This window comes from Mesoplodon bidens (genome assembly GCF_964165515.1).
Source record: "Mesoplodon bidens genome assembly, chromosome: 13".
NCBI classification, from domain to species: domain Eukaryota; kingdom Metazoa; phylum Chordata; class Mammalia; order Artiodactyla; family Ziphiidae; genus Mesoplodon; species Mesoplodon bidens.
The window spans coordinates 27,896,665-27,963,874 of record NC_138169.1 but is presented as its reverse complement, the minus strand read 5'-3'; the positions used below and the strand labels follow the sequence as shown (position 1 = coordinate 27,963,874).

Genomic DNA, 67,210 nt, shown 5'->3' with positions numbered 1-67,210 from the left:
ACGGCAAGGAGAGTCCGCCCGCCACGATGACTGCGCTTGGCTGCAAGGGTGACTTCTCGGGATCCCCAAGTTTCAGGAGCTGTGTTTAAATCCAAGCCAGTGGAACGTTCCGGATGAGTCACGGAGCCCGGCTCACAGGGGAGGACCTTGAGGGTTCTTCGGGGAGGGGCAGCCTAGGAGGCAAGCGAGGGGCAGGGAGGCCTGGGCAGCGACGCCTGGGCAGCCCCTGCACACCCTCTGCCACACCCTGGGCAGGGTCACCAGGGAGGAGGCCGTGCCTTTCAAAAGCAGAGCCATCCGCCATGCCACCATAGTTAGCTGGCTGGGCAGCAGGGAGGGGGGCCATTCACAGCCCCAAACCTCCAGCCGGGCATGTGTCCCAGTGAAAACAGAAGGATGATGATGTCAGCGGGGGTTCAGCTGCATCCACCCCCTGCACAGCCAGAACAGCCCCCCGACTCACACTGGCCTTGGGGTGGCCCAGCGGGAAGTGGAACATGGGCCGGGGTGGGGGGCAGTCGTAAGGCAGGACAAGGGGGGCCGGGGAGGGGTGGGGTCCATTCTCAGAGCCCCTCCCGATGGACCCTCTACTCAGGGGGCGACTCTTAAACCCCTTGGGCTCAAGGCAAGGCAGAGGCTCCGGGTCCTGGTGATTCCAGGCCGGTGACCTAAACGTCTGCCGAGCAGAGCAGCCTGGCCGCCCGGAGGTGGCGACTGGGCTGCTGAAGGCACCGCATTCCCCTCCCCACCCCCACAGGACAGGGGCTGAGGCCCAGGTGACAGAAGCCAGAGGGGCCACCCAGTCCCCACAACTAGCGGTAATGAGTGACCGGAGCCCTTGCTGGCCACAGGTCGAGAGTTAATGGAGGCTGAAAATGAACTCGGGGAGGCTGGGAAGAGGCCCAGCCCCTCCTCTCTGACCATTAATCCTCTGGAGGTGGCTCTGGCCCTGCCCCGGAGCTAACGGGGCTGCATCTCAGCTGTAACCACAAGGCCATTGAATGAGGAGAGGCTGGAGGCTAGGGGCCCCCAGAACCAGCCCCCAGCCCCAGATGGCCACCCTGCCCTGCTCACTGGCTCCCGAATCGGCCATCTCACACCCCTGGGGTGGGGTACCCCGGCAGGCTGTCGCAGTCCCATGTCACAGCCAATCGGACACGACAGCCTCCTACTCCCCCCACCCCCACCCCCAGGGCTGCCTCCCTGCCACGGGCCACCGCACAGGGGCAGCTCTCCTCTTCCCCCGCCCTTTGGCCCAGGCAGCCACCAGGCCCATGTCCAGCTTTAGGTATAGACCACTTCATACCTGCTTCTGCCGCAGCTTCAGGCCCCTCCCCACCCAGCAGACCTGTCCCCTCCCTCCCTCTAGGCCCCGACCTCTGTTACTGTGGACAGTGCTGGTATCTGAGCCAGTGTCCAACCACACTGGGAACTCGTGGGACTTTGTAGCCTGATTCTGCGTCTCCTTCTCTGTGACCGGCCAAGCCTGCCTCTCCACCTGACCCTGAGTCATTGGGTTTTGTGGGCAAAGACGAGCCAGTCCACCATGGTCAGCCCCATCTTGTCCAGGCCGTGCGCAGGCCACGCCTTGTGCCCCCTGCACCCTGGTTGGCTTGGTAACACCTGTGCAGCGTCCCCAGGCATCTCTGCAGCGTCCCCAGGAAGACTCCTTCTGGCCGTGGGATGGAGCTCCCTCTTGGGGGCTGGTCCATGTCCTGAGCTCACTCCTCGCAGGGGCCACAGTGGCAGTGCCATCCCTCTCGCTGTCATCAGCTGAGGCTGAGCCCACCGGGTCCAGGCTTGTGTCCCAGGCCCCCCCCACGTGGCCCCCCAAGGGGCAGGAACGAGGCTTCCCTCCTGCTCTGCCTCCACGGGACCTGCCCCCCCCCAGCCCCACGACCCTGCCGAGGTCGGCTGGGAGCCTGAGCTGTGTGGGGCTGAGTTATGAGGGGGGAGGAGGACGTGAGCTGATAAGGCCTGGGTGTCTGCCACCAGCCACACTGCAGGGAGCACCGGAAGGAGAGGGTGGAGGCTCTGGGGACCGTCCCCGGCCTGGACGGCGTGGAGCCTACGACAGAGGGGCCTCAGGAGTCCTTGGTGGGAGGAAGTATTCCCAGAACATTCTGGGAGTGCCTCTGTGCACCAGGCACCAGGCTGGGCAAATCTTGAGTTTCCTCGATGCCTGCTCATTCCATTCTGTAGGTGCAGAAAGTGAGGCTCGGCTGGCACCACACGTGAGAGGCAGAGCTGGGATTCCAACCAGGATGGTCACCCAGCTGTGCCTCCATTGGCTGCAAACAAAGTCAGGGTCTTGTCCCCAGAAACCCTCAGGTCTTCACAAAAGGGGGCAGAGGCCGAGGGGGGCAAAGGCCGAGGTAGCCACGCCACCCAGGAGCATCAACCGGCCCCCTGCCTCAGGCCCTCCCTCTCTCACTCCATCCACCTCCAATGGCTCCCTGTCCAGCCCCCCAGCTCCGCCACCTCCCCCCACTCCAAGTGTCCCAAACACCTGACACAGGGACAAAATGGGCCTGCACAGAGCACCATCCACTCCCTGCCACCTGGCCGAGTCCTGCCCACCCCGTGGCAGTCGTGGCTCCAAGGGTTTGTGGGTATCCCCGGCTCACCCCACCACCCTCTCCTCCAGCCGCCTAGCTCCGACCGCCCCATCCTCAGCCCTGACTCCACACCTGCCTTCTGCTCTGTGCGTCCGTCCCCTTAGTAGCTGCAACTCAGGCTGTGGAGGAAAGTTTCCACTGGGAGGGGGGAACCCTGGGTCTCGGGTGGCAATGGGGGGTGCCCGCTGACAGGGCTCTGGAGCTACTGAAAGGAGCTGAAGCCAACAGACAAATATTGACCGAGTGCCCCAGTGGGAAGAACTTCCTAAGAGCAAAGGCAGGGACACCGGGAGCTAAACTTTCAGGGGCTCAGACGGAGCCGTACACTGAAAAGGCAAGAGATGAATCCGGCAAAGTTCTGATGCTAATGTGACAGAAAGTTAATACCATTGACACAGCACGAGCCTAAGCGAAGCCGGAGCACCAAGGATGCGAGCAAACTCAGAGGAGGGAGGGTCCTGGAGGCAGGGGAACACCCACCTCCCCAGAGGGGAGCCCCTCCAACGCCCCAGCCCTGGCCCACCAGCCCGCCCTCCGAGAAGCACAGAAGGGCCCCATCTACCATCCACAGGGACGGGCTCAGTGGGTGGGACGTCGGCGTCCTGAGTGGTGAGAGGCTGAGCCTTCACCTGGAGTGGCCCTTCCTGTGTGAAGGGATGGCCAGGTTGATGCATGAACGGGTGGAGGGTTGGAGGGATGGAGGGGTGGATGTACAGACGTGTGCGGAGGGATGGCTAGGTGAATGGATGGGGGAGTGGGTGGGGGCCTCTGGCATGTAAGACGTAGCCACTGACCCCTCCCCAAGCCTGTCCTGTTGCCCCCCCCCTCCTAGGGGAGGGCCCACCTCTTTCTGGGACGCACACACTCCCTTTGCTGTGGCCTCTGCCTCAGCACCCTCAGACCAGCCCCTTGCCTGGGGGGCTGTAGGCTAACCCTCTGCCTAGAGCCCAGGTCCCAGGTGCTGCTCCTCCCCTCTGCCCCACCGCTGGGCTGTTCAGTGTGCAGCAGGACAGGCCTTGGCCTGGCCACCATAAATCTTGTTCCCATCCTGCAGCCAATCAATCACTGACCAGCTCCAAAGCCCCTGGATGTCTCAGTGCTCGGCCTGCATGGCAGCCTGGCCTGGTCGTGGGAGCCGCAGCCACACCAGCTCGGGATGCCGTTGGCTACATATATTGAACCTGAAGCATTGGATTACATGTTTGTTCAATAGCAATAAACTCCCAAAGTTTTATGGGGTCATAAAACCGCTGTCTTGGCTCCCACTTTGGCAGTGCAGGGCATCATGTACACGGGCCAGGTTCCTCGCTAATGGGACAGCGCGAGTGATTTGGTTCTATTAGCTGGAAACATCACATCTGCATTTCTCCAATTCTCATAAATAAAGCCGCCCGCCAGAGCACACCTGACCTAGCCTCAGAGTTCCAGGAGAAGGGAGGAAGCAGAGAGGGCTGGAGACACAGAAATGCCTGGGCGGGGGGTAGGGGAGGAGAGGGAAGGAATGTCCCTGAGACAGACAGGCAGGGCCAGGCACCCACCCACCCAGGTGGCCTGGAGTTAGTCCTGCCCGCCTCCCCGCTGGAGAGACTCTGAGGGGATCCTCTGAGGGTCTGGGCCCCAGTTCTAGGCAGGTCGGAGCTCAGAGGAAGGAGGGGGAGGTGTTGAATGGCAGGGAGAGATGGGGGGATGAGAGCTCCAGGCCAAGGGAGCAGCACATGCAAAGGCATCGAGGGGTGGCCGGGACCCCGGGAGCCCCAAGGGCCAGCAGGGGATTCGGACTGATTCAGGGAGGAAGTGATCAGAGCTGGAGGGGCCAGAGCAGGCAGAGGCCGCCCCCCGCCCCAGAGTGTGCATTTGGGAAGCGAAGGGCTGCCACGTCTGGGGCCCTGGTCCATCATGAGGCGCTGCTGAGGGCAGTGATGGAAGAGGCAGCTTGTGAGGTAGTGAGCTCCCTCTCATGGGGGGTCGTGCCACCAAGGGAAGGAGAGCAGAGGCTGCAGAGAGAGCCCCGAGGAAGGGTCCTCTGTTGTGGCCTAGACCCTCAGCCACCAAGCACAGACCTGCTCAAGTACCAACAGGAGACACCCAGACAGGGGTGGCATGAAGCAGGCCCCTCGGCCTTGGCCAGGTGAGGGCCAGGGGCCGGTACCTGCCAAGCTCCTCCCCTCCCCTCAGGTGGACCCAGCCATTGGCACTGGCCCCTGGTTGGGCGGACAGCAATTTTTTGCCCATCCCCTCCCCCAGCCCTAGGCTCAGCGAGGACACTCAGTGAGTGGATGACTTTGCCCTGATCCTTGTGACTTTGCCCTGATCCTTGTAACTTTGCTATTGAGCTGGGTCCTCAGAAACACATCAATTTGCCCAAATCAATATTTATTGCAGCTTCAAAGGCTGGGGTAGGAGAGCTGCAGGCTGATGAATGGAGGCCAAGCAGCCAGCCAGTGGCCACCCCGCCCGGCAGGTCTTGCCTACCTCAGCACCTGCCCTGCCCACACCCAGGGATGCAGCACGGTCACTGTGTCTCAGACATCCTGGTGTCCCGATCCCTGGGGCTGTTGGCTTGTTCCCATGAGCTTCTGAGGAACCAAGGCCTCTCGCAGCCTCAGACATCCTGGAGTCCTGATCCCTGGGGCTGCTCAGGAGGTGGCGTGCACTGGGCAATCTCTTGGGAACGGTGTGCTCCCTGCCCTCCCAAGGCTGGTGTGTGGAAGGAAAGTCAAGGCACGGTCGGTGTTGCCACAAGAGCCATCGAGGAGGTGCGAGCAGCGCCCATCTCAGGCGGGTAGAATCTGACGTCTCTTAACGCTTACTGTCCCAATGCAGCACCCAGAACATCTGCCAGAAACTCAAGATACTTACTGGACACTTACCCTAAAACAACTCATGACAGCTACCCCTTAAAGACAAAGGGGTTCTTATGTCAGAGCATATAAGGCTTTGGCCTTTATAAGCCCCTCTCTCTTTCCCAGAAAGCTCTTTCTGTTTTACCCCAATCTGTGTCTCCAGAATAAACTCTTCTTTTTTGCAGCTTGGAGGCCCAGGTCAGGAGGCATCTCTGGGAGGCTTCCTGGAGGAGGAGGCCAGTCCCTGGCCACTCCTGCACTCCTCTGATCCCGGGCCATTCTTTAAAGTAGGATGAAAGTCAGGGAGGAGGCCAGAGCCCGGCAGACCGTCTGCTCTGTAGCTGGGTTCAGTCTCAGTCACAGCAGAGGCCCTGCCCTTCCCTCCCACCTCCTTCCAGTGTGTGCCAAATCCCTCTTCCTGTGCAGTCCTTGGGGGCAAATCTCCAGCTCCACTACCTGCTGGCCCATTATTATTAACACCCTGTTGCTTGTGCTCCAAGCATCTCAGCCTTCCAGATTAAATAGAGCTGTGCTCAGGGACTCCTTCCAAAAAGCCAGGAATTCTGACACCTCCTTGGCAGGGGCTGGGAGCACAGCCAGGATGGCCTGGGAGGTGGGACCCCACTCCAGCGATGCTGGGACCGAGGGGCCGCTGTGGGCAGAGGAAGGGGCAGAGGACGGGCCGTGCAGGTGGAGCAGCATCCGTCTTCAGGGTCGCAAGAGGCAGCCCCACAAGGAGGGCTGGGCGCCCAAGTGGGGCCAGGAGGTCTCAGGATGGATGGGCAGGGGCCTGGGCAAGATGGGGGCCTTAGAAAGCCCTGGGAGATGGCAGCAGTCCAGCTGGAGGGGGCAGTAGGGGGACTGGGCAGGTGGGCCACCGTGCACCCCCAGCTTTGCTGTGTGTCTACAGGAGGTGCCCCCGACCCCATCCCCGTTTTACAGTGGATGCTGTCTCCGTCCATTCCAGCTGCTATAACAAAATGCCAGGAACTGGGCAGTTTATCAACCATGGGGTTGAATCTCGCCCAGTTCTGGAGGCTGGGAGTCTGAGATCAAGGTATAGGCGGATTGGGTGTCTAGTGAGAGGTCCCTGTGGGGTCCTCACATGGCAGAAGGGGTGAGGGAGTTCTGGGGCTCTTTGATTAAGGGCACTGCTCCCATTCATGAGGATTCCACACTCATGACCTACTCACCTCCTGAAGGTCCCGCCTCCTGATACCATGCCCTGGGGGTTAGGATTCCAACACTTGCATTAGGGGGACAGAGACATTCCTTCTGCACCACCCAGCAGGCAGTCAGCTCACAGACTCACAAGCTGGGGGACTCCATGCAGGCCCCCACCTTTCATAGCCTGGCTTTCCCACCCCCAGGGTGCGGAGGGTGCCCGAGAGGCTCCACTGCCCTCATTCTCCAGGCCGCTGGCACCTCCCTGGTTCCACATTGGGCGCCAGGCACCAGGAGGCTGACTGATCAGCCAGCCAGAGTCTACCCCACACCCACTCCCACTTCTGACAGAGGCACCAGCTCCCGAGCAGGGGGGCAGGGTGGGGGGACACAGAGGTGGGGTCCTAGATGGAGTGTGGGGGCTGCAGGGGACCGAGGAGGCCAGGAGCCTTTCCTGGAAGCTGCAGGCAAGCCATGGGCCCAGGAGCACTGGGAACCTCCTGCAGGAGATTCCCAGGAGGAGGCCAGCGGGAAGGTGCATGCCCCATGCCCCAGGAATGCCCCGTGCTGGAGTGAGAAGGTGCTGGGATGGGGTCCCAGTGCTGCCTCTTGGGAAGCTGAGTCAACCTCACGGTGCTGGGGGAGCCGGGCCCCCCACCTCCCAGAGCCTGATCAGGAATGTCTGCGCTGGGGGAGGGGCGGTGACAGGATGGGTCCACCTGTCAAGAGCTCTGTTGACCCTCCTGCTGACATTGCCTCCCGCCGGGAGGCCACCACGAAGGGCATCTCAGGTCTGTGCTCCTTGGTCTTTGGGCATCGATTTCCTTGTTTCCAGCAGAGCTGGAACTAATATCTGGCATTTGGTTGTTTAGGGAGGAAACAGCGTCAATATTGTCTGTAGGGCATCATTCCCGGTCCCTCAGAGAGGCCTGCTCCCATGCGTGAGCCTGGACAACAGGCCCGGTGTCTGACCGCCTGGCAGAGAAGCATGAAGACCCTGGAGGCTGGTGACCTGCCCAGTGGTTCCCGCAGAGCCGGTCATGTGGTGTGTCCCCAGGGCCCCGACTAGCATCTCACTCTCTCGCCTGATAGCAGCATCCCCCCGCCCCCAGAAAGGACCCTTACTCCCTCCCCCTTGCACTGAGCAGGGACCACCACGGACATGGGCTCAAAGCAGGAACAGAGCCCATCAGGGTGTCTGGCCAGCCCTGACTGGAGCCAGGGAGAGTGCCAGGGGAGGCAGCTGCCACTGATAGAGGACGCAAACGTGCAGGGCGGAGCTGGGGGTGCCCCCTGCCTCATTCCTCTGGGGCTCACATGGTCTCTGAGACAGGAGAGTCCTCATGACCCCACTTACGGGGAGGTGCGCTGACCATCCCAAGGCCACCAGCCAAAGCGGTGACCAGGACCAGCGTCCTGAACCCTCGTCCCCAGAGAAGCCTGTTCTTTATTTCTGCCCCTAATTCTCATATGATCAGCCTCAGAGGCCAGCATGGAGGAGGTGGTGATGACCCGGGAGAGGCCAGTGGGCACGGTCAGGGGCCTGTGGAGGAGGGCAGACCTAGGGACTCTCGGGAGGCTGGGTGAAGCAGCAGGGCTCCTGTGTGTCGGGGTGTGAGGCTCCAGGAAGCCACTGGGCGGCCCACAGACTCCACCGCCTGCTGCCCCTGCCCACTGCCCTAGCGGCTGGTGCTGAGCATTTGCAGGGACAGGTTTGGACAGGGAAATAAACAGCTGGGCTGGGCTCCACTCACTAAGGTCCCTCTTGGACCCCCCTGGACTGACCAGGGCTTAGGGAGCCAAGGTGGTGACAGTAAGCTCTGTGTCTTGGTGGGGCCCTTGGGTTGCAGACCCTGAGTGACAGCTGGAGGTCGGACCACAAGTATCCTGGCCGGGAGGGGGAGGACGGGGTGGGGGGGTGGCCCAGGGCTGACAACAGGCCCTATGCTAAGGTTTAAGTGAAAGGTAGGTGCACAGTAGGTGGTCGCAGGCCTCTGGCAGGGGAGGCAGGCAGTGGGCAGTGCAGAAACACCTGTTTGAAGGTCAAGACTGATCTAGGCTTGAAACAGGGCCGCGTCCGGCTGAGAGCCGGCCCCTGCCCCTGGGAAGCCCCACCTTCCCAAGGCCCAACCAGTGCTCAGAGCTCACATGCCAGGACACACAGCCAGGTCCCGGGGTGACCCTCGGTCTGGCACAGGGGCCCTGGACCCCCAACGGGCCACCATGAACACCCAGAACCTCTGGGACCACCCCACCTAGGATGAACAAGCCTGATTCACAGGGAGGCCATGCACTTGCAAGAGCCTGGCACACGGTAGATGCTCACGGGCTGCCTGGCTTCACACAACTGACACCGTTTTCAGGCTCTGAGATGGGGGTGGTGGTCCTAGGGTGCTGGGCTGGGTCTTCAGGAGCTCTGTGCTGTGAGACCCCCAGAGCCCAGCACAGCCTCAGGCAGAGTGCCTGCCCCAGAGGCCACGTGTGGGTCTGACCTATGGGGAGGGGTCAGGCAGGCTGGGGGTCCTGAGGGGCGTGGGTGAGGCAGGGCTGCCAGGGACTTCCTGCTCTTTATTACAACATACCCTCTGTTAATCCTCACGCCAGCCTGGGAACCAGGCTGGCTCGCAGGGAGCCCCTGGGTGCCCCCGCCCCTGGTGCCCTGACCCCCTGACCCCGCCCAGGGATTATAGCTTGTCCAGCAGTGCTCCCAGCTGGGTTGGGAGTCCATGACCTTCTGGAAAGGCCCCTGCTTGTGGGGGATGCCCCACGGGGTGGCCTGGGGTCGACTGGTTGGCAACACCTGCTTGAGCATCTTGTAATGAAATCCCGGAATGACCTACGTGTAGCCCCCAGGATTGGTCTGGCACAGGACAGAGCAGCGGATGATGGGGCTGGGGGAGGGTGTCCCAGGAGGGCGTGGCCTGGATGGGGGGTGCACAGTGGGTCTCACCCACGAGTCCCAGTGGGAGTCACCCCTCAGTTGGTGGGAAGGGGATGTTGGGCCAGGTCTCCTTGCGGGTTAGGGGGGACAACTGGAGTGAGAGAGTGAGGCCCAGACAGTCGGCTGCAGAGCCCCCCACAACCCCCATCCTGTCTGTATGGAGAGAGGCCACGGGGCAGAGTGCTACCAGGGCTCCCCAGCCCACTTCCTGTGAACGTCCCCTGGGCTCTGCAGCCCCGGCCCACCACGCCCACAGACCGTGGTGGAGGGGACAGCTGGGCACACTGAGGCCAAGCCCTGCCTGTCCTCGCCAAGGGGCAGCCAGGTCAGGACTTGGACCCAGGCCCACAGATGCCCCACAGACGCCCCAACTGTGCCAGGCCCCGTGCCCTCCTTCCTGCCCCCATAAGGGGTGTCCAGGCCCCGACAGTGTCCATTCTGGACCCCGCTAGTGTGAGTTCACCAGCTGGACGATGTGACCTCTGGTGACAGTTCCGGCCCATCCCCCACCTCATCCCCGACCCCACCTCTGCTCCACAGGCCAGGAAAGTGTGGGGAGAACAGGGCGACGGCCACAAAGTCCCAACATACAGTTCCTGGATGGCCTGCCCTGTGCACAGCCTCACCAGCCCTCGGGGGGTGGGGGGATGGGCAGAGGTCAGGGCCTGTCCTCCAAGACACACACCTCGGGCAGGGGCAGCACCCTGGGCCTCAGTTTACCCCTGCGAAGAGGGAGTGTGTGGGGAGGCAGGACCTTCCACTACGTGTGTGAGTCTATGCACAGAAGGCCCCGACTGAGGTGGACTCTGGGAGCAGCCCCTTGCCGGCTCAGGGTACCCCAGACTCCCCCAACCTTTTCTGGGCACCTTCCTGATGAATACATATGCTGGAAGGTTAACAGGCAAATAAAAAGCACAGTTAGACACAAGTTAAGGGCACAAGTGGGTGTGAGATCCAGGGGAGTCCAGGGCTGGACAAGCATGGCCACGGCCACTTCAACACACAAACGGCCAATGGCTCCGTGACCTCAGGACAGCAGCCAATGGGGCCCAGCTGACCAGGCAGCAACAGCGGGGACCCCAACCCCTCCCCACCCTCTCCCCAACCCCTCCCTGTCTGCAACCCTCACCCTGCCCACCACCAAGGCCCACCACACTCTGCTCCATCCTGCATCTGCCCACCTGCTTCACTATTATTTACTGGAGGATTTTCTTCAAATGGATTTTTTTTACTTAAATGATTATATTTTGAAAGGAAATCTTACAGCACCACTGGAAATGGAAAACAAGCATTGCAGGCGACAAACAGAAGGTATCCATACAAACAGAATGAAAACAAAACATGTTATGAAACGCTGCGAGGCCCGGGCCCGCAGGTCTGCAGCCCTGATCTGGCAGCTCAGCTCCATGCAGAGCTTGGAGGGGCACTGGTCCCAACACATGGTGGGGGCCTCACCGGAGGGTCAGAAAGCTCTTCCTTTACCCAAGTGGGTGCCTCCTGTGAGCACTGTCTAGTGAGGACATGAAATGACTGAATCTTGGTCCCAGTCCAGAGGAGGTGTCTGGGGATTGGGATCCCCACCTCCCACCGTCCTGGACAGTCCCAGCCTCACCCCAAGCCCTTGCACAAGGCCCAGGGCAGAGCAGGAAGAGGGCAGCCCCAGCCTAGCAGCATCCACACACAGACGAGGGCAAAGCCAGGAAGAAAGTCCCCTGGGGAACTCTGGGTTAAACAAGGTTAAGGGGTCCACTGCAGGACTTCTCTGTGCCTTGTGTCTGTGTCCAGAGGTGGCCCCACCCAGCTCCAGCCTTTGGCCGTGTGCTCCCTGCAGGCCTTATCAGCACCTCGACTGACGTCCCTCTATCTGAACCAAAAAAGGAGACAAAAAACATCCCACTCCTGCAAGGAGTCGCTTCCTGGGTGGCAGGCTCTATCTCTGGAGTCAACGGGGCCCAGTTGGTGGAGTGGCACCAGGGCCAACATTCCCCACCCCAGCCCTGAGCCCATGGGAGCCCCTGAGAATCTCAGCTAATTGGCCCCGGCCGCTGTGTGCTGCTCAAACAATTGGCAGCCTGTCACTGTTTTATGTGGTTTCCAAGGTGCTCCTGGGATTGGGGACATCGGGTTTTGGACCCAGAGCGTAATGGAGCTGCCAGGCCAGGGGCCAGCTGGGCCTCTGGGGTGTCCCCAAGCACCCCATGGGGACTCATGCCCCCTTGGGTCCAGTCCCAGACCTTGGGACTCCCTGCAGTGTCTTTCCGCTTGGGATGGGCCCCACAAGGGATGCTCCAGGTGAAGGCCCCAAAGGCACTGCTGGGCTGGCAAGGGCACCGGGAGGCTGCGTCTGTGATGACCCCATGTGGTGGGAGATGGTACGGAGCCAGCAAAACTTTTGCTTCCCAGGCGCGGTGTCGGCAGGGCTGTGAGCATGGCCAGGTCCACTGGGGACCAGTGATCTGGCAGGAATTGACCCCATAGAGGAAAAAGACACACTTGTGCATTCCTGGACTTCCTCTGCAGCCCTGCACTCCTGGGTCCCAACCCTACGTGCACCTCAAGCCCCAGATGCCGGCCCCAAGAATCCGCGGTATCCTGGCCACCACTGGATCTGACCCCTCTGCGTTTGCTGGAAGCTGTGCTCCATGCCAGCTGGGGGCAGCCGGCCCTGAAGGGTGGGGGCTCCTGTCCTGCCAAGAGCCATCTGTCCTACTGTGCACCTGGCGCCCCTGGTGGGATCCTGTGCCAGGGACTTCAAAACAGCCACCTGTCCCCCCTGCCTAACCCTGAGCCCTCGAGGGGCCAGGGGCCTCCCAGAGGCCCTGCACAGAGGGTTGGGCCTTGGCTGTGGACCCTGGGCCATGCTCAGCTTGGCTCGGAGCCAGTCACTGTACTGGGGGATCCTCGAGTCTGACCTGGGGCAGAGCCTGGGCCAGCTCGGGATGGGGGATAAGGGGCACTTGCCAGGGGCCACGCGGGGCAGACACGGGGCCGAGCCCAGCACGTTTTGGAGTGGCTGGACTTGAAGGGAAGCCCCACTGGACATGGCCGGCCTGCCTGAGCGATACGGGCAAGGCAGCTGTCCCCAGCCATGGGGCAGGCAGGCAGACGAGGGTACGGAAAGGGCCAGGTGCACAGGAAGCATGCTGGCTGGGACCGGGCCCAGGTCAGCGTTGGTACAGTGTCCACGCACTTGGAAGATCCCACGCAGCCCAAAGGCTGGGCAGACGCAGGCTCCTCTCTAGGGTGGACACACGAGTCCAGGAAAAGGGGACTTTGTCACCCAGAGGAGTGAGAGGTGGAGAGTAGGAGTGGGAGGGGTACAGTGCGGCCCACACAACCCACTGCATGGAGGAGGGGCCCGCGGCCACAGGCTGACTGAGCCCCAGCCTCTCCAGGGAGCAAGGCCACACGGAGGTCCCGTGGACCATGATGGTGACAGTGGGCTGAGGTCCTGCCCCTCATCCCTGAGCCGGCCCCATGGGGAAGCCTCCTCAGAGCCACCCGCCAGGGACTGGCCTCTCCCCAGCCAGGGCCATGGCCCGGGGGTGGGTGGCCCTCCCTGGGCTCAGGAGCAAGGGGCCCTCCAGGGAGGGCGCTGGGGCCAGGAAGGTGGCGGCCACGGGGCGGTGCAGGCGTGTTGGTCGGCCAGACTGGGCAGCAGAGCACGGGGACAGTGGTTCTGTCCTGCAGGAGCCTCCCCGGGGCACTTGGTTCCCTGTCACTGTGTCCCCCGGTGCCCCTATCCCATAACCGCCCCTGCCCTCTCCCAGCACAGACCCTCCCACCTGCCTCCTGGCAGCCCACAGTCCCCAGTGCCCCTCGTCACAACCCCCGTGTGCCTGACAGCAAGGGTCCCGGTGAATCGGTGACACCAATAAGCCCCCCTCAGACGCCTCAGCCCCAGGGCACCCTCACTCTTTGACCAGAGGCCTAACAGGGCGGTAAAGCCACGGGGACGGGCTTGGTCCCTCAGCCCCTCCAGCGGCCCCAGAGCTCCAGCAGCACCCCCGTGGTCTCTGGCGAAGCCTCCTGCCCCCAACCTGACATTTCCAGACAGGCTCCCAGGGCTCCAAATGTCAGTGCAGCAGGCTGGGCGTGGCAGGGGCGGGGTGGAGGGCCAGGGGACAGCAGGCACCATGACACAGGGCACCTGGGAGAGGGGTTCCCAGCTGGTCTGCCAGTGCAAGTGCGACGGAGCCGCTGCCTTCTTGGGCCAGAGCTGCAGGGGTCCCTAAGGCCCCTCCCCCACGGCAAGTGTCAGCCCTGCCCCCCAACTCCTGTGCCGAGAGCAGCCCCTCCAGGGACCCCAAACCAAGGCACCTTCACCCTGGAGGCCGAAGCACCAGACTGGGAGGTGTGGGAATGTCCATCACTCACCTCACCCCTCACCTCACCCCTCACCTCACCCCTCACTTCACCCCAACACCTTGCAGCCCTTCTTCCCTCTGAGCTCCCAGGTCACTGCCCCTCTCATTCCCCAGGAAGATCCCTGCAAGGTTTGGCCTGGGTATCTGCATAGCCCACCTTCCACAGGGCCCCCAGGCTCCTCCACCCTCCACTGCCCGGAGCTCACAGGAGGGAAACCAAGGCACAGAATATCTCCAAGGGGCTCAGGAGCTGATCTGGGGCTCCCATCCCTGCCTAGCGGCTCCCGTCCTTCATGCTGGTCCTCAGAAGGTGAGTCGAGGCCCCCTCTGTCGTTTGGACACCTCACTTCCTGGGTGGTTAGGTTAGGGTTAGCATCACACGGGACACGCGGGCCTCCTGTGTCACAGTGTCCACGTCCACAGGTCCAAGTGCAGACCCCAGGCTCCCCCAGGCCAGGCCGCCGACCCCAAAGCCTCTCGGAAATGGAGCTGGAGATGGTGATTGGGGTCCCACACACCTGCCCTCCCCTCCGCACCCACCAGCCCCGAGGGAGCCAGTCGGTGCTGATTGATGGGTGATTGTTTCACCTCCAACCAGCCTGAGCCCTGTAACTCGGGGCGTAAATCCCAGCCACCGGGCTTGGCTGACAGGGAATGACACGCAGAATTAAATGGAGGCGTAAAGATTAACAGCCCATCAAAGTGTCCTGAGCGGAACCCGGCCCAGCGGGACTCTAGTCTACATCCCCTCCAAGGGTCCTCGCCAGGTCTCACAGTTCCAGCGGGCCTCTCTGTCCCCCAGCCCCGCCCTGCCCCACCCCACTTTGCCCCCAAACCAGCCCCCGCCACCAGCCTGGGGTCAGGGTCGCTCTGGGGGATCCACAGCAAGACAGCGGCTAGCATTCTCCCTGCGTGTGCGAGGGCTCACGTGTCCTGGTGTTCCCCTGTGGCCAGGCTCCCTCAAGTCTCCGGGGGCCCACCTCTCCCAGGCAGAGCTCCATCACCCTGCACCCTTGGCCTGAGGGGTCTGGGGCTCATGGGGAGGGAGCCCGGCCTTTCCCCGGTCTCCCCCTACCTCGGCCTCCTTCGCCGGTCAAAGGAGCAAAGCCCTCCCGGGTCCCTGTGGTGTGGACCGAGGTGAGGGCGGGCACCCGTGACCCCTGGGCCTGAAGGCCCAACAGGCGAGCGGGGCCGAGGCTCAGTCCCTGCCAGGCCCTGTGCTCTGAACCACAGGACCCTCTCCTGGGGAACACCACCGAGGCCCTGCCTTCCCATCTTCTGAAGATGAGGAACCAGCTCCGAAGGGCATGACCACACCACCCGCGGGAGCCCTCCTGGCCTGGGGAAAGACGCCTCCCGGGTCCCACAGGGGCTGGATGGGGACCCCGGCACCTGGCCGTGGGCTTAACACCCAAACCTCTTACTGGAGCAATGCAGAGCCCACCGTGAGAATCATCTCAATAAAAAGCCCCTTGCCCCGCCATCAGGAACAGTCAAATGGTTGCTATAACTTAATTGCCTCAGAGCTCCCTGTTTTGTAATTCAATAATTGTGATTTTGTTTTCTTATTAATGTCATTGTTTTAAACTTCCTCCACCACATTCTGCACTGGGCCTCCAAGTGCAGAGCAGAGGGAGACTCCACTAAAGAGGGGGATGTGGGAACAGTATCTCAGGGGCGGGAGAAACTCCGGCTGATGAAGGCCAGGGGCTTGGGGCAGGGAGATGGGCTGCACGAAGGCAGGAGGCGTGAGCATGGGAGCCAAGGGGGCTTGGACGCTGGGGGTGGGGGGGATTGGGGGCCGCAGAGTCTGCACTGCCAGTGGCAGGGGGAGGGGAGGAGCATGAACTTGACCTTGGATGTGTCACGGTGAGTTGGAGGGGAGGGGCGTCCTGTGGTCCAGGGGACAGGGAGCGGGGAGAACCCTGCCAGAACAGGGGTGGGTGCTGCCTGCAGGGACGTGCACTTGGGAAGGCCACCTGCAGCCCCAGGCTCTGGGCCCCGAGACACCCCAGCCTCTCCCCAGGCTCTTGGTGAACTGCGCCCGCATTGGGAATTCGGGGCAGGTCCAGCCTGCTGCTGTGTCGGAGAAATGCAACACGATTAATTAGCCCCTAAAAAAAGCATTTGAAGTGTTTATTGCAGGACGGCGCTCCTGGCTTTATAAGCAGATGGGGAAATAAAGTGGTGGGGATGACAAGCCGGGAACAGCTGCACAGGGACCCGGAACCTAATTCATAATTCAGCGGACTAATCAGAGAACATCTTCTGCTGGCACCGTAACGAAGGGACGTGAGGCCGCAACTGATGAGCTGCACCCGTGCCCTCCGCATGCTGGGGGGCACCGCCGAAGCGCCAGCCCAGCCCCGTCACGGTTCCAAGTGCCAAGCTCTGGACAAGAATTTTCTCAACAACCACATTACTCATATACCCTCTTTCCAGGAGAGGAAGCTGAGGCCCAGGGAGGCTGAGCCTGAGGAACGGGTCCAGGCGGGCGCACAGCCCCCACTCCCACCCCCCACCCCTGGGCCCAGATCCCCCAGCCCTGGCTGTAACAACGGAGGTCACCCAGCCCCACGGCAGGGGAGAGAAGTGGGGGGCTAATGGGACGGGTATAGCATTCAGAGCTCACCAGAGCCCCTGGGAAGGCCGGTGGGGGCCAGGGTGGGGATGGGGCTGAGACAGAATCAGGGGCCTGAGTGGTACATGGGGCAACTCATGGGCCCCCCATGGGGACTGGGATCATTGAACATAAAAGCTCAGGCATATTCTATGAATCTTCTGGCTCCGACAGGAGCCCAGAGTCCACAGCAGCCATGGACTGTAAAATGCACAGGAGGAAATATCTGTGCCAGCTGGAAAGTCCTTGTTTTCTCCTCAGCTGCTATTAAAACAACGGGAGGTGAAGGGTGGGAGCCAGCCCAGCCAGCACCGCCAGCCCCTGCCCCTCCCAGGGGGTTCGTGTGTCCACCCCGCCCCGACCAGGACCTTCACCAGCACGCTCTGTATTCTCGTCCATGTGTCCCTTGTGTGCCTGGCAAGATAGGGGACCCAAATGCCCTGAGCAGCTCAAGGCCTCCCAGGCAGACAGACCAGGTCAACTAAACCTTGCACAGGACTTTCCTTAAACACGTAAAACCACAGAGTGGTTGGTGCTGTAGCAGAGGAAGGCATGGGTGCCGTGATGCCCCAATGGGGGATCTCAGGGGCCTTGTGGAGTTGGGCTTTGAGGCATAAGTAGGAGCTCGCCAGTGTGAGAAGCATCTGTCACCATCCTCTGTGCCACCGGTGCTGGATGGGATCCAGACTAGAGTTAGAAAGGGAGCTCTGAGTCAGACCCTGACCCCAACCCTCCTTGGACCCCCAGGCCGGCCTGACTGGGGACATTTTCCAAGAGGCCAGGTTCCTGGGCACCAGCTTTCAGCCCTTGGACCAGTCACTTCCCCACAGGCTTTGAGGGGAAGTCAAGGAAAGGGGAGAACCTGTGCCTGGTTACCTTCCACAGGTGACAGACAGGCCCAATGGCTCCCCTGTGCTCAGTCTGGGGGTCAGAATCCAGGCTGGGCTGTGGGGGCTGAGTTTCCCCTTTGTGTGACGTCCACTGGGTCCCTGGGTGCCACTCAGCACATTCCTGGCCTTGGGGGGCTGGCTGCCTGGCCGGGCTCAGCAGGTCGCCCCTCTCCATGTGGCCATGCCAGTGGTGAGACTCCTTAAGTGACAGCTCAAGGCCCAGAGCAGGAGGCAGAAGCTCCAGGCTCTGAAGGCCCAGGGCCCAGCTCAGCATCACGTCTGCCCTCCATCTGTGGTCAGAGCTATCCCAGGCCACCTGGGTCCAGGGAGGAACAAAGACCGAGGTCATGGAGGATCAGGGACCTCCTTGGGTCCCCACAGGCCCACCTCAGACAAGAGTGCCGGGGCAGGCAAAGGGGCAGAGGCCCACCTGGACCCCAGACCCCTGGAAAATTCATCCAACTGAAGCTCCCGAGGTTCTGGACAGATCCCCTCGTGGGCTCCTTTCCGGAAAAAAATGAACAGAAACGTCCCCAAGACTGTGGGTAAGAAGCAGCCCAGGGCCTCCTAGTCCTGAGTGGATCAGGTGTGTGGTAAATCCAGGACCTCAGCAGGTGAACCCTTGCCAAGATGGGGTTTTGGTGCTGAAGTGGGATTTGGGCTCAGAGGCAGGGCCGGCTGCCTTCAACACCTGCTGCCCGGCTGCTGTTTTGCAGAGGATGCCCGGGCAGCCAAGTTTAGCCAGTATGTGGCCCATCATCCCAGAGGCTGGTCCTCACCCACTGGCTCAGAAAGGAGACACACCTGCCCAAGGTCCCCCGGCCTGTAAATAAATGGCAAAGCGAGGAGGTGAGCCCTGTCCCTGGCTCTAGGGCCACATTTTGGCCACAGGCTGGCACTGCCCCTCCCCGCAGCCAGGTCCCCAGAGTCCACATCTGCTACCTCCTACTCTTCCCGTACCTGCCGGTGGGCGGGCTGCTCTGGGTCACCCTCCCCCAGGGAAGGGGGCTGCTCCTCTGACCTCGGGCCCAGGGCCAGGCCCCTCCCTGGGCAGCTCAGAGCCCTCGAGGCTGGACGAAGGGCTGGATGTGACGGACCACCGGGCAGGGACCTGCTTGTGTGGGTCCAGTGACCCACGGTGGTGGCCGCCTCAGGACCGTGCCTCCGGCACTCCGGGCTGGCTGCAGAGTGCGGGCAGTGGGCAGAGCTACCCTCGGGCCACCACCCACACGTTCCCTGTTTCGTGTCTGGCGGCAGAGGCAATCTCGTTAAACAAACATGCCCTGGATTAGCTCTGTGCAAACAGCAGCAACACCACAGCACCAAAGAGGGGCTTGGAGAGCCAAACGCACAGTGGGGCTCTAGGGGCCGAGTCCTTCGGGCAGGAACATGGCAGGAACACCAAGCCATGGGGTGTCCCTGGGTTGGGGGCATGGGACATCTCCTAAGACACACGCCCACCCAGCCCTCATGTGCACCGAGCTGGACACTGAAGGACCGTAGGGGCAGTGTGGACATGGCCCTGGCCTCAGGAGGGGACCAGACAGCATATGAGCTATAGAGGGAGTGCCCAGCCCTGTGGCACCACCAGCCTGATGCCAGCCCGGGCCCCCAGACCTGTGCCCACCCCACCACTGGTGCAGCTACCCCAACCCTGAGCTCTGCCCTCCGGCCAGGGCCGCCCCTACTTCAGGGGTCCCCCAGGCCCTATGTGGGAGCCCAGACACGAGGACAGTTGGCACACACATAATGACCTCCATGGAGCTGCCCAGAGTGGCCTTTCCTCTAGTCCACTCCTCACCCCACCCAATTCCTCCTGGAACAGAACCAAGACTCAGGGGTGACAGGCCAACCAGGCAGGACGCCCCTTGGCCCCTGACAGAACCCTCACAAGGGCTTCCCTGGTCAGCGAGGCCATCAGGGTAGGAGCCCAGACCCCCAGCTTGCTCTCGGCCCTGCTGCTTTCCTGCCCAGGGGTCCTTCTGGTATGGCCAGCTCCTGGGGTACAGGGCTCCTCCCTACCAGCCTCTGTGCCCACGGCCCACTCCTGGGACCCCTGCCCCAGCCCCCAGCCCCAGCTGCAGAGGAGCCCAAGGCAGGAAAATGGGCGCCTGTTTTTGCGGTTTCCCTTTTCTCATTTTTCTGCACTTCCAATTTTCTGACACGGGCACGAGTTTCTCAGGTAATCAGAACAGAGAGTGTCAGCAGGAAGAAACCAGGTTCCCCTCGGGCGGCGGAAGCTGGAGGTCCAGGGCCCCAAAGGGGTCAGGCTCCCTCGGGCTGGGCCCCCACACGTGCGGCCCAGTGAAGGGCACCCTCCCGGGCCCAGGCTTGGTGCCCTCCCTGTGTGCCGCCATCCATCCATCCATTATCCCGTTGTGTTCTGGGCCCCTCCCCGGGGACACACCAGCCTCATTGCACTGCCACAGCGATGCTTGCATTAACTTGTATCTAATGGGACGCATGGACATGGAGCGATTCCAGTTTAATTAGGCGTCAGGAAGCTGGGCATTAATTAAAGTAACAAAGACTCAGCACAACACAGGCAGGGCCAAGCTGGAAAGGCTGTGTCCAGGTGGTCAGGGGAGGCCAAGCATGGCCAGCAGGGATGGCCTCACGCTCGTCCCGCAAGTCGACCCCCTTAGCCCAGCGCCCTCTAACTCTCTCCGCCCTGGCCCACACGTTAAAGGCCATTTGGAGCCTCGCGTCCTGACTTTGCACGGCCACGGGCCACGTGCAGCCCGGGGAGGGGGCGGGGGACACAGAGACAAAACACGGACGCTGCAGCCAGCACAGGCCAAGGCCCCTCCATCTCCCTCTGCCTGAGTCCCTTCACCTCCCGCCCTCTCACCCCTGCCTGGCCTTCACCCCCAGCACCCTGATCAAGAATCACACGAGGCTTGAGTACTTGCTGCATTTATGAGAAGCGCTTTATCCGACTTTTTATTTTAAGGGCAGGAGAGTTGAGGGTTTATTTTTCTTCCTCTAAGGAAAACCAGAAAACTAGATTAGGTGGCTTACTCTCCCACAACCCTGACTGTCTCCCGGGGTTTCCCTCTGCCTGGGCTGCCCTTGAGGCCTCACAGGTATGCTGCCCCTCAGCCCCAGGACAGGCCCAAGGGTCCCTGGTCTAAGCCACTTCTCCCAGCCCCACACAGTGTCACCTCCTTCCTCCTGGATATCTACCTCTGTTGATGTGTCCTGCTCTCCATCTTCACTCCCCTGCGGAGGCTGAACCTAGGGGTTTGAACTAAGGGTCACAGAGGCCCAGGTGTCTGATGCAGGTCGCTGGACAGCTGCTGCCCGATGGGCTCCAGGCCTCAAAACCCACTTGAGGGAGAGGGGTTTCTGTCAAGGCTGTGGGGCTGATTGGGCAGGAGCCGTGGACCCCAGTGAGACTCAGCCAGGGGTCCCCACTGCAACAGCAAGAAGACCGCAGCCACCTCCATGGAGCCACCCCAAGATGCACACTTTTCAGAGACTGTCAAGCCTGCCAACAGTTCCCGTTTCTGTGAGTGCCTGGAGCTCAGCCAGCGGGTCATGGACGTGGATGCCAGCCGGGGAGTGACAGGGCCATCCCTACCAGAAGGGCCCGGACGGGGGTTCTGAGCCAGGGCTGAGTGGCCTGGGCCAGAGCGCAGTAGGGCCCCGGCCAGCTCTGTGTGGAGAAGAATGGTCGATGGCCTAATATCGACGTTTCCCATAATGATGATCGTATTTTCCCCACCGGTCGAGACCCGAGTCAATGGCATCTGAGTAATTGGAGATTGATTTTAATTAAGTCTTAGAAGTTTTTGTGACTGTACCTGACAGAGGACTCCTTTCTGTGCTGCCGAGGGGACGGTGGGAGCAGGACTGCAGCCGGCCTGCCCCAGAGGTGGGCAGGGCTGGTACCTGGATATCCTTGGGCCTTGGCCTGACTCCCTCGTCACCCCCCAGGGCCGCCGTGTCCTCTGTCCTCAATCTGCTATGATTCTCAGCCCGTGGGCAGAATTGGCCTGGTGGGGATTGGATCCTGGGGAAAGAGCCTGGGCGGGTGGGAAGTGGCCGGTGCTGGGTGCCTCCCCACCCGACCCATTTCCTCATCTGCTCCCTGCCTCGTGGCCCAGGCCCTGCTCCACAGGAAGGGCTGCTATTACTTCTATCCATCACTTCATGGGATTGCCCCAAACATGTGCTCCAAGCCTCCTTCCCTCCAAACCTCATGCTGTCGTTTCTACCATCCCCAGGCTTCTCCCCCTAGGGCCTGGGTCACCCCAGCCACAGACCACACCCCACGCCTGCTGACCACAGGACGCAGAGGCCTCACCTGGGTTCCCTGCCCAGCCCCACCCACCCTCCAGAACGTCTCATGACAATGCCAGGAGCAGGGACCCAGCACACAGCCCCACCCAGCCTCCCCCAGCGCCCCACCCCTGGGGACCCCAGGCCTCCTGGCTGCCTCCCTCTACCCACCAGCCCACTGAGAGTTTTAATGTCATGGAGGAGAGGAGGTCATTAGCAGGAATGGATTATTAATGAGGAGGCCTAATTAGGCAGACCACTGAATCACCAGTCTCACTCCGAATCCCTGAAGACTAACAGGGAGTCATTGAGCCCTCAGGGGGGTCCACCAGGCTGCAGGGGGGTGGGACCCTGAGCACCGAGGACCCCAGTGGTGTCCAGGTCTCGGGGCAGGGGCCCAAGTACTACCCACGCCATTGCCCTGGGGACCCCCAGCTCCATCCGCCTCTGGCTGAGCCCACACGTTTTACCAGCTGAGCCTCTGCTGCTGGGCCAGGGGCAGCCGTGGGCAGCACCCCACCCCCAGCCTCTGACCCCAGCAGGGGAGCCAAGGTGGGGTCCACAGCACAGGCACTGCCCACAACAAATGTGTCCGAGTACAGCCTTGGTCCTCTGCCCTCGGGGTCTGCCCTGACCCCTACTGTCCACCCCTCCCCTGGGGGCAGAGGCCTCTGCTCCGACCTGGGCCCACAGTGAGACTCAGTCTCCTCACAGTGAGAGGGAAGCTGGGGACAGAATCTGAGCGCACCCTGCACCCCTGCCCCAGGGCTGCGTGGAGGCTGCCCTCAGGACGGCTTGGGCCCCAAGGACCCTGGGAAACAGGAACTTCAGCATCAAGGTCAGTGCCTCACGGCTACCCAAACCCACTTCACAGACAAGGAAGCTGAGACCCAGGGTAGGCAGCCCCAACTACAGAGCAGAGACTGGGACTAGGCCCCTCCCAGCCCCCTCCTGGATCCTGGGATTGGTTGGGGTGCATCCTGGGACAGCCCGACCTGAAGTCATCAGTCCCTTCCCGGCTGATGCAAGGAGTCGGGGGTCGGGTGGTGACAGGCAGAGGCGGGAAGGGCGGGTGGTGGGCAGACTCGCCCACCCCACTGTGTCGCCCATGGGTCAGGGCCAAGGCCACTGGGTGCTCGTGTGGGTGGACAGCCAACGCCTGCCCTGGGAAGGCCATTCGCCAGGAGCAGAAGGAGGGTGGGCCCGTGGAGGAGCCTTAATGAGCAATTGAGTTTGGAGGAGCTGCAATCCTGCTAATGGCCTCAGAGCCGCTGAACTCAGAAGGGAACCATGACGGGCCTAATGAGGGGACACTGAGGGACACTCAGAGCAGTGACCCCAGGCCAGAGGTCAAGAGGGTCTGAATATGAGGGCCTGGGCTGGGCACAGGGCCTTTGGGACCTTGGGCAGCCCTGAACCTCTTGGGGCCTCAGTTTACACATCCAGGGGTGCCCTTGGAACAGGGCTGATGAGGGAGGGGAGTGCTCCACAGCGGGGGACGCGGAAACCAACGCCAGGACTGCACCTGCCTGCTTGTCGCGCGTGGCGACTGTCTGTCTGTGCTGAGTGACAGGGGTCCCCACCCAGCCCTCCCTGTGGGGCTGCCATCTTCTCTTCGTTCCTCCAGCTGCCACCTTTTCCTAACTTGTGCTTTGAAAGACTTTAAACCCTCACAAAAGCTGCAAGAGCAGTTTAAGTGGCCATCTGCCTGCCCAGAGCAGGAGCTGGGGGACCTCTCTGTCCCACCATCGCCTTGTGGCAGCCTGTGCAGAGACAGTACTGGCCCTGGCTAGGGCACAACATGGCTTTGAGGGCTCTGGGAGCTGTGATGACTTGGAGGAGGGGCATAATTAAGGTGGTCCTGCTTTGAGGCCAAGGTGAGGGGGCTGCAGAGTGCTGTCAGCTGGTAGTCTCACCAGGTGGGGCCAGAAACCAAGATCAGAAAAAGTGACTGACATGAGGGTCAGCAGGTCCCCAGGTCCTGCCCCTACCAGGGCTCTGGTCTTCCTGACATGCTGTCCAGGGCTGGGAGAGTCCAGAAACTCAGGGCAGCCAGTACCAAGCCTCTTTTGCCTGGAATTGACCTGTTCCTCTCCCTCAAGTTAAGCCTTCATGAGACTGCAGGCCTAGAAGATTAGAGCAGCATTGAGCAACCACTCACACTTTAGTGAGAATTGGTGAGCTGATCCAGGAGATGGCAGGGTAAATCTGATAGCAGAGGGGTACTCCCAGGGCCCAGAGGGTCTACAGGCCATGGGAGGACCAGGGATCGGCTTATGAGGGCAGAGGCTGTCCCTGCCTGCCAGCCCTGAGACCCAGGACACCTATAGGCACAGGGCAGAGACTCATGGGCTCACTGAGGCAACCCTGTAACCACTCCACTAGCCCCCAAGGGAAGGAGACAGGCTCCACCCACCAGCCCCAGTGATTGGGCAAGACATCCCTCTCTGCAGGTGAGTGTGGGGTCCTCACCGTCTGTGTGTGGGTAACATCCACCCCTGGGGTGCAGGCCCGGGAAGTGGGCTGCTCAGGGGTCCAGAGAAACCATACGTGGCCCAGGTGACTTGTCCACCCCTCCCCCCACGCCCCAGCACCAAGATTCCTGCAGTGCATAGAGCATCCGCAATTTTGATGGGTTTTCATTTAACTTTTTCTTTATCACAATTACTTTGAAAACTATTAAGTGTAATTATTAATCATTAAGTAATTATTATCTGCTCTTATATTAATTTTCTGGTCATCGGGAGTGTCGCAAAGATTTAAGATCTTTGATTGTTAATAATATTTGCCAAACACGAGGGGGGTTTAATGCACCTCGATATATTCCCCCCTGCCTGGATGAGGCAGGGAGGGGCCCCCCAAGGCTGCCCTGGCAGGGTTGCTCCCCGACACGTGTGTCCTGGGCCCCAGGCATGACCCAGCCCTCCCAAGCTCCCCTTAGGGCCCCCGAACACCTGGACAGGAGAGTGGCCCACTCCTGGTGTCCATGACCACCCCACACCCGCCAGCCTCTGAGGCCCTGGCACCAAGGCCAACCAGGAGGGTGCCCATCACAGGTCAGGTGCCACTGAGGGCCTTGCTGTCCCAGGTCAGCTCCAGGCCTGTGTGCCCCCACAGGCCTCACTGACCACTCAGCCCCATCACCATCCAGTGTCCCCAGAAACTCTGGCTGTAGCCCTGTGACCAGCAGACCAGGGAGGAGCCACCAGCAGCCCCTCTCTCGCTGTGTGTCAGCTCTGAGTGCAGGACAGTGGTGCTGGCAGCTGACTGGTGCTGGGGATCCCAGCGGGGACAGAGCTGGCACTGTGGGGTAACATTACATGACACCAGTGACCTAGAACCACAGTGAGTGCGAGCTCCCCACTTACTTCCCGCTGTTCTCAGCAAGTTGACACAGTGAGGCCGCTGGCTAATGCTGGTCCACGGCCCCTCCTGCTGCCCTTCGTGGGCATCTTCCCACCCTGACCTCATGGCCTGCTGCATAGAGGGCACTGTGTCACCGCATCTCACATGAGCAAACCGAGCTCAGAGGCAGGAGACTGGCCCAGCTCTGGCTCTCTTGCCCAGGGCCACCTCTGCCCAGCACCTGGCCCCTTGGCTCCCCAAGCACTGGCTGAGGTCTGAAGGGGAGGACAGCTGGGCATCTGGTCCAGGCCTCCTTTGTCCTGGGGAGGCCAGCCTGTGTGACGTGGGTGTGGATGGACAGAAGGACTAGCAGTTCCTCTGCCCCCATGTGGCCAAAGACAGAATGTGGGTCAGTGTTGAGACAGGAGAGACAGTGTTGGGACACTGGGAGTGTCCTTGGGCTGGGGCCCCCCAAAGCCCGAGTCCTTCAAGATCTGCCAAGCCTGCCTCCCTCCCGCTCCACATGTCCCCCACAGACAGCCACATCCAACCTCCCCTCAAATGTGATCAGAACCACATAAAGGTGCCTGTGCTGGAGTGATTAGTGCCAACTGATGGAGGCTTGAACCCACGGTCGGCTTGTCAACACAGTGCTGTGACAGTGGTGCTGATGGCACAGGCACAGTGATTGCAGTCATGGTGGAAGTGACGGTGTTAGTGGAGGTGGTGGTGGTGGAGGTGGTGTTGGTGGTGGTGGAGGTGGTGTTGGTGGTGTTGGTATTGGTGGTGTTGGTGGTGGTGTTGGTTGTGTTGGTGGTGGTGGTGGTGGAGGTGATGGTGGTTGTGGTTGTAGTGGTTGTGGTGGTGGTGGTGGTGGTGGAGGTGATGGTTGTTGTAGTGGTGGTGGTTGTGGTATTGTTGGTAGTGGTGGTGGTGGAGGTGAGGGTGGAGGTGATGGTGGAGGAGGTGATGGTGGCAGCTATGGAGGTAGAGGTGATGATAATGATGGTCATGTTCATGGTGACAGCAGTGGTAATGAAAACTGATTCTCCAGGACCCAGTTTCCCAGACAAACAATGTCTTGGCCACTGTCCCCACCCCAGCCACTGGCCCCGTCCCTGCCTGTGGGCTGTCCCTAGAGGCAGCAGGTAAGAGAGCCTAGACCAGGCCTGACAGCATAGTGGTATATCTTGAGCTGACAGACAACATTTAATCGTTAAAAATAAATAAGTTCAATTATTGGAAAGGAAAAACATAGCCTAGTATTTACTGCAAGTGAATCAAAGGTGATTACTCTGGGAAAAGTCCAGAGTAAAGTCCAGACTTTTGGGATTCTGGGCACCACCCCCTGCTGTCAGGGTCACCACTGGTAGGTAGGGCCACTTTGTGGGCCTGGTGGGAGGGAGCCCAGACCACCCACCCCACAGGCTGGGGCCTCCTTCCAGCCCCCTCCCTGGTGTGACTGTCTGGGCCAGCCTTGCCTCCCCTCCCTGGCCGCTGGTTGGGTGAGGTCACCTCCCCAGAACTGGCACCAGGATCTGCTGAGATTAGGGGACCTAGCAGTGACCCCAGCCCCGACCCCAGGAAGCGTGGGTGAGGAGCAGCAACAAGAGCCGCTGTAATTAGCGTGAAACGTGCTGCCTTTGCCAGGGAGGACAATCTCATCTCGGAAACACATGTAGGAAGCAAGTTCAATTTCACCCGAGGGGCCATAAAACCCTTTTCCAATCACCTGGAGCTGTTGACTGCCAGCACCATTAATCCTGGGGCTGTTATTTAAAGCCAAGACATCACTCGGGGAAAATCAAGTCCAAACCCCACAAGGAGCCACTTCTGTTCCTACAGAGGCCGTGGGAGACAGACGAGGGCTGCCCAGGCGCTGGGCGGGGAGTGTGCGTCCTCGGCAGCCCTAGGATCACTTCATCTTGCTGCCGGCTGGCAGAGTCCCAGATGGGCCCATCTTGGGTGGAAGACTGAGGCCAGCAGCCCAGCCCCACTCTGCCCACCTGCCCGCAGCAGACACCATCCTTCTCCCGGTCCTCAAACCAACGACCGCCCGGCCCGATCCTCCCCTCCAGATTCCTATCATCCCACAGACTTCCTTTAAAAATCGTTTCCTTGATTACTGAGGGTAACAGTGAAACCACGTAATTGAATCTCCAAGAAATTACCATTTTCATAACTTGCGCCCAGTTCCTGAGATAAATGAACGTCTCCCTGTATGGCGGGCGGCTCATGGCACATCAGCAAGGGGTGATCCTGCCCTTTATCACTGACGTGGGGCCTTCTTAGGAAGAATGCCTCACGCTGCCTCCCGGGAGGCGCCTGGGCTCCACCGCACAGTCCAGAGGGGGCCGCAGTCAGCTCGGGAGGTGTGTGGGCGGTGGGTTCCTCTGCTTGGAAGCTGTGGGTGGTTGGTAGGGGACCGGAGTCGGAGAGGGGTGAGGGAGGGGCAGCAGAGAGCAGTCCTGGCAAGAAGGGAGGGGGGTTACCCACCTGCCCCTTCCTGTTGACCAAAGCTGACCCCAGCAGCTAACCGCCCATTGGGCTGCGCTGGACACCCAAGGGTCCTGGGGCATCTCAGGGTCAGTGCCAGAAGGGAGGGCGGAGTAGGTGACAAGTGTTTGAATGGTCAGTAAGTTTGTGAGCTGGTTAGCTGGTGGGTTTGGTGGTCACAGTTGGCTGGTGGGTGCAGAAACGTGCCTCTTGCTGGTTGGGGGGATGGGTGGCCTTTCGGGTGGTGGGGAAGCTGAGATGCCCAGACAAGAGACTGAGTTTGCTACAAGTGTTGGCCACTGTGCTCAGCTGACCCACCTTCAGACAAAGGACCCAACAGTGAGACTATTCAAAAGAGAAAGCTGGGGGGTGGTTGCTGGTCTCTGCTCCGTAGGGAGGGGAGGGGGAAGGCCCCAAATTGGTTTCCACTGTGGATGTCTGGGCGGACTCTGGCCAAGGGCTACAAGCTGGGGTTGCCAGGGGCCAGGAATACTGGCTCTGGAGGTCTGACCTTCCCCTGAAGCTGAGCCCTCTGGAGGAGCCCTGGAGGGGACCAGATGGGCAGCCAGGGAGGATGATGGAAGCTCCGTGGGGGTGGGTGGACGGGATGACTGCACCCCATAACTATTCACCTGCCTCCTTTCCATCCCCCACCGGCTCCCCTCACCCCCACCACTGTGGCCCTGCAGCCCAGGCTCAACTGAAGGCTCTGGTGGTATGGTCGGTGTTGAAGCCCCAAGGTCAGGTGCACAGTGTGACCTCGGTCCACTTCCCAGCTGTGTGTCCTGGGCCAGGCCAAGGGAGGCTCTGACACTCCCTCATCACATCTCCCCATTCATGCAGGAATTGTAGTTAAAGGGACAGCTTGCCTGGGAAGGAAGCCAGGCTCAGGCCCCAAAAGCCCAGGGTTGAGAGAGCCTGTGTCCCCTCTAGCCTGCAGCCCCCAACCCGGGAACCCCTAACCCATGCCCCAGTCCTGACTCACTTCCCTCCGACTTCTGAGGCCCACCCCCAGAGCCCAGACAGCCAACTTCACCACCCCAGCAATCGGTTCTGCACCCCAAAACCCCATCTCACTGGGACAGAGCCCAGACACCTGGCCTGGCTCCAAGAGTAGGGTGGCTGCCCAGGGGCCTGATAGCCTTAGGAAGGGCTGGGCCCCCCAGGGCTGAGGCACGGAAGGAAGCCTTGGGGGTCCAGTCCCAAGTCCGGAGAGCCTGCACTGAGAACCCGTCCAAGGCCCTGTCCCCAGAACGCAAGCAAACATCCAGTGTGTCCACCTTGATGATCTTGTGGGAGGCAGAGATGGTTCCAGGCCTGTTCTCTGTGCCAGCACCACGTGGTCACCCCAAAACAGTGGCTGTGCCCTGCTGCCCGGCCAGCCCATTACCCCAGGGCAAGGCTTGGGGCGGCATCTCTGGGCACAGAGCATCAGCATCCCCCATCCCCACACCACAGCCACTGCTGCCTTGGGGGCTGAGGCAACAATTGGAGGTGGGGGTTCTTTCTCCCCAACCCCTCTGCCTCCTTCCTTGTCCCCCTGCACAGCTTCCCAGACACCCTGGAGACCATGCAGGTGACCACAACCTGCCCCTGCCGCACTGGCCCCCTAAGGGTGCCAGACACCCCAGCCTGCCCCCTGCAGATGGGCTCTCACCTCCCAGCACCTGAGCCACGTTCTAGCCAAGGCCTCACAGTCTTGAACCTGGGACCCCCCCTCACCAACTCTGGCTGCCAACTGACAACCAGGCATCATGTGGCCAGCCCAGGGCTGCTGGCAGGGGGTGGGGGCGGTGTTCCCACACTGGGGAAGGCCCCCCCAACTCTGGGAGCCCAGACCCTGGGCAGGGAGCAGGCGAGGGGCCGGAAGGAGTGGGGGGTGAGTCCCAGGGTCATTTATTTCAGTGTGAACAGTGGGACGGAACCAGCAGGAAGCATTCAGACCCCCACAGAACTGCAGATCCAAGTGGGGAGGGGGTTTCTCCCCCAGCACTGCCAGCAGTTTAGGCCTCGGTGGAACCACCCCTGGCTCCTCCTCAGCCCAGGGCTGCCCCCTGCCCTGGGTTTGGGGTTCCCCAAAGCCTGCAGCCCGTCTGCAGGGTTCTGGCGCCATCTGGTGGTAGATCCTGGGACCCACACAGGGCCAGCCGCGAGAGGATGGAGCGTCCTTCAGAGGGAGGGAGCTCCTGGCACCGAGGTCTCCGTCCCTCACCTTACCCCCAGTCTCACTCAACCCCTTTGGGCCCATTGCCTGGATTCAGTGATGGACCCCAGGAGCTCACGGCCCAGCAAGAGCTGGCTAGGGGCAGAGGGTGGAGAGCGGGGTGGGCAGATGTCCTGGATTCTGGCCGCGGTATGGACTTGGTGAGGTGAGCCCAGCATTGACCATCAGGCGCTCTGGCCATGCTGGCTTCCCGGGCACCACTGTCGGGCTAGCAGGGTCAGATGGGCATGGGGGTATCGAAAAGGGGGTGAGCCTAGCTGGGTGAGACCCTCTTGGGGGGCATCTCTGGACTCAGGCAGGGTAGGCACACCCAGTTCACTCACCCTGGGGTGCAGGGGGCCCTGTAGCCACAGCACAGCCACCTCCCCAGGCTTCAGCCCTCAGCACCCTGGCTGATGGTAATTTATAGAGAGTATTTTCCTTGACATTATCTCATCTGATTTTTTTTTTTCCTGCACCCATGATCCATGGGTCTGATCACTGATTGAATCAAAACAGTCTTTCCTAATTTGCAGATAAAAGTTAGGCTCATGGAGAGCATTGCCTTAGTTTGAAATAATTTTCTCATAAATTTTGCTTAAATCTGTAGTATCAATTATTGATTTTCTGCTTGACAAAATAAGTGAAAAAGTAACAAGTAACAAGTATTATTGCTGGAAAAAATTTTAAAGCTCCAATCATACTTAGATTTAGGCATAGTTTTCCAAAGTAACAGTTTCCATGGTTGTGATTTTACGTTACACATATACGGTATCATAGATTTGTCAGAAAATTATTTGTAGACTTATGATAAAATACATTTTGACCCTATCTCGTGGTGAATCTCAAATGTACAGTCTCCTCTGATTCTTAAATAGAAAATGTGAGCAGCAGCTGTCCAAAGAGTCACTGAGGGAGGGGAGACAAATGGTCTGCCAAGCCCATGCCCTGGGAGCTGCTCAGTCACAACCTCTGAAATAGAACCACTGTAGGAGGACCCCATGGGCCCACCCCCAGCACCTCCTCTCACCTTCACCTGTACCCATTCCCAGGGCCCACCCCCAGCCTGTTTTCCATCCCGAAGGGCTTTCCCACAGGCTGGGGAGGGGAGGGAGCTGCCCAGCGCTCAGCTGCCTGTGACCACTCGCCTGCAGTGTGCCTGCCCTCTGGCCCTGGGCTGGGGCGGTCACTCCCCAGGCCACCACCCCCCTCACGCAGTCACACCCAGTGGACCTGTCCTCCTGGTTATGGGCCTAACCACCCCTTTGTGCCCCAAGAGGGCACAAGACCACCCTCAGAGCCACATGGGTCCCAGCCTCAGGCCATCTGTGTCTGCTACAAACTCAGAGCACAGGAGAACTGGGAGGCCCTGGGAGAACCGCCAGGCCCTGGGAGGAGGTGAGATCCCAAGAGTGACCTGAAGCCCCAGAGAAGTGGGTGATCCCCAGCCTGGGGCTGCTCCAGGAAGCCTGCAGGGCCTGAGGGTCTGAGGGCTGGAGGGAGTGGTTCTGGGCCAGGGCCCTGGTTAGGGCATACAGAGATGGGGCTCCTCCTGAGGGGTTGTGGCTGGTTCAGGCACCCCAAGTTCCAGGTCTGTTTCCCAGCTTTGGAAATAAGCGCGGGGCCTTGAATGTGGAGGCCACAGTGAGTCCTGGCAGGAGCAGGAAGGGCGAGGGCCTCCACACCTCCTCTGCCTCCGCAGCCCAACCCCTGCTCACAGGCTCAGGCTCCCTGAGGCTATTGGGCGTCATGGCAACTTGGGCAGGAAGCGGCTGCCATGGCAACTGGTGTCCAGGGAGGTGCACGCTGCATGACAAGGAGGGCCTTGGCCTGGCTCTTTCCACGACACACTTGAGCCTCGCTTCCCGCCATGGCAAGGAAATCTGACGATGCAAACTCTCCCCTGCCCCATCCTGGAGCCCTGACTCAATTCAGACCCCCACTCCAATCAACATGGATTTTCAGGGTGCCCCGCATACATTACCTTACCTGTCCCCATTTGTGGAAATGCCACCAAAACTGAGGTTCCCTTTGAGAGCCCCCCACCCTCTGGGCCATTCTCAGGCTCAGGGCCACTTCACAAGGACCACAGGGAGGGTGTGAGGAAGGTTTCAGGGTGTTGGGTTCTTCAGGGCTGGGCTGTGAGCCACCAGCAAACTTCCCAGATGGGGCGCAGCCAGGGTAAAGGTTGCATCCAGGAGCATGGGGTTCCAGGCCGGGACACGGTGGGTGGGGCTGAGGCTCCCGTGTCATCAGGTGTCCCAGGCACCCCCTCCTGCAGCCCCGCCTGGGTGTCCTGCCTGGCTCCTGAGACTTGAGGCCTCTGCTAACAGTTCCCGGGTTGCAGCCACTGTCCTTGCTGTTATTACAGGGGGTCCCCAGTCTCCATGAGGAGATCCCCTCTCCCCATTTAACGTTCCCAGGCACCTGCTGGCACCTGACAGGGCACGGCTCCCCGCCCCACCCCGGAGGCCCCCTCCTCCCCTGGTGGCTAAGCAGAGTCTGCTCAGGGGAGATTTCAGGGGGCCGCTGATGACTGAGTGGGGCTCCAGGCCCATCCTTCCCAGCCCATCTCCAGCCAGAGCCTGTTGCTAATGCTTCACAGATGCAACCCTAGAAACAGAGTGACCTCCTGGGGCTGGGCCACCTGTGTCCAGGTAGACACAGCCTGTGAGCTGTGCATGCCCCCTCCTCTGTGGGTGGCCCCTGTCCGGCGGCCCCTGTCCTGCAGCCCCTGTAGTGTATCTGTCCTACAAAGAGGACAGGAGTGAGACCACCGGCAGATAAGGGATTTTGACAGACTTCTTCAGACAGGAAGCGGGAAGCAGGGGCTGACATAGCAGGACAGGGGCTGACATCACCTGGGTGTGGACGAGGCAGGGCAGCAAAACTGGGCTGGCTAGGGGACGGCTTGGGGTGGCCTCCAGCACGTGTGAGGGACGGCAGGTGACACAGGGACTGCCAGGCAAACTCCCCAAGCTGTCTCCCTCTCCAGACGTCTGCCCAGAGGCAGGAGGCCTTCCTCCCAGGGGACTGACTTTGGGACACCCCGGCTGCTAACGGGGAGAGAAACCCCTCAGCTCCATCCTGCCTCCCTATGCACAGGAGTAGAAAAGCCAGACATCTGAGGACAGGGCCTAATAGGAAGTCCTACCAAACAGAAAAAAAGAACCACAAAGAGAAAAAGCAGGAAGCAAAAGTTCCCCTCCCTGCAAAATCCACATTACCCCTAAAACAGAGCAGGAAGCTCTGAAAAAAGAATAAGGGCACGCAAAGAACAATGGAGATGTCTTGAAATTTTAAAGCACAATTGCAGCGCGGCCTGCAGACAGCAGCTCCAGGGACTGTGGGGCCCCTGAATTCCTGTGGGGAAATGCCCTCTGAGCTGACTCTGCCCAAACTCACAGCCAACAAGCATGAGGTCAGAGTAGGATGCTTTCAGACTTGTGAGGTGTCTCATGATCTAGTCCCAAGGGGCAGATGGCTCCCAATCTCAGAGGCTAAAACAAGCGCAAGTCAGTCGGGCCTTGGCAACTTGGCCAGCCCCACGGGGTGGGTCTCTGTGGTCTCACTGGGCTCTTTAACCCAGCTCCTGGCAGCTGGGGACCCGCTGGGATAACCAGAGCCTCCCTCCCCACGACCTGGTATCTGAGAGCAAGGCCATGCCCCCCTCCCACCACAGAGGGTCCCCAGAGCAGCAAGACAGTCACAGCCCAACACACAAGCACTGTTCAGGTCTCTGCTGGTAAGACTCCACTGGCCGTAGCGAACCTCCAGGCTAGCCCAGAGCCCAGGGTCACATTGCAGAGGGCCAAGGACCCGGGGACAGGAGGGATTTGCAGCTGTTTCCACCACACAGGCACTCGGGTTTCCACCGACCCACCTTTCTGAGGACGCTGCTTGAGGATGTGCTTCCACAGAACAAGGGAGGGAGCTGAGAAAGAGGAGGATGTGAGGCAGGGGCTCCAGGAGCAGCGGGGGTGCAGTGGGACAGATAGCACAACACGATGTTGTAGGAAGGGAGGAGAAACCATTGTGGGGCAGGGGCTGGATCTGGCTCCACATGGGAGACACGCTCTGCTGTCACTGAAAAGACCCCCAAAGTGGTGAAGAGCAGGCTGGACTCTGGTCCCATCACTGAATAGGCCATGGCCTCGGGCAAGTGTCTTCATGCCTCGGTCCCCCGCCTGCAGGGAGAGGATAATAATAGTCCTTGCAGGACCATCGAATGTTCAATAAATGATTTTTTTAAAAAACTTGGAGATACGTTAGGTGAAAAGACCAGGCTGTAGGATGATCTCTTCTGTGTGAAGAGAGACCATGAGACGTGCGGCCACCTCCAGAAAGGTCTCAGCCACTGGGATCAAGGCTGGGGGCAGGGTCACACTGAACACTTCCTGTTGTTTGACTTTGTTCTAACCATGTGTCTGCATGATCTGCTGTACATTTTAAGAAAATAGCTGAGGTGGGTGTGGTGGGGATGATGCAGAGGGGGTGACCCCCTGAGGTTACCTGAGGAACAGGGACATGGTGGGAGGGACCCTGCCAGCCCTGCTCTGACCACGCCCCAGCCCATTATGACCTCCCTGGCCATGCCTAGGTCTTTGTGACAGGTGCCCCTGAGGCACCTGTGAGCCATGACACCCAGAGGGCCCTCAGTAAGAGGGTGGCAGCTCAGGCCAGGCCAAAGCATGGACCTGGGGTCAGGAAGGAGTCACAGGGAGCTATGGAGGGGCTGAAAACCCTGGGACCCCGTGGCCACTCCCACCCCCAGTGCCCCCAACCCCCAGCTTCGAGCAGCCATGGAGGATGCCTGGACCCACCCTGCCAGTGGTTTGTAAGGTGGCCCTGCATGGTGCCTCTCAGCTCCACCCACTCAGTGGAGACTGCCAGGCCTTTCCCAGCCCAGGGGACAGGGGGTGGGGGGCCCAGGGTCGGTGACGAGGTACCTGGGAACTTTATCACAGGTGAAGAGGGAGAGGTGCAGCGACAGAGGCCGCGAGACCACCCGGCGGGGGTGAGACAAGGACAAGTAGAGATGGGGCTGGGGTGGGGCTGGACCCTGCACTCAGGCCGAGAGCAGGGGACACCCACGCAGGGGGCGTGGCCCAGCTCAGGGCCCAGACCCTGCCCTTGCCCGCCCCTGACCCCGAGGGCAGGGACCCCAGCCTCGCCCAGGGCAGCCCCCTCTCAGCTCCAGAGCATGCTCCTGGGGCCTGCAGAGCAGTCCTTTCTCCAGCTGGAGCAGGGGAACCAGAATCTGGTGAGTGTGCTCCCAGCCCTCCCAGGCCCTAAGCCCTCCACCACTGCCCCCTTCCGCCTTCTGCCTGCGAAGTGGCTGTTCCCATCTTTCTGCCCCCACCCCCAGAAAAGGCAGAACCAGGACACGCGGGAGCAGCTGGGGGCCCTCCTGGGGCCGGGGCAGCAGTTCCTGCCCTTGTGCCCGGAGCACTCGAGCTGCACAGCCCTGACCTGGGTGAGTGTGTGGCGGGGTGCAGCCCCAGAAGGACAATGGGAGGCTCTGGGGAGCTCCCTGTGGCTCCATGCGCTACCCCCACCCCATTCCTAAGCAGTCCTTGACCACGGATGCTGCTGATGGCCTTGGGGCTGAGCCGGTGGCTCCTCTGCAGCCCCTTGAGCAGGCCAGCGCCCGGCCCCTGAAGGACAGGGCCCCTCTGCAGCTGCTGCGGCAGAAGCCGTGCCGGGGGAAAGAGTCCTTCGTGCAACAGTCCCAGGTGGGCCCCGGAGGCCGGGGGCGTGCGGGGAGGAAGGAGCTGACCACCTGCCGGTCCTCCCTCTGCCCACACTGTGCCTGCCCCCAGAACGAGCTGCAGCAGATCCGACTGTCCTTTGAGAGGAAGAAGATGGCCATCACCGAGGTGCCCACCTGCAAGGGTGGGAGGGAGCGCTGGGGCACCCACCTGTGACATGCATCCTGCGTGGGTCCTGCTCCTTGGGGCGTGACCCAGCCTCCACCCTCCCACCAGGTGTGGGACGGCGTGGCCGAAGTACACATGGCCCTGAACAACCAGGCCACCGGGCTCCTGGTAGGTCCCTAAAGGCGACACCCAGAGGATGAGGGGGCTGGGTGGGGGCAGTGGGGTTGGGGGACCAGCTTTACCCTCTCTGTCCCCCAGAACCTCAAGAAGGACATCCGGGGTGTGCTGAACCAGATGGAGGACATCCAGCTGGAGATTCTGGGGTGATGTGCAGGGCTGGGAGCCAGCGGGGCCTGGCTGAGCCGGGATGGGGGCAGGTGTCCAGGTCAGGATGGGGTGGACCAATCCCTGACCCCTCCCCAATTCCCCTGCACCAGACCAGGTGGTGCCAGGCTGAGGTGGGGGGTACACGTGGCGCTGACTGTGCACCGCACCCCCCACCCCCGCCAGGGAACGGGCCCAGTGCCGCACCCAGGTCAGGAAGGAGCAGCAGATGGTGTGCATAGGGGTAAGTCCCCCACCCCACCCTCTCCCTGGAGGCCCCTCTCAGGTAGCGGGAGAGGATCCCTGTGACCAGAATCACTCCTGTCCTGGGAGAGACCAGGAACTTGCTCTGACTCAGCCCCTCTCCCGCGGAAGGCACGGCCGCAGCTGGGATGTTCCGAGGGCCGCAAAGGCCAGCTCTGGTAGGTGGCCGTCTGAGCTCAGGGGCAGAGCCCAGTCCCCAGGGACTGTCCCCTGGGCACCCCCGCCCCCTGACCACCGCCGTCCACAGGCTGCTGGCCCTGAGGTTGCTGCTGGGTGCCCTGCTAGCCTGCACCGCCGCCTACGTGTACATGGTGGACCCTGTGCCCTTCGAGGGGCTGGTGCCGCCCCTGCTGAGCCGTGCCACCATCTGGAAGTTCCGGACCCTGCTGGGCCCGTTCCTGCGCCTTGAGGTGGATGACTTCCTGCCCTTCTAGGCCGGAGGCCCAGCAGCCCCAGCGAGGAGGAAGCAAGGCGGCTGGTGTGGCCCAGGGTGCCCAGCGGCCGTGCCAGCCCCCACGCACCATCCCAGCCCAGAGCCTTGGAGGAGGGTGGAGGCGGGGTCTGTCCTGAGGGCTGGGCCTGCGGCTGGACATACAGTAGTGACACAAGGCCTGTGCACTTGTTTCCATGGAAATGGGAGCGGGGCATAGGAGGCTTTGCCACCTTCTGAGGCGGATCTTGCAGTGAGGGTCCCTAGGGGTGGCGCCCCTGCTTCGTCCCCCAAGCCCCATCCGCTGCCAGGGCAGCCTCTCCACAGGACACCCCCAGACCGCCCTGGCCACCAGAAGGGCTCTGAGCAGAGGGTATGTAGAAGGGGCTCCACTGAAAGTGAGGTCCTCAGGCCTCATCCCTGGGACTGGCAGACCTCGGGGATCAGGTTCTCAGTCCAGGCTCTGCTGACCCTTCACATAAGCCACGTCCCTGTCTGGCCGACCACCCCCCTTCCCAAACCGGCCCAGCCACCACCCGGCCCCCCGCTCCTGTTCCCTCCCCACCTCAGGGTCCCTGTCCAGTCCAGCCTCCTGGCGCTTCCCCGAGGCTTGGAGGACAGGGGGACCACGCTGGTGGACAGAGCCATGGAGGTAAACACCAAAAATTTTATTTAGTGCATTAAACTGGGGCAGGGCAATACCTCTTAGAACAATAGAGAATAGCTTTGTGGCTGCTCATCCCCAAATGGGAGAAACAGAGCCACTGCCCAGGCAGAGGGGATGGCCAGGGCCCAGCCCTGTCCCTGGGAGCGTCCAGGCCCAGCCAGCTGGGGGCTGCAAGGCTGGGGGTGGCAGGGCCCTCTGAGCTCGCCAGGTGCAACATCTCAGAGTGAAGGAGTGAAGACCACCTGGGCAGGGCCGGTGGGCTGGGGTCTCCTCCAGCTGGCGGCTCCAGGAGCTTAAGGCATCTGTTCATGTGCTGGGTGCAGGGAGGGGGGAGTGTAGCGACCTGCAGGGGCGACCTGAGAGCCCCACCCAGCCCAACCCACAGAGGCCGGGGCTCCCTGGGAAGAAGTGGCGTGTAAAGTGCTTGGTCAGGCAGGGGGATCAGGTGATGGTGACACCCGGGAAGGCTGTGCTGGTCCCAGCAGCTCCAGGGCCCCCACCTGGGGTTTCGGACCCTCTGCAGCAGGTGGGGACTTCCTGAGCTGGGACGGCACAGGGTCACGGGCCCTGGTGGGCTCGGGGTCAGTCAAGGTGCAGCTGGTGGAGAGGGGACGCCCAGCCCACACCCTAGGGTCCGCAGCAGCCTGGCCTCTTGGGCCCCAGAGTCTCCTACTTGGTGTCCCGCTCGGGCCCTGAGAGGCTGGGGAAGAGGCTGGAGGCGGCCAAGTGTAGACGGCACACGGCCCCCCGGGGGGGCGCCCCAGTGGCCGGGCTCCAGGGGACCCGCAGTGACGGGCGGTCCACCGGGAGGCCGAGGTGGCACAGGTGCAGGCCGGGGGGCACCCTGGGCTGGCCACGCCGCCCCCATCCACGGCTGAAGGTGCCGATCCGCCCCCTGTGGGTTGCAGCGTCCCGTGAGAGAGAAGCAGAAAGGCGGAGGTCAGCAAGGAGCAGAGCTGCCCGGTTCAGGGTCTGAGGACCCGCCGGCCTCCCACGTGGGGCCAGCCCCTGCCCCGGTCCCCCAGCCCCTGAAAAGCTGTGGATTCCTGACGCCCCCACCCCAGACACTTGCAGGGGGGACGGGAGATGAGTTCCAGTCCGCGCAGCTGCAGGACGGGCGGGCACTCCCTGCTCCTGGGATCCCGGGGCCCCTGGGGCAGCTGCAGCCCCAGCTTCTCTCCAAATGCCCTGTTACTGCCAGGGATGACGCAGACTCAGGGAAACCTCACGCTGGTCAGCCAGAGAACCGCCGGCCAGCCCCCACCCTTGGCTTAAGTCCACGGAAACGCCCACGCAGAACGTCCACGCCCGGACTGTCCGCCACCACCTCTCCCGGAGCCTGACCCCCTCTGCCCCCGCCCAGAGCCCCTGGCCTTGCTTGAGGAAAGGATCGAAATGACTCTTTTTCTTTTTTTAATAAAATTATAGATATATAGATGTAGATATAAAAACATAAAACAGACACAATGCAAGCGGACGCTGCCGTGTGCTTACTCTCGGGTCCCTGGCGCCAGACAAAACTCCGACCCCTCCCCGATGTGCTTTCCACGTGGGTGCCCAGGCTCCAGCAGGGCCTGGACTTTGCATGCCTCGGGTGGGGGTCTCCAGTTTGCAGGGAGGGGACTCGGGGTCGCGTGGGCCCCCTGTGGTGGCATCCGGCCTCCTGTGCCCGCTCCCCCTGCCCCCGTCACCTCTCACAAGAGCATAAAGCAAAGATTAAGGCTTCAATTAAAGCGAGTTTCCGGGCAGTGGGGGCAGCGGGGGCCCGAGCGTGAACACATGGGACGTGGCATGGCAGCTCAGCGCACAGACACGGGGACGCGCCCACCAGCTGGGCGAGACGAGACACACGGAGCCAGGACCCCACCCACAGCTGGCTGTCCGTCCGTCTGTCCATTTGTGCACCTGTCCGTCAGAACCCAGAGCAGTCCCGGAGCTGGGTGCCTGTGGGCCGGGCCTGGACTCCCTGCAGAAGAGTGGGCCTTGCCAAGCTACAAGCTTCCAGCGGGTCCCTGAAAGGCAATGGTTAGGAGCAGCTGGGCGGTGGGGCCCTCGGTCTGGGAGGACGGCCAGGGGCCCAGGCCTCTCTGTCCATCTCTGGGCCACAGTGACCCATGTGTAAGGGAAGTGGGTAGGGACTGGCCTGGTGACAACCTGTGCAGTCCACGCCCCCTTGCTGCCCCAGCTCGCGGGAGCAGGGCCACCAACACGCAGATCCTGCAGCCTCATGGCCCTTGGCCCAGCTGTGCCCTGGTGAGCAGATGAGTGGATGCACGGGCTGAGGACGAGGGATAGGCCCGTGGAGGCGTGGTTCTCCTCCCGCTGATGCGTCCACACCAAGCCTGGGCCTCCTCTCCCGGGGCAGAGAAGTTGGGAGGGGGGGCAGCCGCTGTGGGGGGGGGGTCCTGGCTCCCATGGCGCTACGGCGACGGGTGGCAGTCAGTCCTCACACCGAGATCTCGTATGTGGTCCCACCCACGCCGGACACCTTCTTAACGAGCGTGTGCCGGGCGGGGCTGGCGGAGGGCCCTGGGGGGCCGGTGGCAGGCCCCAAGCGGGCCAGGCCCGGGGACTGCCCATTAAGCTTACTTGGGGGGGTCTTCAGCTGAGGGTGGTCCCTGCATCAAAACAAGCACACACACGCACACACACGGTGAACACGGGACCATGGCAGGACAGGGGCCAGCGGAGGCAAGAGGACAGAGGACACAGACACAGACGGAGCACTGGGCAGCCCCTGCCTCTGACCCTGGACGGTCCCACACGGAAATGGGTGGGGGAGCAGAACCTGCCAGGGGAGGGCCGTGCTGTCACAGGACAGACAGACGTCAGAATGGCCGCCATCCCCTCCCAGGCCTCTCAGCACAGACCACAGAACACAGGGAGGCCAGGTGGATGCTGGCCAGGTGAGTCCCTGGACCCTGCCCTGTCCTGGTGCCCTGAGCTGGGAAGCCCAGCAGTGACGATGTGGCCTCTTCCCTGCTCCTTCCAAGGGAAACGAGGGGCTGCCCTTCTGCCCTCCAGCCTCCCCAGAACTGACCAGTAGCATGGACCTCGCTGCCCAGCACTCATGCGGGCAGGAGCCCCTCCCTCCCTGGGCTGCCTCACAGCAGCCCCCTCTGGGCCTGTTACACCCACAACAGCAACCTCCTCATCAACTGAGCCTGTGCTCATGGCAGCCAGGTGAAGCCCTGGTGAGCAAACGTGCCCAGCAGGTGCTCGGCTCTTGTACTTGGGCCTGGGACCAGCCTGCCCTTCTGAGACTCGGTTTGCCCATCCCTGAGCAGGGAAGCCCTTGCTTCCTGGGGCTTTGTGCCCCCCGAAGGCCAGGACCGTGGTGCCCAGAGTGGCATGTTTTGCTGTGGGAGGATGGTCACCCAGACTTGGCCTTCTGGACATGGACAGTGGCACCATCTCTAGAGGAAGAACCCTAGGGTCCCCCACATGCTGGGTCTGTGCCAGCCAGGGGAGAGTGTGGGTGTTGGGCTCAAGATGCAAATTCTCCTGCCCCTGGTCCCAGGACATGCCAGGGCACCCTTGGAGCTGGGCTACCCTCACACTGGCCGCCAGAATCCTCCAAGGTGGGTGAGGCCCACCCCCCTAGGTAGCCTCAGGCCTCCTGGGCAGCCCCCACGTGCTTGGCCAAGAGGCCCTGCAGGCAGCCAGACACCTGCCCTGTGCCTGGCAGCTGACCGCACCCTGAGCACCCACCTCTGCACAGACAGCGAGGGCGGCGGTTCTGGGAGCTCCGCTTGGATGAAGGCGACGGCTTTGGGGCCCACGTAGGAGGGCGAGCGGGGAGTGCTAGGTGGGGACGGAGGGACCTGGCGCACGGGCGACCTGTGGGAGCCGCTGGTGGGCCTGGCCCCCGGGGCGCCACTGTTGGCCAGGTCTGCCTGCAGGGAGGAAGAGGAGGTCCGCGGCGCCCGGCTCACGGCGCTGGACAGCGAGGACAGCGACGCCTGCAGCGCGGGGTTGCGGGCGCCCCCGAAGCCGGGCCCGGCCACCAGGTCGTCCCTGGAGCTACAGCGCAGCGCGGGGCCACGGGGGCCCTCGGACAGCACGCTGGCCTGCTGCAGGCTATAGGAGCTGGGTGCGTCGTAGACACCCGAGTCGCCAAAGAGCGAGTCAGCCTGAGAGCGCAGCAGCCGCTCACGCTCCTCCCTGTCCTTGCGCTCCTGGATGGAGGCCATGATGGTCCTGGACAGGTTGTCGTAGCGCACAGGCGAGGGCTCCCGAGGCCGCAGGCCCAGCACGGGGCTGAAGCTGCGGGGCGGGGGCCGTGGTGGGTCGCCCGCTGCCCCCGCGTGCAGGTAGGGCGAGCGGTAGCTGGCTGTGCCAGCTGAGGGGTGGGCTGGGCACGTGTGGCCCCCAGGAGAGCCAGGGTTCAGCAGGCTGTCGTAGGACAGGCTGCCGTTGCGGTTGGGCAGCGCGTGGGGGGCAAAGAGGCCACGGTGGGGCGTGGGGGGCCCACCCTCAGAGCGCAGGGGCTGCAGGGCCACGTGGTCCCCGCCCCGCCGGCTGGCAGCCTTGAGGCTCAGGGAGCGCAAGGCGCCTGAGAAGGTGTCAGCAGCACTGAGTGGTGGGGATGGCGGGTAGGCTGCATGCAGGCTGCTGGGCGGGTAGTCAGGGACGTCCAGGCTGGGCTCGGATGCAAAGTCCAGGCTGTGGATGCTGTCCTCCCCCAGCGTCAGGGAGTCAGTGCCCGTGACCTGCAGGGGGAGATGGCGCACATCCATTTTGGCCCACCCACCGTGCCCTGCCCGCTCACCAGGTGCTCTGTGCCCACTAGGAAGTTGCAATCCTGGTGGCATCAGGGATGGCGGCAGGTGCAACCAACGAGCTGTTCCCAGAAGCTCTCTATCCCCTGCGCCCCACGGAGGGAAGTGGGGACAGGGTGGAGCAGAGCAGGGGGCCCCAGTATCTCTCCAGGGAAGGCTGTGCAGCTGCTCCAGCCCAACTCCCCAGGGAGAGCAAGGGGCCTTGGGGCAGCCTTGGGATCAGGACCTCAAAGAGACTTAATAACCACACAGTGACCCAGGGCCTCTCCCAGGCACCCCACGGCTGAGGGTCTGGGCGGGCAGTGCAAAGCAGACAGCAGGGCAGTGCCCTCGGAGCCCAGCAGCCCAGGGAGTAGCCACAGTGACAGAGGGGGGGCCTTTTTGATTCTCCGTGATTCCAGGCACACAGACTTGGACTGGGACAAGAGCCTGTAGAAACTCAAAACCCAGAAGGCGCATGGGTGGGGACAAATGTGGCTTTAGGGCACTTGGCCAACCAGCGGGACCCTCCATGGGATCCAGGACAATCCCAGGAAGGAGGCAACCCACCTAAGCCCCCTCATTCCAAGAAGGGCCACCGGACGCTGGCCAGGGAGGCCCAGACTCACTGCCCTGACCAGCAGGCCCCAGAGACAGGGTCAGGCAGGATATCAGTCCTGGAGGGAGTTCCCTGGGAGAGAGGGGCTGGTCCAAGTGTGCTGGCTCAGCCACGGGCCTGCCCTCTGGTGGCATGAAGGAGGCAGGCAGCCTGGGAACCTCAGGGGTCTGGGTGTCTGCTCAGGCCGTCCTCCACGTGAACGCAGAGAATAAATGTGCTTCCTCAAACAATCTCAAATTCCTCTGAAGCCTTCCCGAGGGCCCTGAGGACCTTACAGAGTGACTGACTAATGGTGGAATTCCAGGCATCCTGGCACACAGTGCCCCCGGGGGCAGCGCCTAGAGCCAGCAGGCAACACTGGCCAAGGGCCGGGTGGCTAGGACTGCCTGCACCAGCCCCTCCCAAGACACCTGGCCCTGCTCCCCTCTACCAGCCCCAGCTGGGATGCCCACACCCTGTGTGACCCAGGCGGGTCTTTCAGGGGTGAGGCCTGGTGCGGGGGCTCAGGTAGGATTCCTGGGCACATGGCCTCCAGGATGTGGCGAAGTCTGGGGGCGGGGCTCCGGAGCTTCCCGGGCGGGGCCTCTTGGGTGGAGCCTGTGGGGCCTCTTGGGTGGAGCCTCCGGGGCGGGGCCTCGGGTCCTCCGGGCAGGGCCAGGCCTCCTCACCTGCTCGCCCGGCCCACAGAAGGGCGCCTTGGTACCCGTGGGAAAGGCGGGCCGGAACTTGTACATGGCGGGTGTCGGGGGGCTGGTCCTCTGCGCCGACAGGGCGCTCTCTGGGGAAGATGGACCACTGTCAGACTGGGATCAGTCTGTGCCCCTCCCTCCGTTCGGCTGCCCCCGCCTCACCAGCACTGCCGGGGCGTGGGGTCTGCAGGTCGCTGCCAAATGTGCCGGCCTCCGCCTTGGGGGGCAGCGGCGGCCCCAGGTCCAGCGGCTTCTCATCCAGCCGGTCCAGGCTGCCCTTGGACTGGGAGGGGGCGCGGTCAGTGGTGTGTAGGGTACAGGCCACGGGCAGGGCTTAACTGGGGACTCCATCCTGGGGCCTGGGACCTAGACCCCTCCCCCATTCCACCCAGTCCTTCCCCATTCTACTCTTAGGCCCCTCCAACCTGACCGCTTCCCACCTCACCCCATCCCTTACCCCACCCCTGGGCCCCCACCTTGCTGTGGCCCAGTCCAGCCTTCAGCCCGTTGTCACTAAGCTTGACCTTGAGTGGTGCCGCTCGCTCCAGGAGCTCCGGCCGAAGAAAGGGTGGCTTCAGGCGAGCAGCGAGGGGCAGCCGGGGCGGCTCCACCACATACCTGCACCAGGGGCAGAGGGGTCAGTGGCCAGGGCAACCTGGCCTGAATGCATGCCAAGGGCAGGACCCCACCTGCCAAAAGCAGAAGTGGATCAGGCTGAGGGCCCATGGCTGCCCACCCCAAACCCCGAGGAGGCCCACTGGACACCCGCCGGGCCTCACCGGGGCGCCAGGGGGCTGCACAGCACGTGCTCCACGTTCCCATAGCAGCCGCGGGTGAAGGGGTTCACACCACCACGGAACTTCCCCGTCACCTGTGGACATGGGACCCCTCAGCCAGCCTGGCCAGCCAGGGTCTGGCCAAGGAGGGAAGGGGGACAGGCAGGGACAGCAGGGGTTCCGCACAGGTGAGTTGGGCAGGGTCAGCCCAGGGGTGCCCCCCACCCGGGTCACCAGGGTCTGCCCCTGATGTGGAATTTCTGGGCTCTGATTCACTGGTGGCTGCAGTGCCCACAGATGGGGGAGAGGAGGGGGACAGGGCAGGTGAGACCCCACATGCCAAACCCCACCTGGGGTCTCCAGGGCCAGAGCTTCCCCTACCACAGCTGCACATCCGCCGAGGGCCCCCACGGCCCTGCCCTGCCCCGCCCCACCCCAGTCCCTGTGCAGCCCTGGCTCCTCACTCAGCCCGTCGGGGACCCTCCCATGCCCATCCCCATCACTGCATGGCCCCACCCAGGGTCTGCACCTGCTCATTGGTGGTGCGGCCCCGAGTGACCAGCACCACGTGGAAGCCAGTGAGGCCGATGACAGGGATGAAGAAGAGGCCGGCCACACACATGACGGCCATGCTGGCCCGTTAAGGCCAACGGCCGTGGGTGAGGATGGAGCAGGCACCTGTGGACAGACTACCCACCCCCTCCCCACCGCCCACTCACGGAAGGAGACCCACTCCCTGGGGACTTCTGGGCTGCCAACCCACCCCTCCAAGCCTCGACTTCCCCTGTGAGAAGCATCCCTGGTCCACACCGCCTTTGTGGTCAGGCCAAGGATACGTGATGGTGGTGTGCGCGGCGCCCAGCCCCTCGGCGTGGTTCAGCACGTAGACCAGGCCGAAGGCTACGACGCCCACCATGTGCGCACTGAGCGACAGCAGGAACAGGAAGAAGTAGCGGTAGTTGCGGCGCCCAATGCAGTTGTTGACCCAGGGGCAGTGGTGGTCGAAGTCCTGGGCAGGAACAGCGCGTCAGGGCACACGGTGGGCAGGGGAGGAGGGCGTGGGCTGGGGGCGGGGCAGGCGGTCACCTCCACGCAGTTGTCGCAGACGCTGCAGTGGGAGCAGCGTGGCGGGCGGTAGAAGTGGCAGGTGGCGCACCATTTCATACGGACCTGGATGCCCCGCACATCCACGTTCTTGTACAGCGGGGCCCGGAAGTCATCCTCCTTATCCTCGTCCTCATCCGCTGTGGGCCGGGGGCAGCACGAAAGTGACTTCCCTGGCAGGAGAGCCCTTCTCCAGCCAGCCCTACCCACCCACCCCCCACACCGCCCCCAGCCAGGCTCTCTTTTGTCAGCCACTCACACTCTAGCGAAAGTCAGCCAGATGAGCTGCCCCAGCACAGGGCCCTACCTCGGGGGAAGACGCCAGGGTCCATGAAGGTGGCCATGCTGAAGTTGGCCAGCACAAAGAGGAAGAGGATGCCATTGTAGACAGGAACGGCTGGGGACACAGCTCGTGTCAACCATGGGCACCTGTGTTGGACAGCAGTGCAGAGCTGGGTCTGGGGGTGTGGCAGGTGTGTGGGAAGGGGACGCAGGGCAGAGGAATTAGGCTTGGCCACACGCGTGCAGTGCTCAGCATGGCAGTCAGGGAGACCACTGTTGCCACGGGCCCACTGCATCTCTACTCAACCCTCAGGGGCTGTGCACAGGCTCCGTGTGTGACAGTCCTGACCCAGACACCCCTGAGCGCCTGTTAGGAGCTCAACTCCCAGTTGAGCAGACTGAGGCTCAGAGAAGCCCATAGGCCAGAGCCAAGCCACGTCCTCCTGTCCCAGCTGGGAATCTTTCCAGGTCCCCTGCCCTGGATGGGGAGACACAGACAGGAGGTGGGAGCCCAGGATGGGAAAGGAGCTGGCTCTGCCCATGTGCTCTCATGGGTAGAGGCCAGTGACCTGCCGGGAAGCTCAGGCCAGACCTGGGCCTCACCCAGACCTGTCCCCAGCTTGGCAGGACCCTGTTGCCAGGGAGATTCTGGGGTGTGGTGTGGGGAGCCCCAATCCTCGGTCTGTAAATGCATGGGGAGTTCATGCCTGCTCTTCCCTGAGGGGTGCAATCTCAGGGCCTGGGCCCCAGGTGTATCCCTGCCCAGGCTACCTCTTCTTTTTAGTTTGTCACCTTACTCTCCATAGGGCAGTGCAGAATACTTGGAGACTCTAAAAGCATGGCGCCCCCCACCCCTCCGCCGTCTCTCATCACCCCTCGCCACTTGGCTCCAAGGCTGCCCCCTCTTCCATGAAGCCTTCTCAGACTGCTGGCTCCCTGCAAAGGTCTCACATGCCATCCTGGTGGACACTCTGGCACAGAGAGCATCTTCCTCAGGCCTCGCAGGACCTGACCAGAGCGCCCCCTCACTGGAGACTGCCAGTCCTCGGGCACATGGCCTGTGACCCCCTGCTCCAACCCTGTGGTGGGTTTCTGCCCACTAGGCTACTATGAAGCCCCTCTGGCTTCAGGCTCACCATCTCTCCCATGGCTGCTGTGATAAGCAGGGGGCACTCAGTGGGTCTGCTTCCCTCCCTGCACTCAGGCCCTCTGTGGAGCTGGGGGGCAGGTGGGGATCCCCTACACCAGACTTGACCAGGTGGACAGGGCATTGTGGCCACCTGCAGAGTGAGTCGTGCCCGTGGCCCTGCCCGCCCCCACGGCATACGCCGGCCACACTGGTGCCCACGCCTGCCTTGGCCGGGAGCCAGCCCTGCCACCCCAGCAACCACCTCCATGGTAGCGGAACTTCTCTATTTTTAGTGGAAAGCAAGAGGCTATTTAAAGATTCCGCTCCCACGGCAGGCAGCACACTCGGCGGGCTGGGAGCCGTGAGCTGCCCCTTCCTCTTCTCCAGAACCCGCCGTGGAAGTGATGCACAGTCTGAGGACACGGGGTCCTCTGCCAGGAGGCCTTCCTCCACCACCCCTGCCCAAGTGGCCCAGAGCAGATACCTTCCACGCTCCCCATCCCTGCACGCTGGAGCCTGGCGTGCAGACAGCGCTCAATGTATGTTTGTGACCTCCGACCCAATGTCATTTGGCAGGATGACGGTGGGCCCCTGAGGCATGGTCTGCCCAACAGGGTGGGAGGGGGCTGGGAGCCCAGATGCCAGTGAAGACAGGTGAGAGAGCCAGGCACAGCCAGAACCTGGGAGAGGTGGGCACCGCGGACCCACCCTGGCACTGCGAGCCAGCTCCCCACGCGCCTTCTGGGAGGGCTGACCACGTAGTCTGTGCAAAAGGAAAACGTGGCTCTCAGCCACCTGCACTGTCGCACATTGGGGAGCCAGCCCGCTCTCGAGAGGAAGGAACCGGCCGAGAACAGACAGACATGCAGACACGAAGTGCAGCAGGCAGGCCGGCGCTGAAGGCGGGAGGATGTGGGACGGGGGCTGAGCGCGGCCCTTCATCATCGCCCTCCGAGTTTTACCGGCAGATGTTGAGAGCCCACTGCCCACCGGCCTGCTCAGTGGACCATGCATCCCACCCTTCAGGCTGGGGGGCGGCGCTTCTGTCATCCCCATTTTACAATCAAGGGTATCCGAGGGCTTGTCACCCAAGGCAGGGACTGAACCCCCGCCCCGGAGGCCCACACTGCTTTGTCCTCCCTGGGCCTCGATGACCCTGAGTGACACGGTTAGGGCTGGGGAGAGCAGCAGCTGCAAGGTGATGGAGTAACGCTTGCAATGAGGTGCTAGACGACCTCTACCCAGGGTGGACACCACCCACCCACTGCATGCGTGGGCAGCACATACCGGGGAGGGCAGGGTGGGGCTTTAGCCGGTGCTGGGCAAGTCTGGGAGGGCATGGGTTCTCTGACTGGGACTTGAGCCACTGCACCCTCCACTCACCACCTCCAGCCCCCCAGGCTTCACTCAGACCCAGGATCAGGCACTGCCACGCATCCCGTCCCCCCATCCTCGCCCCGGGGGCCTCTACCCCCAGGCTGTGCCATAAGAGGGGCTGAGGCCTGGGTCATGCCCAACAAGGACTGGCTCACTAGCCAATGCTGCCAGGGCCCAGGAACGGCTAAGTAGGGGAGAAGACGAAAGAACACACACACATCCACATGAACATGCAGGGACCCATACATGCACACGTGTGTAGCACACACGCAGACACACACAATGCTCCAGGCGTACATGTGTGGATACTGCACAAGCATGCATACACACGCGCACATGTGATCAACACAAAAGGCACATGTGTGCCGACGTGTGTACAGATATGCACACTCGTGCACACAATGGCACATTTGTACCCTCATTCACGCACAAACACAGATGCAGGCTTGCTCCTCCTCCACTGACCCACACACCCCAGCCCTCTCTGGACATCTCTCAGCTCCCTGTGGGCTGGGCAAGTGTGAGGATGTGTGAGGACACACGAGCTCCGTGGGCGAGGCCCGGCAGGCAGCACTGCTCCGGCTGCCTGAGTCCGTGCCAGGCTCCAGGAGCACCTCTCTGCCCTCAGGGATGACACCCCACTCCCCTCCCAGGGAATGGTGTGCTCCAGGCTCACCCTGCCGCGCAGGGGTTGGGCACTACCCAGTGGTGGCAGACACACTGCAGGCCCCTCCCCCGGGCCGGCCCCCCTCCTGAGCCTCCACCATGGCCCCACCTGGGCCAGCGGGAGACACCGCCCAGCAGGATGGGGTTCTGAAGTGTAGCATGCGGCCTCGGCTAAATGCAGAATGGAAATTTTTAACTCAGACGTTTTCACTTAAATCAGGTTCTTCATTAACACTGACTAATGAAGCTCACACACGGGACACCCGGAACCAGAGGGTCTGCAGCTACTCTGCCCTGATCCAGCCAGGCAGGGCCTCTGGCCACATGCACCCACCCTACAGACACCCAAGCGGATGGGGAAACTGAAGCTCAGGGGACCAGGGGTACACACAGCAAGTCCTGGCAGGGGGCTAACACCAAGTGTCCCCCTCCCCATATGGTCCCAGCCAGCGGCTCCATCCACCTAGGCCCGCCGCAGGCTGGCTTGGTCTTCGACTGGAACTCTCACTGTCCTAGGCTGGGCCTTGTGGCTGAGTGGGCCTCTAGGCATAGGGAGGGCTCAGGCCCATCCTGGGGACCTGCCATGACATCCCAGAAGTCAGCCCACTGGCCCCAGACAGAGACAAGACAGCCCAGTGTGGGCCCCAGGCATGGGTATCCAGCTAAGCAGCCCTGGCCCTCTGATGTTCACAGGGTCCCTGTCGTTCTGTAAGGTGGCTCCAGGAGGAGGAAGGGGAAGGGGCAGAGACCTGGCCTCGGCGCTCTCGGACGCCTCCCAGCACCTGACCCGGCCTGACGCTGAGCCTTCTTGGGTCCTGGGGACAGAACTGTACCAAGAACCCAGGAAGGCTTCCTGGAGGAGGAGGGCCACCAGGAACCTACCCTGAGACATGCTACCCATCCTCGTGGGGGGACACCCCCAGCTCTGGGCATCCTCCCCACACCCCAGCCTTTCCTGGTGACATGTCTGAATGTGCTGCGGGCCGAGCCCCTCAGAGAGCTGGCCCAAGGGAGGGGTCTTTGGTCCTCTAGGCCTGGGCTCCCCACCCTGCGTGACACCCGGAGCTGCTGCCTATGTGGACCTGTCTCAAAGGGGCAACTCATATTTACTGAGTGTAGAGCGGGGGCCAGGGACCACTCAGCTTCCAGTGAAGTCCAAGGAGCAGAGCAGACAGAATCCTGTGGGGCCCCGCTGGCAGGGTAGGAAGGGCCCAGGAGCGGGTGTCTGAGTCTGCAGTGGGCCTGGGATCAGAAACAGGGCAGAGGTGTGGGTACCAGGGTGACGAGAGGCCTGTCCCAAGAAGGGGACTGCTTGGCCCCCTGCTTACCCGGAATCAGCCCACTGTGGGTGGTGTCATTGGGCCTGGGCCACCCAGCAGACCCCCTCAGGAACTACAACGCCAGCAGAACTGGGCTGGGCACCGGCCAGGGTCCTCGATGGCCATTCAGCCAAGGAATGTGGCCATGGGGTGCAGGGATCCCTGTTCCGGGGGGCAAGTGAGGGTCCCTTGGCAAGATGATTGCTGCACCTGGACGCCGGCCAGCACCCCCTGCACCTCCATCTTCCGCATGGTCTCTCAGGCAGAGTGAGTCACTCAGGGCAGGATGCAGGGCACACCTGTGCTGCCCCAAGGCAACCCCGAACCTCTCAGAGCTGGGTCACTGAACCCAGAACCCCAGCAGTGAGAGCAGAGGGAGGGTAGGCAGCCTCCATGCCCAGCCCCTGGGGCGGGTCGAGTTCACAGGACAGTAAGGACTCTCTGAAATCAAGGGAAGCCTCAGGACAAGCACCCTTCAGGGGGCCTGTGTGCACCTAAGGGGAGAGGAGGTGGGTGAGTTCCCTGGGGTGGGGTTGATCTCGGCTGCTTGTTGAACTTTTTCCCAGCGTTTCATAAGTTCTCATCAGAGAACGCATATTCCTTTTAAAGTCAGGACAAATGCTGAATTGCATTTGGGGAGTGAGAAACCAGAACCAGCACATGGAGGCCAGACTGCAGGGAAGCAGGGCCCAGACTCCCGCAAGACCCCTGCCCATGCCCCACCCTCCAGAAGCCTCAGTGGGACGCATCCCACCTCGGCCCGCGCCCGCTGCCCACAGCCTCATAGCCAGCAGCATCTGAGTGACAAGAACAAGTCTGCTCGCCAAAGCCAGAAATAAGCCTGTCCACACAGGCCTTTTTTAAACACGCTGTTGGCAGCCTGTGGTGCCCACCCAGCCCAGCCTCCAGGTCGGGGCTCGCCTACCTCCGAGGTGCCCAATGCAGCCTTCCGTCCTTGTGCTGCTGCCCTCGCCCCGGCTAAGGTGAAAGGGTACCCGGCTGGCTTCTGCCCACCCCCGCCTTGGAACAGATGCCCCACTGGCTGCAGCCACCCCAAGCCTCAGGTCCCCAAGAAGGCTAGAGTGGTTGTTACTCTGGTGACCTGGCTGTGTCCCAGCCTGGGACTTGTGGCAGGAGGTGGTCACAGACCTGCATGGCTGAAGCCTGGGGTCCCCAACCCTTCCCTGTGCCAGAGGAGGCCTGGGGAAGGGGGTGGCACGACAATGCAGAGGGAACTGTGGTCAGCCCCTGCCCTGGTCTGCACGGGCCCGGGACCTGCCTGCCCTCTGCCTCAAGGGTCCCAGCGCCCACCGAGGCCAGTGTCCCTGGGTGTGGCCTGGCCTGGGCCCTCCAGCTGTGACCACTGGGCCTTCCTGAGAAGGAAGTCAAGAGAAGGCAGAGGGCACTGCCAGGCCAGCGTCGGCGGTGGCCATGGGGCAGGCACGTGGCAGCCGGGCCAGGCCACACCTACGCGGGAACAACTTGGCTCTGGCCTGGGGCCGGAAGGCTGGGAGGGCACTCGAGAGTCATCCTTGGCTCCTCGCAAGAGGGCTGGTGGCTCTGGGCGGCCCCCCTCCCCTCGTGGGGAGGGCAGGGCTGCAGCCACACCCTGGGCAGCCCCCGCACGCACTCCCCTGCCCGGGCTGGCGCCTTGCACCCAGGGCCTGCCTGGTATGCTCACGGGGTGGCCGTCGGACACCAGTGTCCTCACACCCAGGTCTCACCTGTCCCTGACACCCCAGGAAGGGCACGCTCGTGGCATCAGCCTTGGCCCAAAGTGGGGTCTCACATTGCCTACGGCCCTGGTGCCCCCACCCAGCCCAGCCCGCCAGCCCAACCCCGGCCCCGGTCCTGCCAGGCCGCGTCCACCGCTGTGCGCAGCCCTGCCCCTTCTGGCCCCAGCGCCGCGGCCGACTCACGTGAACACGAAGAACAGGGTGCTGGAGCCGACCAGCAGTGCGGCCGCCGTGGCCACCGGGATGTACTTGGCGGGTTTGAGGCGCGTCCCGGGGCTGCGGGGCATCCTGGGCGCCGCGCCGCCGCATCCCTCCCCGGGGCCGGGCGGGCGGGGCCGGCTGGACGGGCAGGACCCAGGCAGCAGCGGTGGCAGCAGAGGAAATCCCACCTCCCGGGCGGCGGAGGAGACAGCGTGCTGATGTCAGCGCGCCCCTTAAGGTGGACCGGCGGTGAGGGGCCGTGGGGCCGGGCGGGGCCCCGACAGCCGGCCCCTCCCACCTGCCCGGCCTGCCACCTCCCTCCTCGTCCTCCTCCTCCCTCTGCGCTCGGGGCAGAGCCGGCGGCGGACCCTCCCGCAGCGGGGCCTCTCCTCCAGCTCCAGGCTGGGAGCCCATGACCCTCTGAGGCCATGCGGCCGCCGCACACCTGAGGTCTTGCCCACAGGGGTACACATGGCGACAGCCAGGCCTCCTGTCCCCAGTCCACAGGCCGCGGGGCTGGAGCATGTGGGTCCCTTCCGGGTCCCTGTTTGCACAGACCTTTCCCTAAACACCTCGGAGCTCTTCCTGGGTAGGGCCAGGCCCCTCCCATCTGGAGCAACACCCCACCCCACCCGCAGCATTTATGAGGGTGGGGGATCGTGACACTGCAGGGGCACCTTGGTTGTTTATCCCCTGCCCACCTCACAGCCCTTGAGCCACAGGCAGCGGGCAGGGTAAGGAGGGCGGGTCTGCTGGTCCCTCTGCATCCCAGCCCAGGCTGCAGGCCTCCCAGGACAGAGTGGAGTGCCCCTCGGGGAAGGGCCGGGCACCCTGCCCATGCCTGGGATAGGCCCGCGGGCAGGCCCACCTCCTGCAGGAAATCCCACCCCACCAGCACCGCCACTGCTGTCGCTTAAGGTGGACCAGCAGCCTCGCAGTGCTGGGCTGCGCGTGGGCAGACCACAGCCTCCACAGTGAGGACTGGCAAGTCTGTCCCCTCCAATACGTCCCTGGGTCCTCTGTTCTGAAACCAAGACCCATCTGCCCCCTCCCCAGGTTGGAATCCATGTGGGGCCCTCGCCCTCCCTGGCCCTGGGCATCTGCTTCTCTACAGCCAGAACCCCACGCAGCCCAGCAGCCACCTCCTCGGGCCACGCTGCACAGGCCCTGGGACTCCTCAGACTGGAAGACCCCACCTCGCCTTAAGGTCCTAGCCCAGCAGGCAGGGCCGTGAGCTGTTAGAAAGGAACCTGGGCTTGGGGGCCAGAACAGAGGCATTAATGCAGCTGGACAGCAGAGGTGGTAATGGGCTTCCTCCCACCACCCCCAGTTACAGCCTCTGCCCATCGGGGAGCCCACCCACCCCAGGAGGCCCAGGGCCCAGAGGTGAGCGAAGAGCAGACACCTCCTTGCTCTGCCCGGGCTGCTTCAGCCTCTGGTGGCCTCGGGACCTGAGGACACACTGTAGCTTCCCCGGGCCTGGCCCTGGCTCCTGCCCTTCTGTGGCCCAGCACACGGAGGCCCCCGGAGGGCCTCCAGGTCTGTGCGGGGTGAGAGCTGTGCAGTGAGCACCTGTCGCTGGGCGTGGGCAGGGAGGGCACATGTCCCCCTTGAAGAGGTCCCTGCTGACTGCCTGGGCAGAGGGGTCCCGGGTGGGGCGGACCCAGTGAGGCCATGGCCCAGGTGTCCTCTCCTGAGCACAGCAGAGTGCCTGAGCTGCAGGCCAGGGGACTGACCTGGAACACAGTGGCCATTTCGCGCCCCACCCCCACCCCATCACACACCCCCTCACACACCCTGGCCTCAGGGAGTCCACCTGGACATACACTGGCTGGGGGCTCAGAGGAGCCCCCCCATTGTCCCTGATCCTCCTGGCTGTCACACCTTGCAGTGCAGCCTGGTCACAGCACAGCTGTGCCCAAGCCACCCTGAGGGGCCGCCCTGCTCAGGGTTCCCCCCTTGGAGACACATCTCCTCACCCAAGAGGAGGGAGGTCAGCCTGGCATTTTACAGCAAATGGTATTCACCATGTACTACAGCCCAAAGCAGAGACGTTCCACGTCCCTTCTGTGCTGGCAGGGGTGTGTGACCACCAGTCCCTGGAGAAGGACCACGGCCCAGCACCAGCCTTTCTGGTCAATGCATCGTGACCTCCACCAGCATCACGACTAAAATGGGGAGGTGCAAAAGTTTCCACGTCCCTCCCTGGGCCTCCCTGGTCGGGAAGGACCACCACAGGTGCCTGGCGAGCAAGCAAGGCCTTGGGATGCCAGCACGTGACCAAGGCCAATGAGGTCTTCAGTTTGGCTTCCTTTGGAGGTGCCTCCACCAGAGGCACAGGACACAGGGAAGACAGGCCAGGGCTGGGCCATGATGGAAGCCTCTGATAAGATGCTCCAGGGTCGGCTCCTGCCGGGCTCCTCCCCCTCCCCTGCGGGAGCTCCTCCAGCCCAGGTGGTCTCCCGGGACACAGACCATTACAGGCGTGACCGTATGCTTGGAGAACCTCTGCTGCTTAGGCCTACCTGCCTTACAGGACAAACTCCAAATGGCACTAACCCGCTTGCATCCCTGAAGTCCTTACTGAAAGCTCCCACAGATGTCCCCGGCCTCCACCCAGATGGAGGGCCAGGAGCACGCAGACAGGTCTTCTCCGAGGATGGCTGTGGGGCTGAGCCCTGCCTGCGCCCGGCACCAGGCCAGATGTGTGAGCTGTGGACGGGTGGCTCCGCCAGGACTGAGGGCCAACAAAAGATGCCGGGCCGAAGGCAGGGGACCCACTGGGTCTCTCTGTGCCACAGCCAAGGAGACCTGGTGGGCTTCCTCTCTCCCCCAAAGGCCAGGAGAAAACCTCCCTGTTCCTGGCCATGGGGCAAATCAGGGCTGTTTAGGTCTCCAGGATAGCCCTGGCTTCCCCAGGCCACCTGCCCCACCAGCACCAGCTCAGACACACCGCGGCCCAAAGGCCACACAGCAGAGTGTGTGTGACGGCCAAAGGGGCAGGAACCCACTGTCCCAGGATGGGGCCGACGCACACATGGTCCTGCCTCCATGCAAGTTTCAAACGTGTTGTTTATTTGCTATTTTGATGACTATAAATAAGTGTTTCCACTATGGAAAAGAAAGTTAGCACAGTACATTCTCACGACTGGGTAATGGATTTTCTGAAGTCGTCTTCATTAGGGCAAAAACTTAAGAAAAAAACAACCTGAATGTTGGAAGTCAGTTCTTTATATAAAGTCCCTTGTAAAAACAAAACAGAATAAAAACAAACCAAAAAGAAGGGTGCAGGGCAAAATTTTAAAAAAGAAAAAGGGAAAAGACAGGGAGAAAGGACACAACGGGAGCCGACTCATTGCTCCTCCTCAGCCACCTCCTTGGTCTCGTTCTCGGGCTCCTTGCCCTCCTTCACCGAAAGAGCTTCTAGCTTCTCAGCTACTTTCTCGGCACTATCATTTTTGCCAGATCCTGCCAAGACACAGGAACGCGGTAAGAAAGAATCACCGCTCTTGCCCAACCCCGTGGCAGCGGACAGGCCACTTCCCTGTGTGCCTCCAGGTAAACACGTGCTCACGCCTGGGACCCCGCTCAGGATGCTTGGCGACAGCATGGGGCCCTGAGTAAGCAGATGACCACGAGGACCTCTCCAAGCCCCTGCAGCCCCTGGGAGACTCCAGGAGACGTCGTGACTTGGCTACTAGGCCAGGCCAGAGAGCATGTGCATGGGGCCCCAGTGGCTGGCTTGCCCCTCAGAAAGCACCCGTGTACCGGGGTGGCTGCGTTGCCCTTGACAGGTCAAAGTGGTCACAGCCCCCCGAATGCTGCTGTGGCAGACGGAAAAAGCACCCGCCTGGGGCTGCAGCCAGGTGCAGAGTGAGTCTGCAGAGCCCCCCCCCCGGTGCCCGCCACCCCATGGGCATCTGGCACCTTTCTTTTCTCTCTCTTCAATCTCTTTCCTGCATTCTTCAAACTTCGTTTTGAATTTCTGTGCATCTGCAGAGATAAGAAAAGATACCCCCTTAAGGTCCCTGAGCAGCGAGGAGTACGTGTCCTGGAGTCTGAAACTCCAAGGTTCACAAGGCCTGTCCCAGGCTGCCCCAACCCTCCACCTCCCTGCCTGACTTGACACCCATCTGGGCAGGGCAGGGTAGCCTTGCTCCTGCCAGGTGCTCTGCTCTCTGCTCCTGCAGTCCCCATTCCCAGGGCAGAAGCGAGGTCCACTCAGCATTGGATGTTCAGCTACTGGGGTGCTGAGCCCCAGCACCCAACCAACCCCCCAGGGCCCACTGGGTGCTGCTTTTGACAACCCGAGCTAGAAAGATGTCCCAGCAGGGGAGAGGTCTGCCTGGGCACTGCCCTTGCTGGCACCCAGGCCATGGTGAGAGAACAGGTCGGCCCCGGGCAGACTGCCAGCACAGCCCCCTGTAAACTCAGCAAAGGAACCACACTATCATGGACTCAAGAGTCTGGGCAAGACCTCGAGGGCACTGAGATGCCTTCCCCGAGGGCCCATCGGACAGCAGGGCAGGAACAGTCCCCACCACACGCTTCCCAGCTGCTGTCAACTCTCCCGGGAAAGCAACAGCACTGGCGTTGCAACCAAACCGCTACACCGTTAAGCAGCAGCGGCAGGCTGGCCCGGGCCTGCTTACTCTCGGCGTTAAGGAAGCGGATGGCCAGCAGCTCCTGCTTGGGGCACTCGTCGGCGAAGTCTGCGTGGGTATTCCAGACCCAGGCACGGTCACTGCCTGCGTTCGGCTTCAGCTCCATCATCGGCGTGACTGGAGAGAGAAGCCCCATGAGGACGGTGCAGCTGTCAAGCTGGCCCACCCACCCTGACCCCTGAAGGCCCGAATTGGGGCAAGACAGGCCTGGTTTGGGGTTTGCCAACCAGGCTTAGACAAAGTCCTGTGGGATCTGGATTTTACCCAAACCTCTGAAAACACCCTGTGTTCACTTAAAACCAGGACCGCCCTGAATCTGGGAACACGGTGGCCCATTCCCTGACCACGAGGACACCTCAGCGAGGGTTTCCAATCCCAACTCAGCCAAGGCCTCCAATGCCACCACAGCTGCTCACGCCCAGCCCCATTGGCCCTGCCCGTCTGACCAGCCCCCAGACCCAGGGCAGACATGGGCCACAAGGCCTTGTGGGCCCAGACCTTCCAGTGAAGGGCACCCACCACGTGGCTGTGTCCATGCTTGGCCACTCCATCCGGGACCTGGCCCACAGAAAGTGGGGAGCGGCAGAGGAGCAGAAGCCAGGAAATGGAGTGATCACCCAGGAAGGCTCATGGTCAGACCAGGGGACCAATCTCAGCCTTGCACTGTCCAGGGACGCCACAGGGAACGAGGCCACCAGAAGTGGACACCGAGGGCCTCGTGACCTGCTCGTACGTCACAGAAGGTTGAGCCACGGCCGGGAATAAGCACAGCTGTCCATCTCCTCAGACCTTGCACAGACTCAAGGGGGACGAGCTCCCCAAGAAACAGGAGCACCCCAGAGCCACGCTCACCCCACGGCCCTGGCAGAAGCCTCCTGAGATACAGGACACGCCCAGCCCCAGGAATACGTCACATTCTGAACCGAGAGCAGTCATCCCAGCCCACAGACACCCAGTGAGCCCGCATTCCTACGGGGCACCAGGCCTGGGACCCACCTGCAGCTCACAGCAAACAACCCAGTGACCGGCCTGGCTCTGGGAAAAGCAGGAGGTCAGGGAAAAACCCCGGAAAAACATCTCAAATTGAGTTGGGAGACGAGGACCAGGCCAGAGCCAATGGCCTGGGCAGGGTGGGAGGACCATGGGGCAGGGACATGGAGTCTGGCCCGTGAAGGCCAGGGGGACTGTGGTGCCAGGAGGCCCCTCCCTGCTCGTCTGGCCATATCAACCTCCAGGGCTGCTCCCTCTGGTTCCTGCCAGGGTCACCTGTGTGCCCAGAGGAGGGGCCCTGCCCCGTCGGACACGTTTGCTTCCAGACACACACTTGCGGCTCCAGAGCAGCCCAGTAACCAAGGGACTGACATGGGGGGAATCTTACTGTCACCCCTTCGCCAGCCAAGCTGCGGGTGGCTTTTCCTGGACGCCCCACACTGTGCCTGGGGCCACCTACTGTAGTGGTTGGCGCAGATCTTGAGGGTCTTGTCCCTGCGCATGAGGAGGCGGATGGTCCCCTTCTCCTTGTGCTTCAGCAGCTTGACGTCCCCAGTGCCCCGCTCCTTCCACTCCGGGAGGTCGTTCTCTGAAGCAAACCGGAACAGTTTGGCCCGCCTTTGAGGAAAGCCATTGAGCGAGGGGTCAGGCAAGCACAGAAGGGGATGAACAAGCCTGTGCCCGCGGCGTCACGAAACACCCTTGCCTTTCTTTTTACTCCCAGAACCACAAGTCAAGACGTCAACAAAAGACTGAGACGGCTCAACAAACTCCAGATTTTTGCTTCACAATAAAAAAAGGAAAAAAATTCCTACAGTTGCAGCGTATTCCAACAGTTAAGACCTGACCTCTCAAGAGAGCCCACTGCGTCCTGGGCAAGGCTGCAATCACGGGGCGGGGGGCTCCCTGGCGTCCACGGTGCCCCAAGGGCAGCACGGAAGTAGGCAGGGGCCGAGAAGCCTTCCCTCTCCTGGGAAGACGGGGCTGCAGGCCTCTGCTTAGGCCACCAGGCTCTGGCCCAACAGCCCGCCTTCCTGCCCAGAGCAGCCCTGCCCTTTGCTTCCCCACAGGACCCCAGCTCAGCCGGTCCCTTTCCTATGGAAGACTCTGCTCTCCGAACTCAACTCTGTCAAGGGAGATGCATCCTCAGAAAGAAGCCCCAGGCCCATGGTGAAGGCCCCACCCACTGGCCTCACTTCCCTCAGGACGCCAGAAGGTGCAGCAGCATTTCTACGCAGATCAGAGACCCAGAAAACCAGTGTCTTTATGGAGCCACCCAGCACCCTCTGAGACCCAAGGGGTGCAGACAGCTCTCCTTCCCCAGGCCCTTGGGAGTGGTGGGGAGGGGCTGGTCTCTCCAGCCTCTCTGCCTTAGAGGGAGCAGTTGCAGTGCTGGTGATCCTCTCTGCTTCCCTCCCCTGACCCACAGCAAAGCACTCAAACCATAACCTGGCATCTTGGACAGAATTCGAAGGGTGGAGAGTTTGCTTCCCCCCTGATTTCCACTAACTTGTAGCTACATTAGCGTCTCCTGCGATCCTGCGTGTCTGCGTGGTGCCGTCACTTTGTTGCACACATTTGGATGCGTGGCTTCTGTGACCACTGCTTCAAAGTGACACGGCCACCGTAGCTTCTTGTTGAGAGCACCAAGAATCACGTATGATTTTTAAAGAGTAACTTTAATGACTATAGCACCGCCCACTCTCATTTGTAATTCCAGGCATTGTTTTGTATACTAAAAGTATTGAATCGAAAATTCATAAACTTCAAAGTACCCCCACATTTAAGGAAAAAAGATAATAATAAAGACCCAATGCTCAACCAGCGGCAGGGGGCTGAAAGAGTCTTAGAGGCAAGGGTGGCAAGGACAGGGGACTTGGGGAGATGTCCCTTGTGGACAGAGCAGTGGTAACATGACACCTGGGAGTGCCCATCCCTCCTCAAGACTGGCCTCAGGGCAGCAGGGACACCCAGGACCTAGGAATGAGTGGATTCTAACAACAGCCTTGATTTCCACGTGGGAGTAGCCATCACAAAACCCTCCATGTGGTTAAAGGTCAAGCCAAGACCTTGACACCCATAAAAACCAGTTACTATCTTATACTAAAAATGCTTACTTCTGAAAAGACACCAACTTACTTACATTTTAAAAAGCTCCTCTTCATCTTCTTCCAGCGTTTTAATTTCTTGCTCCGGAAGAGAAACTATTGGTTCAAACTGGGGGTCATGGTTGGACTCGTCGGCATTCTCGGTGGAGGTGTCGTGGTCCTCGTGGGTGTCCTGTGGAGCAGGGTGGAGATATGACCCTACTGGCCACGCCAGAGCTCACCAGTGGCCACAGCCATCATCCCCACTAGTGAAGGGCCTCACCACAAAGCAAGGGATTAAAAAAGCCTTTCAACCCAAAGCTTTTCTCCGGAATCTGCAGTGAGACACCGGACTCCGACACCCTCCCCCAGATGCAACAACCACACCTGCACAGACTGATTGGTCTCCTTAAACCCTGAAACGCCCAGTGCCGGGGAGAAACTGCCCCAGGCTCCTCATCTGTAATATGCAGATGCTGATACTGCCACGCACAGACTAAGATCACGATGATGGAGAAAAGAGGGCCTAGAAAGAAACACTACCCTTAGAACAAAGCAACCCTTTGAGTTTTTACTGGTTGAGAAAAATCTGTGCTGTTCCTTAAGAGGAAAAAAAGTTGTGATGGATCTGCTAGCGTTCATACAGAATTCACAGTTCTGCCGGCAGTTATACCTAGGTTGGGAAAATTACGTTTATAATTCAAAAGAATTCACACAAGAGCCACAGAATTCTAATCCAGTGCAAAGAACTAACTGTAGAGCACAAAGGATCATGTTGTAGGTTGTCTCACGGAGCACGTGGCTTGGCAATCCATAGCCCATGAAGATAAGACACCCAGACTTAGCTCCCGGGCTCTGCCCAGAAACGCAGGCCTTCGCCGGCTCCTCGGCCGGATCGCACCGGGCCGCACGGCCACCCCCGGGCCCCCGCTGCCACAGGCCGCCCGCCGGGTCGCGCAGAAGCGGAGGCCGGTGGCGGCTTGGGGACCAGAAACGGATGAATGGGGCTTTGCGCGGGCCGCGGGAGGGCGGGGGCCGTCTCGGTGCGGGGCCCGCGGGGATCGAGCGGGGGGCCTGCGCCCGCCCGCGGCCCGGCGGCCAGGAGCGAGAGCGAGGCCCGGCCGCCCCAAGGTCACGCGGCCCCGCGCCCGAGCCCGCTGGCCGGCGGGGGTTGGCGGCGGCGCGGGCCTCCCACGTGGCCGCCGGTAGCGGCCCCGGCCCGCCCGGCCCCCGCCCCAGCCCGCCCAGCCCGGCCCACCTTGGCGGCCGCCATGGGCGCGGCGGCGGCGGCGGCTCGGCTGGCTCGGTCGTCGCGGGCTCCGCGGCCTCTCGGCGGCTAGTCGCAGCTCCTTCCTCCGCGTCTGGCGCCGGCAACTCCCGCCCGCCCTCTCTTCCCTCCGCCCCGCGACCCGAACCCCGACCCCTGACCCCGGCGGCGGGAAACGCGCCGCGATTCAAAACCAGCGCAGCTTTATTGGCTCAGGCGGCGGACATTCTCATTGTCCAGCCCGCCCCGCTCTTCCCGCCAAAACGCCTGCGGCGCATGCCCGGCCCGCCCGGAGGCCGGGGAGCGCGCACTCCCGGCGGCCCTCGCGCGCACTTCCGTCCGCGGCCGCGCGCTCCCCTAGAGCTCGCGGACAGTGCTGGGGGTCCGAGCGGCGCGTGGCGATGACGTCACCGGAAGCGGGGACGATAGAGACGCGCCGCCTGAGCTGCGCGCGCCGGCGGACTAGAGAGCGACCGGCGGGTGCGTGCCCCTGCCTGGCGGGCTGTGCAGCCCGTGCCCGAGACCCGGACCTGAGCGCAGAGCGTACGAGTTCCGCCCCCGCCCGGGCCGGAGCAGGGCCGGCCTCAACGAGTCGCAGCCGCTCTCCGCGCGCCCCCAGTGTGCCAGGCCCCGGGCGAGGCAGCCGACCGAGTGGACGATGGGTGACGAGCTCGACGGTGAAGTACGGTGAAGGGAGATCCTGGCGGAGCCGGGGGCGGGTGGTGAGATGGGACGGGGAGGGAGAGGCTCGGGGCGCGCGGGCCCCAGCCAGCCCGCCTGTCTGCTGTCTCCACGCAGGGCCGGGCGCGCGTGGGGGGCCCCGGCCAGGACGGCCCCAGCGCGCCGGGCAGCCCCACGGCCCCGGGCCCCCAGCAGGGGGAGGAGCAGGCCACGGGGACCGGGGCCGCGGGACCGGGTGCTCAGCCGGGGCCCTACAGCTACATCCGGGCTGGCCTGTTCACCTCGGAGATCTTCAAGTTGGAGCTTCAGAACGTGCCGCGCCACGCGAGCTTTAGCGACGTCCGGCGCTTCCTGGGCCGCTTCGGGCTGCAGCCCCATAAGACGAAGCTCTTCGGGCAGCCTCCCTGCGCCTTCGTGACCTTTCGCAGCGCCGCCGAGCGCGACAAAGCCCTGTGTGTGCTGCACGGCGCCCTGTGGAAGGGCCGGCCGCTCAGCGTGCGCCTGGCCAGGCCCAAGGCTGACCCCTTGGCCCGGAAGAGGCAACGGGAGGACCAGGGGGAGCCACCTGCCACCCCCGCCACGTGCATCGCTGATGTGGTGACCCCTCTTTGGACCATGCCCTACGCGGAGCAGCTTGAACGGAAGCGGCTGGAGTGTGAGCAGGTGCTGCAGAAGCTCGCCAAGTGAGTGTGGGTGCGGGCACTCCTGGGCAGAGCGCCCATCGGCGGCTCCCTGTGCGCTCAGCCTGTTCAGATACCCCTTTGGGGAGCCAGCCAGTAAAAACCCTGTGTTACCGGTCGGGACAGTGAGGTCCCAAAAAGGGCCCCAGGTGCTTGGGCAATTGGAGCCTGACCTCTGCCCCTCCTTTGCCCCGCAGGGAAATCGGGAGCACCAACCGCGCCCTGCTCCCTTGGCTGCTCTTACAGAGGCACAAACACAATAAGGCCTGCTGCCCACTGGAGGGGGTCCGGCCATCACCTCAGCAGGTCAGGGCCTCTGCTCTTACAGAAGCTCCTCCTGCCCCACTCTCCCATCTCTCTTCCTGCCCCGCTCTCCCATCTCTCTTCCTGCTGCGCATCTGCTTATGATTCTCATCAAGTGCTTGTTAGTTGTCAGCCTTCTGCCCTGGGCTGCCAGGGCCTGCAGGGGAACCAGGGCCTCGCTCACCGCTGTCTTTTGCTGTGCACCCTCCATGCACGAGTGCTGGACCGCCGGGGTAAGGGTGGGCGTCTCTCTGTTTCCTTCTCCTCTTCCTGCAGACTGAGTATCGGAACAAATGTGAGTTTCTGGTTGGTGTTGGGGTGGATGGGGAAGACAACACGGTCGGCTGCCGGCTTGGCAAGTACAAGGGCGGGACGTGTGCTGTGGCAGCCCCCTTCGACACCGTGCATATCCCTGGGGCCACCAAGCAGGTGGTGAAGGCTTTCCAGGAGTTCATCCGGTGAGGACACGTGGCTGGGCTGGTGGCTCCAGGACATCCCGAGGCAGTCTGGGAGCAGAAGACCTGGGTCCTATCTGGGGGGTCTGGTGGGTGTGGCTGGAAGAGAGAGCAGGGACGCTGCTCATCCTATCTTGGTCGGCAGATGTCAGAGACTTAGGGCCATCTGTGGCTCCCACAGGTCCACTCCCTACTCGGCGTATGACCCGGAGACATACTCGGGTCACTGGAAGCAGCTGACCGTGCGCATCAGCCGCCGTGGCCAAGCCATGGCCATTGCCTACTTCCACCCGCAGGTCTCAAGCGGGTGGCTTGCTGGGGGAGGGGTGTCTGGGCCAGAGCAGACTTCAACACAGTCTTATGGGCCTTTTCTACTGCCTGCTCCAGAATTTGAGCCCTGAGGAGCTGGAGGGGCTGAAGGCTTCTTTGGCACAGCACTTCATGGAGGGGCCAGGCAAGACCAGTGGGGTGACTTGCCTCTACTTCGTGGAGGAGGGACAGCGGTTAGTAGCCCAGGTGGGGCTGGGTGGGTTTCTCCGAGGACTGGTGACACTGATAAACCCACCTTCCCGCCTACAGAAAGACCCCCAGCCAAGAGGGCCTGCCTCTGGAGCATGTGGCTGGGGACGAGTGCATCCGCGAGGACCTGCTGGGGCTGACCTTCCGGATTTCCCCTCACGCCTTCTTCCAGGTGACCAGATCCCTGGGCTCCAGGCTGGTGCAGCAGAGAGGGGAGAGCATCCAGGCAGGGAGCCGCCAGGGCTGCGAGGTTGGCCACCTGGAGGAAGGGCTGCTAACCGTGGCCACTCGCTAGACCCTGGTGACCACCCTGTGGGAGGGTGGCTTGTGGGCACGACACCGGGCTCTGGTGCTGGTGGGGTCTGGTAATGCTGCTGCAGGGGTCCCATGGGTCCAGCTCTCGAGGAGGTGGGAGGGGGGCAGCATTGAGTTGCTTTCTTGGGCCGGGAGACTGGGTGTGGACGGAGGGGCCCTGGGGCCCTCAGGCAGTGAGAGGTGGGGAAGGGAGTGGTGGTGGGGCGGCCAAGAGCACAAGCGCCTGGGGATGCAGGCACTGGGGGGCTGGAGGGCAGCGGATAGGCTGCTCTGATGCGTAACCCACGCCCAGGTGAACACCCCCGCGGCTGAGGTGCTCTACACGCTCATCCAGGACTGGGCCCAGCTGGACGCAGGGAGCACGGTTCTGGACGTGTGCTGCGGCACCGGCACCATCGGCCTGGCTCTGGCCCGGGTGAGCCCTCCTACCCTGGTCAAGAGCATGCTCTCCCCCACCCCACCCTTGTGTCACCCATCCTGTCTGTCATGACCCCCCAAGAGAACCTCAGACTGTTCAGGTCCTCTTTTGCTGCCCCCCAGAAGGTCCACGGGTGGGGAGGGGCGCCATCGGTCTGCCCTATTTCTGCTCCAGAAGGTAAAGAGAGTCGTGGGGATCGAGCTGTGCCAGGAGGCTGTGGAGGACGCCCGGGTGAATGCCCTGGACAACGGTGAGAGCCAGTGGGCCTCGCAGTGGGCGGCAGGCCCTGTGCGTCCCTCCACACGGCACCTGGGACCCACACAGTGGCTGCTAGGGCTCATGGGGTGGGGACAGAAAGGGCCCCTACTGTGTGGACCTATTGTGTGCCCACGATGCCTGAGGCTGCCCCGCAGGGAAGGGTTTTCCTGAGGTGTCTTCTGGGGGCTTCTGGACTCGGCCGGGCAGGCCTTTGGGGGGTGTCCCGGGCCTCACGGCAGGGCTGCTGCTCTGCCACCTCCAGAGTTGAGCAACGTCGAGTTCCATTGCGGGAGGGCCGAGGACCTGGTACCTGCACTGGTGAGCAGACTGGCGTCCCAGCAGCTCATGGCCGTCCTGGACCCACCCCGTGCCGGTCTACGTGAGTGGTCTCCACCTGAGGGGTGGTGCGGGGAGGCAGAGGGTGGCCCACTAAGCTGCCTGGTCTCGGGCCCCTGTCCGCTCCTTGAGGGAGCCATTGGGGACTCTCCCTTGAGGGGTCTGTGCCTCCCCAGATTCCAAAGTGATCCTGGCTGTCCGCAGAGCTGAGAACCTCAAGCGACTCCTGTATGTCTCCTGCAACCCCCGGGCAGCCATGGGCAACTTTGTGGAGTGAGTGTGGGGCCTGGGTGGACAGGCCCTCACCCCAGGAGACCCTGCTGTACCCATGCAGTTGACCATGGCGCTCCCTCCCATACAGCCTCTGCAGGGCCCCGTCGAACCGGGTGAAGGGCAGTCCCTTCCGGCCAGTCAAGGCTGTGGCCGTGGACCTGTTCCCGCAGACCTCCCACTGTGAGATGCTCATCCTGTTTGAGAGAGTAGAGCACCCCGATGGCGTGGGGGCCCTGGAGCCCCCGAATCTTCCAGTCCAGCCCCCGCCAGGGCCCCCAGGTGACACCCCACCAGAAACCAGGGCCTCCCCTGCTTCTTAGTTCTCTGGGGCAGCAGAAACCAGCCCTTCCAGAACACCCAGACTGCATCACGGGCAGAATCCAGGGGCTCCCCAAGTCCTTGCCTTGCCCTGCCTGGCATACTCAGGCAATAGCCACAGAGGGTACAAGACCCCTGTCCCCATGGACTCCTGTGGCCTGCTCCCCCCTCACCCCCAAAATGGGCCGCAAGGGCTGGAATAAACAAGTGCTGAACTACCAATGTTTGTGGTAAGAACTCAGAGCCTGGCACACAGGGACTCTCCTCTACCTTCACCACAGGTGCAAAGGGGCAGGGCCAGGAGCGCTCGTAAGAACTGGCCCAGTTGGAACAGTTCTCCCAGCTCTTTGTGTGGCCAAAAGTCCTGGTGTCCCAGCAGAACCTGCTGACAGACACAAGCCTTGTGGCCAAGGGCCAACTGTACACACGGCGTGGGGAGCACAGAGCAAGATGCTGCCCTGTTGCCCTTCCCCACCCTCATTGCAGTCCCATCCCCAAAGGGACATACATACCTCCCAGTGACCACAAGAGCTAGAGGTGGGATTGGGACACTGCTTAGCTGCTCTGGCCTTCAGGGCAGCTCTGGCCAGTTGAGGACCCATGGCCAGAAGAAAAACAGACCAGCCATTTCCTTTTGGACAGTTTTGCTTTATGCGTTCAGACAATCAAGGCTCACCCCATAGCCATGGCCCAGCTGCCACCTGGGAGGTACACAAAGGATGGTGGCCACCCAGAAGTGGCCTCAGCACAGGCTCCCCCTGCTCTCTGCCCCCGCAGTACGGCTGTGTTCACAGAATACTTGCACCCACACAAGGGACAGAGGAAGGAAGGACTCGGGGGGGCCTCAGTGAGGCTCACCTGCCTCCAGTGTGCACAAAGCTTTGGTTCGAGGTGGTGCATCTGACTTTTAAGGGCAAACAGTTATAGTCAAATGGTTATTCACAACTGCAGACGGGGCAGGACAGAAGCAAGTGTGTAATTACAGCAACTTGATTTGCAGACTCTCTTTTACAAAGGTCAGCACAAACACCAACCTCAGTCACGGGGTGGCAAGGCATAGAAAATACTGTCTCCTGTAAAAACACCACCCATAGGGGAGGTGTCCAGCACTGTGCCATGAGCACACGGTACTCTGAACAGGTCCGGGGCGGGGAGCCAACGGTTCACAACCAGCTCGGACTGCTGGGACTCCGTGGAAAAAGATCTACCCCACACCTGTCCATAGGGGCCACCTAGTCACCTGGCTACACCAGACGGCTGCTCTCAAAATCCAGTGCCGCCCCAACGTGCTCGCACCAGCTCTGGACAGGAGCACCAGCATGTGAACGCACTGCACCAAGGGTCCTCGTTTCCTCTCAAGTCCACGAGCTAAAATGTGTTAACTGTTCACATCTGCTACATGATTCCAAATCTATCTTCTACTCTCACTGTAAAAGTTTCTTTCCAAACGCTAAAATACCATAAAAGCTTTAAAAATTGATGGGTGGACAGACTTGACTGTGCAAAAATTTAGTAAAAAATTGCCAGAGGCCAGCGAAGGTGAGGGGCCTCAGTGTCTAAGAAGGCATGTTTTGGGGGGCATTAAGACTTACTCAGAAGAATGGACTGCACCCCAGCCCAGACAGGGGCAGCAAGCTGGGCAGGGACAGGTGC

General features: G+C 62.1%; 4 protein-coding genes across 10 annotated transcripts; 2 read left to right on the top strand and 2 right to left on the bottom strand.

The window, feature by feature from the left end:
- Positions 1-34,497: 34,497 nt before the first annotated feature.
- On the top strand, positions 34,498-36,672 carry CCDC188 (coiled-coil domain containing 188; the record flags this gene model as incomplete). The annotated part of the gene is made up of 9 exons (XM_081252788.1): positions 34,498-35,034; positions 35,140-35,247; positions 35,402-35,506; positions 35,594-35,650; positions 35,759-35,818; positions 35,909-35,973; positions 36,161-36,218; positions 36,353-36,396; positions 36,486-36,672. The coding sequence occupies 9 exons, from the start codon at positions 34,498-34,500 to the stop codon at positions 36,670-36,672; spliced, it is 1,221 nt and encodes a 406-aa protein (XP_081108914.1).
- A 973-nt stretch (positions 36,673-37,645) lies between these two features.
- ZDHHC8 (zDHHC palmitoyltransferase 8) lies at positions 37,646-52,153 on the bottom strand. 5 transcript variants are annotated; one of them, XM_081251768.1, is made up of 11 exons: positions 51,976-52,153; positions 45,591-45,712; positions 45,266-45,423; positions 45,016-45,188; positions 44,709-44,811; positions 44,183-44,274; positions 43,880-44,021; positions 43,566-43,686; positions 43,383-43,492; positions 41,047-42,047; positions 37,646-38,230 (listed from the first exon to the last, which is right to left on the bottom strand). In XM_081251768.1, exons 1-11 carry the CDS (start codon positions 52,077-52,079, stop codon positions 38,005-38,007), a joined length of 2,352 nt encoding a protein of 783 aa, XP_081107894.1. In that variant the 5' UTR covers positions 52,080-52,153; the 3' UTR covers positions 37,646-38,004. The 5 variants fall into 5 exon arrangements, with proteins under 5 accessions (XP_081107894.1, XP_081107890.1, XP_081107891.1 ...); XM_081251764.1 differs by lacking the exon at positions 37,646-38,230 and adding an exon at positions 38,732-39,953; XM_081251765.1 differs by lacking the exon at positions 37,646-38,230 and adding an exon at positions 38,732-39,347.
- A 3,053-nt stretch (positions 52,154-55,206) lies between these two features.
- RANBP1 (RAN binding protein 1) lies at positions 55,207-61,146 on the bottom strand. 2 transcript variants are annotated; one of them, XM_081253050.1, is made up of 6 exons: positions 60,993-61,146; positions 59,791-59,927; positions 58,108-58,265; positions 56,646-56,774; positions 55,921-55,986; positions 55,207-55,461 (listed from the first exon to the last, which is right to left on the bottom strand). In XM_081253050.1, exons 1-6 carry the CDS (start codon positions 61,005-61,007, stop codon positions 55,346-55,348), a joined length of 621 nt encoding a protein of 206 aa, XP_081109176.1. In that variant the 5' UTR covers positions 61,008-61,146; the 3' UTR covers positions 55,207-55,345. The 2 variants fall into 2 exon arrangements, with proteins under 2 accessions (XP_081109176.1, XP_081109175.1); XM_081253049.1 differs by lacking the exon at positions 60,993-61,146 and adding an exon at positions 60,526-60,674.
- Positions 61,147-61,413: 267 nt separating this feature from the next.
- On the top strand, positions 61,414-66,891 carry TRMT2A (tRNA methyltransferase 2 homolog A). 2 transcript variants are annotated; one of them, XM_081253048.1, is made up of 12 exons: positions 61,414-61,683; positions 61,800-62,365; positions 62,560-62,668; positions 62,942-63,123; positions 63,302-63,416; positions 63,508-63,623; positions 63,700-63,811; positions 64,247-64,369; positions 64,547-64,622; positions 64,893-65,009; positions 65,143-65,239; positions 66,783-66,891. In XM_081253048.1, exons 1-12 carry the CDS (start codon positions 61,660-61,662, stop codon positions 66,880-66,882), a joined length of 1,737 nt encoding a protein of 578 aa, XP_081109174.1. In that variant the 5' UTR covers positions 61,414-61,659; the 3' UTR covers positions 66,883-66,891. The 2 variants fall into 2 exon arrangements, with proteins under 2 accessions (XP_081109174.1, XP_081109173.1); XM_081253047.1 differs by lacking the exon at positions 66,783-66,891 and adding an exon at positions 65,328-65,779 and having other exon boundaries at positions 61,418-61,683.
- Positions 66,892-67,210: the final 319 nt, after the last annotated feature.

Coding starts and splice junctions, on each gene's coding strand:
- RANBP1 (XM_081253049.1), bottom strand. CDS start 60,549: ATGGATTGCCAAGCCACGTGCTCC. Junction 59,928..60,525: donor ATTGCCAAGCCACGTGCTCC/GTGAGACAACCT, acceptor CCTGCTCCACAG/GACACCCACGAGGACCACGA. Junction 55,462..55,920: donor TGAAGAGAGAGAAAAGAAAG/GTGCCAGATGCC, acceptor GTGTCTTGGCAG/GATCTGGCAAAAATGATAGT.
- ZDHHC8 (XM_081251768.1), bottom strand. CDS start 52,079: ATGCCCCGCAGCCCCGGGACGCGCCTCAAACCCGCCAAGTACATCCCG. Junction 45,424..45,590: donor CCCTGGCGTCTTCCCCCGAG/GTAGGGCCCTGT, acceptor CCCGGCCCACAG/CGGATGAGGACGAGGATAAG. Junction 44,275..44,708: donor GCCGCACCACCAATGAGCAG/GTGCAGACCCTG, acceptor CCATGTCCACAG/GTGACGGGGAAGTTCCGTGG.
- TRMT2A (XM_081253047.1), top strand. CDS start 61,660: ATGGGTGACGAGCTCGACGGTGAA. Junction 62,669..62,941: donor TCCGGCCATCACCTCAGCAG/GTCAGGGCCTCT, acceptor CTCTTCCTGCAG/ACTGAGTATCGGAACAAATG. Junction 63,624..63,699: donor TTCGTGGAGGAGGGACAGCG/GTTAGTAGCCCA, acceptor TCCCGCCTACAG/AAAGACCCCCAGCCAAGAGG.